This window comes from Gossypium hirsutum, chromosome A06 (assembly GCF_007990345.1).
Source record: "Gossypium hirsutum isolate 1008001.06 chromosome A06, Gossypium_hirsutum_v2.1, whole genome shotgun sequence".
NCBI classification, from domain to species: domain Eukaryota; kingdom Viridiplantae; phylum Streptophyta; class Magnoliopsida; order Malvales; family Malvaceae; genus Gossypium; species Gossypium hirsutum.
Window position 1 is genome coordinate 38,946,880 of NC_053429.1, and position 72,089 is coordinate 39,018,968.

The following is a 72,089-nucleotide window of genomic DNA, read 5'->3' on the forward strand; positions in this document are numbered from 1 at the left end:
ATCACATGGCCATTACAAAATGAATCATCAATATTATAGGCCTTTACAACTTGGCCAAATTTGCATGACACATATCACAATATAACCAAGTTCCCTATACATGCCATACTTAAGCTATCAAATTCAGTATACCCAATATCCTTTTGATAGTGTAATTGAATACTCTAAAAGCTTCTGATCCCTGAGCTAGCTTGGCGAAACTACAAAAAATGGAAAAGAAAGAGGGTAAGCATTAAAGCTTAGTAAGTCCACATGCAAATAATATGCAAGGATAATAAGCAATTATCACACAAGGACATAATAGCATAACCATAAAGATTATTCATCATTCAAGCATTTTGACTTATTCATCAAGTGTTCATATATATATATACACTTTCTCATCATAATTCATCCTTTATCAAGGCATTGCTCATGGGTTTAGCGTACATACCTGTACTTACCCCTAGTATATCATATAATCATACCTTCTTTAACATGCCCTCCCTTGGGACTTTCATCACATCATCCATTTCATTACCCGTTGAACACTCGGAATACTATTGAATACATGGAAAACTTGCACGTAAGTGCCACATATACATACGTAGCCAAAGCTACCTCATAATATGTAACGCTCGCTAAGGAGCTACTCACGGGACTGCTTCTATAAACTATCGGTCAAGGTGTAACTACACGGGCTGCTCACACAAGCTGTCAGGTGTCCGAACCACTCAAAACTACCTAGTCACCGGCAGGACACACAAGACCAGTACCCGGAACCAAATTACATGTGCCTCGTACATCATGAACTCAAACCACTTAATGAGTTCAGAGGTCACATATATATATCACGAACCTAGACCGCTCAATGAGTTCGAATTTCTTAATTCCTAGTGACATGTCACTTGAATCCTAGACTATTCCTAAGGTTCAAACGAGGTTTCCTTGCTTGTCGCATCACTGTCGATCTTGCTCGTAATGTCGTCTACGATATCAATAATACCAACCATGTACTCATAGAACATCAAGGCATATAATTCATGATAGCAAATAAGAATTTAAATTCATATAATATTAAAGCATTAAAACATGTAATACATCACATTATTTACACATGAACTTACTTCAGTACAAAATGATGATAAACGAGCCTATTCTTAGAAAACTTTATTCTTCCCTCGATCAAGGCTCATATCACATTTTTATTGATCTATAATACCAAATTTAACTTATTTAATAATCACAATGTCCAAATCAATTCCTAATTCATACCTTGATGAAATTACCTTTTTACCCCTAACTTTTCACTTATTTACAATTTAGTCCTTAGGCTCGTAAAATGAAATGCATGAATTTTCCTTACTACCCAAGCTTAGCCGAATTTTCCTTGTACTCATAACAGCCCATGTTTTCATCAAAATTAAATTTTTATCACTTATTTTACATCTTTTTCAATTTAGTCCTTTTTAGTGGTTTTTATGAAGAAAAATCACCCAGTAAAATATGTTTATCACACACGAAACTCTCATATTCCTCCATAAACCATCCAAATACATGCATGTCACACATGAGTAAATTTTCATAGAAATTTCCATACATAAACCCTACTTCAAAATAAGGGTGAAAATAGGTAAATCAAGCTACGAGGACTTCAAAAATGTGAAGAACATTAAAAATGTAAAGAACATTAAATCAAGCTACGAGGACTTCAAAAATGTAAAGAACATTAAAAATGTAAAGAACACTTACAATCAAGCTTGAAAGTTGAAAAAAACCCTAGCTATGGTGTCTTGAGAATTTAGGCCAAGCATGTAGAAAATAAACACATTTTTTCTTTGATTTTTCCCTTTTTATTCTTTTATTTACCAAATGACCAAAATGTCCTCAAGACATTTCTTTCAAATTTTTCCTACACATGTCCATTTATTTCTAAACTTTTAAAAATTAGTCAAATTTCTAATTAGGACCTTCTAATTTATAATCTAAAGCAATTTCATGCTAAAAGCTTCTAGAACATAAGTTTTGCATCTTATTCAATTTGGTCCCTAAAGATCAATTAGACATTTTATGCATAGAATTTCTTCATGAAACTTTCACACAAGCATGCATACACATCATGAGCTTCATAACAGTCATAAAATAATTATTTCTATCTCAGATTTGTGGTCTCAAAACCACTATCTCGACTAGGCCGTATTTCAGGATGTTACGTTTCTGCTGAGGGGATTCGAGTGGATCCTCAAAAGATTGAGTCTATATTAGATTGGAAGTAGCCTAAGAATGTGTCTGAGGTCTGCAGCTTTTGGGGGCTGGCAGGTTATTATCGGCGGTTTGTGGAAGGCTTTTCACTAGTTGCAGCACCCTTAACTAAGCTGCTATGTAAGGGTTTATCATTTATCTAGTCTGATGTGCAGCAGGAGAGCTTCGAGAAGCTCAAGATTGTACCGATTGAGGCTCATGTTTTGATACAGTCAGAACCTGGAAAGGAGCTCATAGTTTATAATGATGCGTCACATGTCGGTTTAGGATGTGTGTTGATGCAGGATGGTAAGGTGGTAGAGTATGCGTCTCGTCAGCTAAAGACACATGAGGTGAACTACCCAACGCACGATTTGGAATTGGTCGCCTTAGTTTTTGCTCTAAAAATCTGGAGGCACTATCTGTATAGTGAAAAGTGTATCATTTACACTGATCATAAGAGCCTCAAGTATCTCCTAACTCAAAAGGAGTTGAATCTTAGGCAGCGTAGATGGATTGAGCTACATGAGAATTATGACTATACTATTGAGTACCATCCTGGCAAGGCTAATGTGGGTCAAACCAACTTGGATCGAACAGGTTAAGGGTAAACAGTTGGAGGATGAATTTTTGGGTCTTCGATTCCGATAGATTGAGGGTGGTAGCACTACGGACTTTGGGTTGAACTCTAAAGGTGAGTTGTGTTTTCGAGGCCGGATATGTGTGCCAAATGATTCTAATTTGAGATAGTCTACATTGAGAGAGGCGCATAGTAGCCTTTATGCTATGCACCCTGATGGGAATAAGATGTAACGAGATCTTCGAGAGTTGTATTGGTGGCCAGGATTGAAGCAGGAAGTTACTGATTTTGAGGCTAGATTTCTGACATGCCAGTAGGTTAAGGCTGAGCATCAATTGCCTTCGGGTTTGTTGCAGCCGATTAAGATTCCGTTATGGAAATGGGAGAGAGTAACGATGTATTTCGTTAGTGGGTTGCCCTAAACACCCATTAAGCAGAATTCAATGTGGGTCATTGGAACGACGAAAATGTGCAAGTGTACACAATTGCAACAAGTAATAAAGCGAAAAGTAAATGTCGAGTTATCGTAATCACAAAGATTGTGAATAGAATGATTTATAAATGCTATATAAAACACTTTGGTGAAGAAAAATATTTTGTTTGAAGAGGGTGATTAAAAATTAAGATTTTAAACTAAGTAAACTAAATAAATAAATCTCAAATGCATGATATCAAAATGATTTTAATCAAGATGACATAATTGTGTTAGATTAATTACATTTCTTAACTTAGAATTATTAAACTCATGTTTATATTGTTACAAATAAATTCACGGCAACTTGGTAATTTGCTAACTTATGAACATACTCACCTATCAAAATCCATTCATCTCTTGACTATATCCCTATGTCAATTCAACCGATTAAACAAATCTTAATAGGCAAATATGTTATTGCACATACATACTTATTACATAGAAATAATCTCTTGTACATATCCCTATGTCAATTCAAACGATTAATAAAATCTAATAAGCACATAAAAGACTACGTGAGATAACAAGGTATCCCTACCTTGAAACAGTTTAATCACAATAATTTTGCAAGTTATGCAAGGCAAATGTATCGTCAGATACCGTTGCTAATTTAACCCTCAGCTACCTTAGATGATTAAACATGTACTGATTAAGTATTGTGTCCATTAATTACAATTTCAATCCGTTTAAATAATTAATTCATTAGCTACCTCACAATTGTAATGCAAGAGTAACTTAGTCATGATTTTACTTAACTAAGCATCTTACCGAGGCCTATAACAACATAAACACAATTTTAACAATTTTAGCAAATGAAATGCAATCAACCTAACATGAATTAAATTCAAGCTAAATTGATTAAATTAACCATTCCAACAACACAAATATTCATAGGTATGTTCATCATAACAACAACAAAAATTAAAGAGATATGGAACAAGAATCAAATCCGGTGTTTTTTCTGTGGCTTGACTCGTTTGCTCCGTTCTCCCTTCTTCGTTGTCCTCGTCGACCAAGGTTGATATGAACACTTAATTTCTGATCCAAATGGCTGATGAATGCCCCTTTTCCAAGAGGAGCAATAGGCAAGAGAGCAAGAGAATTTTGAATGGAAAAGAAGAGAGAAAGTGGAGAGAGAAGAGAAATATGTGAATGCTTGAGGTGTGCTTCAAATGATCAGCTTAAGGGGGTTTTTATAGCTGAAGAGGGCTGCTAAAAATAGCTAAAAGTAGAAGCCAAAGAGCCCCCCCTTGGCCGGCCACACATGTGGCAATTTTGATGATTTCAAACTTGCTAAATTAAGCTTGGAGTAAATCTAGAGAGCCATCATTTGTGGAGGGGTTTGAATGCTATTTGAACAAGTCTTTAAGGGCCTCGTTTCAAGCTAAACAATCAACCAATAAGCTGATTTGGGTCAGCACATGGGGCGGATTTGGGCTGTCAATTACTTGGTTGGTTCAGTTCACTTGGTTCGGCTCAACTGGACCACTTTTCATAATTTATTAATAATAATTTATGAACCCAAATGAAATTGGCTAAAATTAATTATATTATGAATTAATACACATGATTTTGGACCGTCTTAGGCTGAAAATTAATTCGCCTTGATGCCTCAAAAATCACTTCTCGGTTTTGCGCTTCTACTAGTGTCTGCTGAGCCAATTTTCGCCATTTGTGCAAATCTATTCAAAATTAATCAAAATTTATTATAAAATTAATTAAAATTAATTATGTTAATAATTTAAGTCCAAAATAATTATTTTATAATAATTATATATTTTTTGACAATAATTTTACCGAAACTGCATGAATTTGAGTTAAAAAGAGAATGAAAAAGTGTGTATATTTATGTGTTTCCACACCCCCCAAACTTAATTCATTACTCATCCCGAATAATGCACAAATTGAAAAGAATTTCTCGAAAACACCTTAGAAAAATTCCTTCAGAACAACATTCTTCCCAAAATTATGAATTTGGTATACTTATGCTCAAAAACAAGAAATTTGATATGTATGCTACTTATGTATTCAACTTAATCTCAATCATTCTTATGATAAAAAATAAACTAAATAGTTCCTAATAAAGACATGTTAAATCCCTACCAATTTGATTTTATTCCCTTATTCAAGATTAAGCTGCAATCATTAAGTTTAACTTATACCTTCATATGTTGAACTTAGCAATTTCTCTCCACTAATGTAGGTAGCATAGAAACTTGAATCAATAGGTCTTTAACAAGGTTGTAACGTGGCTAGGCTAGGGGTAGGTAAAAGATAAATTTTAGGCTAAAAACTTTAGCTTCAATCGGACCTTCGGAAGATTTACCTTCAATACACCAACTTACTTTGCTTTCACAATCTCTTTTGTACATTTTCTTTCAAGTACACATGCTTTTTTTTACGAGCATTTTGTTGCGTGTACTACAATCTTTTTAAGCATTCGATACTTCTTTTCAACTCTCCCAAACTTTTTTTCAAAGAATGTTTTGAATAGTACTGAGTCTAGTGTTTGGGATAATTTAAAGATAATTAAGAGAGAAGTGATGGCTAAATACTACAAGGGTTCAAATAAAATTAGGCCATATAGTCTCAAAGTTGGGTTTCAAAGGATAAAATTTCATCAAGGTTGGCTTGAAAGGCTCAAACAGTCCAAACAAAAGTTGCCTAAATCATTTTCAACGTTCCATGCTTCCTAGGATTTCGCCTCAAGAAACTACTAAGTCAATTTTAGAGACTTAAACTTTCATGCATGCCTAATTTTCCTAAGGAACTAAAACTTTTATGGTACGATTTGCATGCTTTATTAAAAATACACTTATGTCATTATTAAGCTAACATAACAATTATTGAAATAATCGAACTTTATTTATACTGAAGTTTAGCATACTTAACAAAATTTCAAATTATTAAACAAAATATATCCTAATCATAACTGAAAGAAAATTTTATTCTGAGTGGAAATAATTTCAATTTTTTGGTCCTCTACTTAAGATGAACAATGTCCTCATTGTTAAAAGTGAATAGATACTATACACCAGGTAGGATTCTAAAAAAGAGAAGGTGAGTCAATTTGACTGCTTAAGTACCAAGCTCTCTCTAAATCCAATCCTAGACATGTATATCTATTGCAACACTTTATACTTTGCTACTTAATCATTTTTATTAATGATTTCCACCTCTTTTTATATTATGCGAAAAATAAAAAATCTTAATAAAACCTAGTCCTAAAGCATTAAATAACCTAGGAAAGAAAATGAAATAAAGTAAAGATCCCCCTTTTTTATTTATTTGCAGATCCCTCAGAATCTGACACATCTTTTTCCTTCCTCGACATTGGAGTCCATGGTTCGAGTATAAAATCTAAAAATTCAGATACAAAAACAAATAGGTTATGAAATATATATTTTAAATGCATCTCTAATTGATTAACCTGTATTTTTTAGTATCTCTAGTAATCTTGTTGCTGCAACTACATGTGTTGCAGCATAGCCACTATACCAAACTCTTCACTTCATGGAATGGTGCTAGATAAAAGGACTCTTAGCGTCGAACTTAGGAACTCTGTTAAAGGTGGTTTCAGTTTTGGGCAGCTGTGTGACTAGCTGAGGGTAAGGTTTAGAGTTGAAGAGGGTGGTGATTTTAAAGATAGTTTAGGTGTGGTAGTTGGTGACTTCGAATGACAGTGTTTGGATTCAGGGAGTTAATGACTGCAACATTAAGGGGTTAAGTGAGATGCACTTTTGGGCTACTTAGGAGTGGTGGTGAAGCAAGGTAAGGGCTATAGGTTTGTGCGGAAAAGGGTTGAATATTTCTTTCTTAGTAGTGTCTTAAGCCTAATAGCAGCTCTTTTTTGGATCCTAAGAATTGTACTGAAAATAAGCTAAAAAAATACTTAAAGAAATTAGTGCTTGGGTTAAAAGTTGACCCTTTATTTAACAAAACAAATACTTAAATTCTTTGGGCTACTTAGAAAAATATTTTTTTTTTAAAAATTACATTAAATTAAACTCCCAAGAAAGACTGGAGGGGCCATGGATGGTCCCGCTTAAGTCCCAGTCTCCTAAACAGAGTTTTACTTAATGTAATGAACTAAAGAAAATTTTATCTAAGTCTACCATTTTATTCAAATGAGAGAAAAAAAACTAAAAATATAAAATAACAATAAAGAAAGTGAAGAGAACTCCCACCATTTTATTCTGAATCGTCATTGACCATGGTGGTGTCAAATGGTCATTTGTCATACGAACCATAACTATATAGGAAGTAACCATATTCTTTCATATCAAATCTATCCAACATCTTATTAGGGAAAGAAATCCTGGAATGATCTTTCCTAGTGGTCTTGTTTAACTTCCTGTAATTCCTACAAACTCTCCAACCCGTGACTCGAAATCTACAATAATCCATCCGAAACCCTTATTGTGCTTTTCTAAAATAAAAACTGACTCTTCTTCTTCATTCTTGGTGAACTCACTGAAATCATGATAGGTAAAAATGGAGAGAAACCCAAATAATCTTATTTTAAATGAAGAGGCAAAGTCTTCAGTCCCAATTCAACTGGCTCTTCATTTAACATTTTTAATTGTATGTACTCCCGAGATAATAACTCTAATGATTCCAGTGGATCTTCCTGAGTGAATCTATTCGTTTTAGCTTCTAACAAAGCCAAACATTCCTCGTTTTCATCATCACTTGGCGAATCCGCTAGCAGAACACATTCTAATGGATCATCTACAAGATTGAGCACCAGCTCTGTAGAAGCCGGCGATTCCATCTTGGAAATGGCATAATAGTCTTCAACCACATCTGGGGATTTAGCAGCATCGAAGCCATTAAAAGTCACCTCATCATCAAAATGTTCTCTCATTTGAATATCTTGTTGCTGCTTCTGGAATTATTGAAGATGTGGCAATGGTGGAATCTTAGCTTTAACTAGACAACTTTTCTGTGGAAATTTTTCTATATCTGACAAGGGATGTAGGTAATTAGAACTAACTAGTTTAGAGTTTACGTCATCAAAGATCACTATACCTAGCTTTTATGGAACAGGAGTTTCAACACCCAGTTGAACTTCCTCTTTGCCTTGAACTAAAATAGGCTTATCTTCAAGCTCAATGGCTTTAGGTTCCAATGTCTTTCCACTTTTTAAAGTGACGGTTTTGCAATGGTCTTTGCTCGTGCTTCTCAAATTTTCTGTATCACTCGACCAAATACTTTGGGGTCTACTTTTGAGCTCACTGGCTAGCTACCCTACTTGGTTTCCTAAATTCTTCAATGTTGCTACTTTGCTTTGAATTAGTTCATCATTCTTCGCTATGTACGCCTTCAACAAATTCTCAAGATTACTTGAAGATTCAGTAGGTGTGGGTTGTTGCACTTGTTGAAAATATTCTGGTAAATAATTTGGTCAAAATGACATAAAAGAGTCGCTATGGTCTACCCATTGATTACTACATGAAGAAATTAGATGATTTTTCCATGAAAAGTTGTAATAATTTGACTGTGGAACATTCCAATTTTGATTTCCCATGTAATATTTTGACTCTTGATTCGATGGGAAATTTTGAAAAAAATTGCCATCTCCACAGTATTCAGAAGAAATATCCTCAACTTGGTTCAATTGGTGACTTGTCATATTACCATTGAAACCATTAACAGTTATGTTCTTAAACATAGAAGACATAGAGGATACCTGGGCTGCCAAAGAAGCAAGTGTGTCCATTTTATGTACTCCTGCTGCTTGTCTTTCTAAGACTGCTCGTCTTTCTGAAGCTGATTGGTTGGTTGACCACTAATAATTATTGCTGGTAATTCTTTTAATAATCTCGTAAGCATCGTTATAAGACCTAGAAAGAAGGGCTCCATTTGTTGAAGCATCCACCATCATTCTAGTATGAATATTGAGACAAATATAGAAAGTCTCTATTTGAACGCAACAAGGAATGCCGTGATGAGGGCACTTTCATAATAAATCCTTGAATCGCTCCCATGCCTCATATAAAGATTCTTCGTCAAGTTGCTAAAATGAAGTGATTTCATTTCGGACCTTAGTGGTTAAAGATAGAGGGAAATATTTCATTAAGAAACGTTCAACCAACTCTTTCCATGTAGTTATAGAACTGGACGGTAGAGAGTTCAACCACGCTCGTGCTTTATCTCTTAAGGAATATGGAAATAATCTCAGTTTCAAGGTATCCTCGGTCACCTTGACTAGTTTAAATGAGTCACTCACTTCCATGAATAGCCGAAGATGAAGATGTGGATCTTCAGTAGGAATCCCACTAAATTGACTCATATTTTGCAACATTCATAACATGACCGGCTATAGCTCGAATTGTTGTGCCTCAATTTTAGGTCTCCTAATACTCGGATTAAGCTCGTTGAATAGAGGAATGGCATATTGTTGAATGACACAATTTCTGTCATCAACAACAATGGCCGGATTGTGAGTACTATAAGCGAATGTTCCTCCAGGATTTTGGTTTGGATTTTCAAAATTCATATCTTCGGTCCTTCTTTGGTTCGCTTGTCTTCCCCTTTGTCAGAAAGTCCTTTCAATTTTAGGGTTTACGAAGAGTAAGTCAATGATTTGATAAATACTCATAAATACCTAAAACAAACACAAAAATAAAAAATGAAATTAAAATTTAACCAAAAAAAGTAGACCAAAATGCAAAATTAATAATTTCACAAATAATGTCTTTCAAAACAGTCCCCAGCAACAACACCAAAAACTTGGAACGAAGGAAATGTGCAAGTGTACACAATCGCAACAAGTGATAAAGTGACAAGTAAATGTCAAGTTATCGTATTCACATGGATTGTGAAAAGAATTATTTATGAATGCTATTTAAAACACTTTGGTGAAGAAAAATATTTTGTTTGAAGAGGGTGATTAAAAACTAAGATTTTAAACTAAGTAAACTAAATAAATAAATCTCAAATGCATGATATCAAAATACGATTTTAATCAAGATGAAATAATTGTGTTAGATTAATTACATTTCTTAACTTAGAATTATTAAACTCATGAATATATTGTTACGAATAAATTCATGACAACTTGATAATTTGTTAACTTATGAACATACTCACTACCAAAATCCATTCATCTCTTGACTATATCCCTATGTCAATTCAACCGATTAAACAAATCTTAATAGGCAAATATGTTATTGCACATATATACTTATTACATAGAAATAGTCTCTTGTACATATCCCTATGTCAATTCAAACAATTAATTAAATATAATAAGCACAGAAAAGACTACATGAGGTAACAAGGTATCCCTACCTTGAAACAGTTTAATCACAATAATCTTGCAAGTTATGCAAGGCAAACGTATCGTTAGATCCGTTGCTAATTTAAACCTCAGCTACCTTAGATGATTAAACATGTACTGATTAAGTACTGTGTCCATTAATTACAATTTCAATCCGTTTAAATAATTAATTCATTAGCTACCTCACAATTGTAATGTAAGAGTAACTTAGTCATGATTTTACTTAACAAAGCATCTTACCGAGGCCTATAACAACATAAACACAATTTTAAAAATTTTAGCAAACGAAATGCAATCAACCTAACACAAATTAAATTCAAGCTAAATTGATTAAATTAACCATTCCAACAACATAAATATTCATAGATATGTTCATCATAACAACAACAAAAATTAAAGAGATAGGGAACAAGAATCAAATTCGGTGTTTTTCCGTGGCTTGACTCATTTGCTCCGTTCTTCCTTCTCCATTGTCCTCGTCTACCAAGGCTTCTATGAACACTTAATTGCTACTCCAAATGGCTGATGAATGCCCCTTTTCCAAGAGGAGAAATTGGCAAGAGAGCAAGAGAATTTTGAATGGAAAAGAAGAGAGAAAGTGGAGAGAAGACAGACAGATGTGAATGCTTGAGTTGTGTTTCAAATGATTAGATTAAGGGGGTTTTTATAGCTTAATAGGGCTACTAAAAATAGATAAAATTAGTAGCCAAAGAGCCCTCCCTTGGCCGGCCACACATGTGGCAAGTTTGATGATTTCAAACGTGCTAAATTAAGCTTGGGGAAAATCTAGAAAGCCACCATTTGTGGAAGGGTTTGAATGCTATTTGAACAAGTCTGTAAGGGCCTCTTTGCAAGCTAAATAAACAGCCAATAAGTTGATTTGGGTCAGCACATGGGGCGGTTTTGGGCTGTCCATTACTTGGTTGGTTCGGTTCACTTGGTTCGGCTCAACTGGACCACTTTTCATAATTTATTAATAATAATTTATTAACTCAAATTAAATTAGATATAAATTAAAATTAATTATATTATGAATTAATGCACATGATTTTAGACTGTCTTAGGCTAAAAATTAAATCGCCTTGATTCCTCAAAATCACTTCTCAGTTTTGCGCTTCCAGTAGTGTCTGCCAAGCCAATTTTCGCCATTTGTGAAAATCTGTCAAAAATTTATTATAAAAGTAATTAAAATTCATTATGTTAATAATTTAAGTCCAAAATAATTATTTTATAATAATTATATATTTTTCGACAATAATTTAACCGAAACTTCATGAATTTGAGTTTAACCGAAACCAAGTCTGTGCACTTCATACTGGTTAGGATAGGTTATTCTCTGTAGAAGCTGGCGAAGCTTTATATTTCTAAGATAATGAGACTGCATGGGGTACCGATTTCCATTATCTCTGATAAGGATACTCGCTTCACGTCTCGGTTTTGGAAGAAGCTACATAAGGCTCTGGGTTCAATGTTGGACTTCAATACTACATTCCATCCTTAAACCGATGGTTAATCGGAGAGGGTGATTCAAATACTGAAGGATATGTTGAGGATTTGTGCTATCGATTTTTGAGGTAGTTGGGAGGAATATCTATCGCTAGCAGAGTTCGCCTATAATAACAACTTCCAGTCTAGCATTCAGATGGCACCTTATGAAACCCTATATAGTCGTGTCAACTCCCCTACGTTGGACTGAGTTGGGCGAACGTCGAGTTTTGGGTCTTGAATTGGTTTTCGAGACTGAGGATAAGTTCGACTGATTAGGGATCATCTAAGGCAGATTTTGATAGATAGATGTCTTATGCTGATCTGAAGAGATGTGAGATTGAGTATTCTGTGGGAGACTTTATTTTTCTTAAGGACTCGCCATGGAAGAAGGTTCTGAGGTTCGGTCGCAAGGGCAAGTTGAGCCCTAGGTTTATTGGGTCGTACCAAATTCTGAAACGAGTTGAACCGATCGCTTATAAGTTGGAGCTACCTCTAGAGTTAGACCGTATTCACGATGTGTTCCACGTTTCAATGTTGAGGCACTACCACTCTGATCCCATATATTGTCCCTGTGGAGGAGATTGAGGTTAGGTCAGACTTGACATTTGATAAAGAGTCGGTTCAGGTTCTGGATCATGATGTTAAGGTTCTGAGGAAGAAGTTCATTCCACTGGTGAAGGTTCTGTAGTGTAATCATAGCACTCAGGAAGCTACCTGGGAACCTGAGGATATGATGTGTCGTAGTATCCTCACCTTTTCTAACCAGGTAAATTTCGAGGATGAAATTTTCTTTTAGGGGGTAGAGTTATAATGCCTCAAAATTCTTATTTTTGTTACTGTGAAAATGTGACACAAATATCTATATGCTTTTGTGGTTAAGCGTCTTGAGTGTGTGTGTGAAGTCCCAAGTTCAAGCCCTAGCTTTGGCAAATTTTAGTTATTTTCTAACTTAACCACTATTTCAGGCTAGTAGACTTTTAATTAAAAGTTTGTAAGTACTTAACAAGATGGGTCTGCTGGTCTGGTGGTTAAGTGGAGTGTTATTCTACTGTGGATCTTGTGTTTGAATCCCTGCGTAGGCAATATTTTTGTTCAACTCTGAGAGAGAGAGTTGGAGTTGTGTTAGACATCTGAGTAGTGGAGAGATTTGTGGGGAGAAAATTAAGGGATTTGGGAATTATAAAAAGATATTTTTGTTATCTTTTTGAATTTTCAGTTTTCATTCCCTCTCTCAAAGAAAATTCGACGTTTTCTAGTTTCATGCTTGCACTCTGTCGAAACTCCTTTGGAATCGCCCCTCTCCCTTTTTCCTGTTCATTTTTCCCTAAATCATCCTTTCTTTTTGTATTGAGAATTGCTCCTGTGCAATTTTGGTAATTCCCCTTTATTTTCTGCCATGAATTTCTTAACGATTGAGTAGTAATATTTCTCTTCTGCGGTTAATGGCATAGAAAGAAGCTCTGATCAATGAATTCTGTGTTTCTAGTTTAAACGGTTTTGACCCTTGTCTTCGTTGGCGGTAAGTCGAATTACTGTTGATAAGTTATTGTCAAAAAATCATTAATTAGTCTGCTAAATCAATTTTGAATGATTATTTGATAGGTTTTCAGGCTTAGGGAGCTCTTTGACATCGAAATCGAACCAGGTGTGCACCCAAAAACACAGAAAACGGGGTTTCAGTGAAAGCTAAAAACCCGACTATTGACGCTACACGGGTGTGTGGACGTCTGTGTGGTAGGCCGTGAACCATAACACGGGTGCGTGATAGAAGAGGCCAGGCCGTGCGCGCAAGACACGACCGTGTGATGGCAAGGTAGACCATGTGCGACATACGGGTTAGACTAATTTGAGCTGTATGAGACACACGGGCTTGTGGGCCCACACGGGTAATTGACATGGGCCTGTGGGATTTTGGCCAGGCTGTGTGATTCACACAGCTAAACCAGTTTGGGCCATGTGGGCCACACAGACATGTGGACCCACACAGGTAGTTCACATGGGCCTGTGGAATTTTAGGCCAGGCCGTGTGACCCATACAGCCAAGGCCAATTTCGGCTGTGTGGGCCACATGGGCGTGTGAGCCCATTTATCTAAAATGATTCTTAGGGTTGCACGAGTTGCGCAAGTCGACTGTGAACCTACCGTAGGTTCGATAAACGTTACCTAGACCCCTAAATATATTATCTGAGTGTATATGATGCATGATAAATTATGCATGATTACTGATATATATATATAATATATATATATGTATACGTATGACTGATGGTTGCATAAAAGCATGACATATTGTATGTTTGCATTGCATTAGGTTGGGATGATGATGTTTGGAGGAAGTGTACTGAAAGGCTTTAAGCCTATTTATCTGGCAGCTCAGCAGCAATATACTGAATATGTGCCGCATTCGGTACTACTTGGAGTGTAGGGATGGATGGGTGTTTTAAACCCCACATAGAGTGTAGGGATGGACGGAGATGGTGTGTAGAGGCTGATGGGTAGGACTCTGTTACTGATTACTATTTACGCTACTGATAATGTGATGGGCGAAAGCCCTAATGCATATACAATACTGGACTGAAATGGGCCGAAACAACTACTGAAACTGTAATGGCCTTAGGCCCCAGACTACATTTGACTGTTTACTGCTAATTGCTTGTATGCATGTTTTCTGTGGGGATTACGCACTGAGTTTATGTAAACTCACACCTTCTGTTTAATGTGTACAGGTAATCCCCAGATTTGACGTTTCGGTGCAGTGAAGGACTCAATGGTGGCCACACATATTTTAAACTATTTTACTTTCGTTTATGGTTTTACCTGATTGTAGGGTATTTTTATGTAGTTGGACTTTATGGACTATTTGTTTTAACTTTGGGAATTTTACCTGCTTTTACGGACTTACAACTACCACTTAACAAAGATATGGATTTCCTAAAAACTAATGTTTTCCATAAAATGAACTGTTCTACTTAAAATAAATAATTTCCAAAGCTTCCGCTAAAAAGATACATTTGAGTCAAAACAGTGGACACACATTTTTTTAGTTAATTAAATGTTTATAGGCGGAAATGGCTTTATCGTCAACTTAGTTTTCAATTACCCTATCATGTGACATTGCCAGATTAGGCCATAACTTCCAGGCCGGGTTTGGGGATGTTACAGTCGTTTTCATAAAACATTTTACTAAAGCAATCAACTAACAAACAGTTCAAAAGTCAACAGTTAAAAACCAAACAGTCCAATCCAAATTGTCCCAGAAATTACAACTCTCGAATAAAACTAGAAATATAATTAAATTAATAAATAAAAACATAAATTACAAAGTAAAGCAGTTTTCAGTCAAGTGGTCACCGCTGAGTCTCTGCTGCACCAATCCTCCTAAGTCTGTGGATTACTTGAACAAAACAGACAAATAGAGGTGAGTTTTTGTAAACTCAGTGTGTAACCCAACAAAATTAGACATGCAAAACATACAGAAATCTCATATATATACATTCAGATGCAGATTTGGACTCATGTCCTTCTCAGATACAGATAGCAGATAAAAAATACAGATAATCAGAATCCCACCCCCATCATCTACACACTATCTCTGACCATCCCATCACACCATGTAGGGTTAAAAACACCCACTCAACCCTACACACCATATCGAGTCGTTACGACACATATCAGATAGTATGCTGCCTAGCTGCCAGAACACAGGCGAAGGTCGCCTCTCAGAACACTTCCTCCATATATACAAACCCACCCTAAAAATAGATGTAGAAATCAGATACAGATTTATCAGATTAGACATGCTCAACATGCTTTTATACAAATAACAGGTATACATATAGTATCCTACCCAGATTAGTCTATCAAAATATCATAGCATACAAAATAGGGTTTAAATAGCCCCTATTGACCCTACAGTAGGCCCACAGTCGATCGGAGCAACCCATGCAACCTTAGGGAAAATTACAAAAATATGGGCCCACATACCCGTGTGGCCCACACGCCCATATTGGCCCTGCCTGTGTGGCCTACACGGATTGGCCCTACATTCACACGCCCGTGTGACATACCCATGTGGGCCTACACGGCTACACTCATGCCACTACACGGTTATGTCATACGCATGGCCACACTTTCGTTGACCACACAACCATGTCTCGCACACGGCCACCCACACGGCCGGCCATACACCAGTGTGGCGTCGATAGTTACCTTTTTTGACTTTTTTCAAACCGCAGTTTTTCATGTTTTAGTTTAACACCTGATATGATTTCAATGCGAAAACACTTTTGAACCTCACAGCACTTAAGATTGACCAACAAAGCACTGAATTAATCTTTTAAAATCGAACTAAAATCGAACCCAAATCGAGTTATTCATTCATTGAGCAACCAACCCTTTAGAGGTATTCATTCATTGAGCAACCAACCCTTACCTTCGCTCGAATAATTGTAATACCCACAAAACTAGGTCCTCGACAAGCAATTTCGAGCCCGTGAATCTTCCCCTAAACGACATTAACGACACCCATCAATAAAGAATTAACAAGAGAAAACAAAACTACCCTACCATTACCGAATTAAGTCACAAACGGAATTGGACAGAAAGGAGTCACAAATACACCACAATGTCGATCAGCCAACAAAACCCACCGCTTAATTGGAAAAATAGTTTGAAGAATGGGAAGGAAGATGAAGGGAAGAAGAAAAGCATAGAGGGGGAGAGCAACAGAGAAAAAAAAGTCAATTAAGAAAATTTTGGAAAAATAAAAGAAAATAAATTAAAAACCCACTTGATAATCCCAACTTCCCACTAACACCTCAAACTCAACCACTTTAGAATTTTAGCTTTATCGAAACACTAACCCGAGCAAAATAAATAAACACCCTCGTTCACGCAAGGATTCGAACCCGGAACCTCCCACACACTAACTCCCTTATCACTTGAACCAGCAGGCTCATTCTAATATGAATTCACATGCAATTAAATATAAGCCCACTGATCAAAGAGAAGGCTTAGATCCAATAATTAACAAAATTGACAGAAGTGGGACCTGAACCCAAGACCTCAGACACACACCCAAAACACTTAACCACTCAAGCAGACACACAGTTGTGTTACATATTCACAGAAGTAGAATTAAATTATTCAAGGTATTACAATATAATTTACTATCTGTATCTCTATGAATTTAAAAAACCTTCAACGTATTTAGTTATTGGGATTTTTATGTGGAGATAAATATTTTTTCATTTTTAATAGAATTGATTGGTTTAATTTTGATTAATATATATGATTATTGTGGAATATGAGTAAAAATATTTGTCATGAACTTTGGGATATTCACCATGTCTGTGATAATTTCATATCATTATAAGATTTTAGATGCAATTATGTCATAAGAGGTGGAGGTTAGAAAATGTTTATGTTTAAACTTTTATAGCTGTAAAGTTATTTTAATTGGACATTATAATATTTTGTATTTTGTTGTGGTATGATATATAAAACATATATTATCTGGCCACAATGATTTATTAGTGAAATGAATTTATTATTTGTTACATTTAATATATGTCTTATTTATACCTATTCATTCTTTTATATGAATAAATAAAATTTTATTTAAAATAAATTAAGCATTCATTAAGTTTATACGCTCTTGAAGAGCTAATATTGCATCAAACTGTAAAAAGCTCTTTAAGAGCTTATATTTTAGCTTATTATGATGCAAAATTTTGTAAAATATAATATTGTTTTTCAGATCAAGAAGATATATGTTAAATAAAAATTTCATGTGTTTTACACTAAAACCATATATGGAAATAACATGAGATACTCATGTATTTGTATTATATATATCCCTTGAAGGAATACGTTACACTATATGATTGAAATATCTAATGTGCTCTTGCAGTAGCAATATTGTGAAAATGACTTTAACAGTATTTTCGAACGATCTCATACCTTCTAGTGGCTAAACTGAATAATAAGTTACTAATGAAAAACTATGAAATTCTTCCCACTAGTTTTGCTTCATTCCCTGAAGTGAATGTAGCAGTACATAACAATCATGAAAAATGAAAATATAGAGATCATGATTGTTGTTGTAATTGAGGATGTGATTGGAGACTAATCATGACAACATGAATAGATAGATTTTGATTTGAAATCCACGCATGTTTTGCGATGGTGATTATGAAATAAAGAATCAATGAAGGCGTTTAGAAGTCTATCCTACTAGATTTATTGCATTCCCTGAAGTGAATGCAAACATAAAGAAAATAAAAGATATAATCAATGACCACTAAAAGTGGGAACATAGTAATAAATAAGAGAACAATGAGAGTTCTCAAGATAACTCTTTAAAGGGTAAAGATAACTTATTTTATCAATATGATATGAAAGATTATTGGCAACATATGTGGCATATGCCTAAATATTGTGTTTCTGTTAATATTCTTTGAGGAAGGATATGAGAATTTAGTAATAAATTCTATCATTATAGATAAAAAAATATTTATCTTATTTGTATTAAAACAAACAAATATTATTCCAATATTTGATAGTACAAAAATAGTCGAAAGCTCTAAAAGAGCTAACATGTTAATATCTTGTGATGGTTAATCCATTCGTTTTAAAATATATTTATAATGGATCTTATATTGAGATTCTGAATAAGGAAAATATTATATTTTATATGAATCACTATTGCTATAAATATCTATTTTGAAATGATGAAAAAGAGAGGATTGTGTTATTAATTTATATTTATTTTATAATATTTGTGATCTTCTTTTGTTATCATCCCCATTAAAGGGTTGGAAGCAAAATATTTGACTATGAAAGATCTATTTATGAGCGATAAAATATGATAATTCTATCTAAAGCTCGTTATGGTTGGATGCATCTGAAGTTGCAATTTTATTTTTTTTAGATATTTGAAGATTTTGGCATATTCCCTAAAGCGAATATTGCATATAATTGTTTGAAAATTATATTTATTTTGTTGACTTAGTGACATTATAATATTCACATTGATTTAGACATTTCCAATAGTAAATGTCACAATAACACTTATATGTGGATAAAAAGTAAAAGGAATGATAGTAAAATTATTAATTTGTTATAATTTAGTACAATTGAAACACATGTTAAAGTAAATTAGAAGTTTACTGATACAAATGCATTTACTACTTGGCGTGACCAGTTAGACCATCCTGAATCATATATGATGCGAACCAGAATATTCTTTAATTTAAAAGAATTCTCATATGTTGCTTGTTCTCAATGAAAATTTATTAGAAACTCACTAGCTAAAGTTGATATTTAATATCTTGCATTTCTAAAACAAATATGGCTTATTCATCTACCATGTGGATGATTTTGATATTATATAATTTTGGTAGATGCATCTACAAAATAATCACATATGTGCTATCAATTTGCAACCCGTCATTTGCAAGATTGCTTGTTTAAATAATTAATTTCAGATCATGCAATTAAGACAATTTATGTCAATTCGAGAAAATGTGGAACTGAATACATGCAATATTATTATTGAAATAATGAAATAAAAGGAAGATCTTGAATTAATCTATTGAGAAATAGAGACATTGAATAAATTGATCAAAATAGAAAGACGCAACTCAAGTACAATTAAATTTTGTGGAGTTTTTGGACCAGTAGTCCAAATATTTAAAGGTATAAAGCCAGTGGGAGTGTAATTAAGTAGTTTTGCAAAAGCGGAATAAAAATATGAAGTTTTTCGCTAAGTCTTGGCATTGATCATGAAAAGGTATAGTATTCTTTTGTGGTGGATGTAATAACCTTTAGATATATTATTAAATTGACAATTCATAAAAGATTTAACTTGTGTCTAATGGTTATTGTTACAACCTTTTATGAATCACTATATAGTAATGTTTATATTAAAATCCTTGAAGTATTTAGGATGCTAGAGGCATATTGAAATTCTCAAGAAATTGTTTTTATGAATTGAAATAATTTGAACATATATGGTAAATTTGACTTAGTGAATAGTAGTTGAAGGAGGATTATAAAATGATCCAAAATATTTATTTGTGTTTTTATAAAAGAATCATGGTTAAAGTTTGTTATGATTGTTGCTGAATCTCCTGAAGAGATCAAAATATATTTCCCAAAATTTTCTTCGCTCATGACTTTTAAAAGAATTCTAATATAAATCCTTAGCAAATCATTTGAAAAACTAGTATTCAAGATTAAATACATAGAATATGAGAAAATATGTGATGTTTTCATGAGGGGGAGTAACTACGCGTTGCACTCTTTTTCCCTTAATCAAGGTTTTGTCCCATTGGGTTTTCCTAATAAGGTTTTTAATGAGAGAGCATATTATGTGTATTATAGATTGTGTACTATTTTCCCTTCATTAGGTTAAGTTTTTCCTAATAAGATTTTAACTAGGCACATTATCTACCAATAGACATCCAAGGGTGAGTGTTATGAATATCTTATAAAGTGGATGTCCATCATGATCAAGATAAAATTTTAATGTACTTTAAATCCTAATAGTTATTAGAATTAAATCTCTATTTCTTTTATACTTCTTATGCCTATAAATAGAGACTCTGTATAAGAATTATAATCATCCCTTTAATCAATAAAGTACTTTCTCAATATATAAATTTGTTCTTTGAATAAAGAATTCAAAGAAGGAATACTATTTCAAAACTTCCAAGCATCCTAGAAAATGCTTTAAACACTTAAAATATTTTTGACAAAGTTTTGAAAATAAATTTAAACTCTTAAACTTAATCAAAACCATTTCAAAACAATTGAAAATTTGCTCCCTACAAGAAGTATCGATGTTTTCCAAAATGTATCGATACTTGTAAAATTTTATCGATACTTCATCCTTTTATCAATACCAAATCTGCTTTCTATTTTGAATCAAAAGTTGAACACAAACAATAAATATCGATACTTTGAAAACTATATCGATACTTATTAAATTTTAACGATACCAATTTTGCATTCCTTTTTTCATGATCTATTAAAAATGTCAAAAAGTATCCATACCTATAAAATTATATCGATACATTTTACTAGGTATTGATAAATCATCTTTTGTACTGTTGGAAACTAATTTTAATGATCACTGAATCAAACATTAAATGTCTCTAGTATCGATACTTATACAAAAAGTATCGATACTTTTTGTTGTAGGTGAATTTCATGTTCTGGTATTTCCATCCCAACGACTTTATTTATTCTCTCAACAACCACAACGGTTGGAAATGAATTAGAAGGTATAAATACTAGCTTCTGATGATCCTACAACAACAAGAGATATAATCAAGTCTAAAGATCAATCAATTCAACTTTAGTGCTCAATTCTTTCATACTTTTCTTGTACACATTTGTGAGCTAACAAATTAGTGAATTTGAGAAAATATTTAACTGTGAAAAACTAAGATAGTAGAGTAGTCAATTAGGCCAAACCTCTTTAAATCTTTGTGTTCATTATTTCATACTTTTTCTTTACTTCCACCAAAATTTTCAATTCACCCTCTTGGCAATTTCAGTTAGATTGATCGAGCTAATAAAATTGTTTTTTCTTATTTGTCATTTATTTGAATTAAGGTGGCTTACTCTTGAAATGATAAACTTTCAATTTAATCCTTTAAAAAAATTAAAATTATAAGGGAATACAATCATAAAATTACACTTTTAACTCATAAAAAATTTATAATTCAATTCTAACGTTAAAAATAAATTTGATTTCCACAATGACATTACTTTCAATTAGAGTTACTTTCAATTAGAGTATTAACTTTTATTATAGATATAAATCAAATACCAATTTCCCATGAAGTAAATTGAAATATATGACATGAAATAGGCCTAAAATGAATGTTTCCCTCTTACAATCAATGTTTGCAAGAATTGTATCAGTAGTTAAACCGATTAGTTTATTTATTTCGGATTCAACCAGTTCAACAGAAAAAATAAGACAAACACAAATAAATAATAATAGAAACATGAAAATTCATTTTATAAACTAAAGCAACAAAATTAAATATTTAAACTAACTTAAAATCAGTCCAAATGATTTTTATTTTTTTTCAAATTTTTTGCCCGATTCAATCGGCTTTTTATTGGTTCAACGGATATTGCATCAATTCAATCTTTCTTCGATACCAGTTGAATTGGTTGGACAAAGTCTATCCAGCAATGTAGATCATAAACCTCAATTTGAACTAAGTTCTTACCACGATTCCCAACAGCTTCTGATGTCAAGATATACCGATGACTAAATCTTAATGCAGATGTACTCAGATGGCCGGATAAGTTAAGAAACAACGCAGCGCATTTACTAGATCAGGTACAGCCACAAGGTTGATTAACTTATAGTGCGTTGATAAGTTAAGTGGTGGCTAATTTCCCAGCTTCAATTCACGAGCGGGTTCTATAGCTGCAATATAGGTCCAGCCGAAAACAGCTTCAACCTTTTGGAAAGATGTCAAGTCTGTAGGTTGATGGAACTCCTATGCGAAGAAAGATTATGTGATCACCCGCCCAATGGAGCTATTATTTGAGCAATGCCAGCAGCAAGATAAAAGTCCAAAGATTCCTGACTCCACAGGTTGAGCAATATCCCGTTCTCGTTTAAGTAGAACTCTAACGAACTCATCAGAGCTTAAATGCCCATCACGATTGGTGTCGAACACATGGAAGATGATCTCAACAATATTGTCCGTAAGTGATATACCACAGACCTGTATATGCACAGATAAGTTCATCATGATGTTTCCAGTGAAAAGTCTGGTATTTGGCAATTATAATTCATGGCAGATCACCAAAGTTCAAAGCCAAATGGCAAGGGTAAGTACCTGAAATCATATATAAACTGAATTTAAAGCATGCATGCAAATCTAAATGTTGTACGAGTAATTTGCCACCCAGATGTTGTAAACAATGCAATCATGTAATCGGACAGAGATAAAAGGCATTGATGCATATCAGAAAACAGTTGTTGACAGATAGATTTTGTTAGCATGGGAAATTAACCGCTATCAAGTCGTTATGTCATCTGTTCAGAAAAGCAAAATTACCATTACTTCAATCACCTTTTGAAAATTTGATAAGTTTCTATTGGTAAGTTATACCGGTCGCAAACGTAAACATGAATCATAAACAACACAATACTTACGTGATACGCTGCTCGTTTGAAGTCATCCTTTGTTAGTAGACCATTAATTTTTCCATAACTAAAAAGAGCCAAAGAAAATGGCTGTAGTTTTCTACGTAGCTCAGCAAAATGTTTGAATTCATCCAAGTTGATTCGAATCTCCCTAAGATGAGGTTCATTGTTTAATTCATCAACCCGCTCAAGCAACCTGTCTAAATGACTCATATCAGCAGAAGCAACCATGGATAAAGCAAAATCCTTGGCTGATATGCTTCCTCGGACTTTGTAGTCATAGTGATCAAACTCCAATCTCAGAATCTACAATATACAATAAATATTAACTACAACAATCATCAAAATTTTTTGGTGTGGGGGAGAAACAAAAGAAAAAAAAAATGTAGAAAGGCGAAAGCTCTGAGATAAGAGCAGAAATTCAGTGCAATTTTCCATGCATTACAAGAATTCTACAAGTTAAAGAATACCCTTCATTTTGATAAAAAAAAAAATCAACTCCTCCAACCACCAAATCAAAAGATAATTTTTGGCTCAGTCTTAACACCTATCACTCAAGCTGGTAGGCAATGGACTATAGGTCTCATGCCAAGAATACCTTGAACCATCCATGAATCCTAAGGATTATTTTCAAAATTACACTGTTATATATAGAATTATCATGCACAGACAGTTAAGAAAATGGCTTCAATTTTCATGGACTGGGAAGAAAGGGGCTCACCTCATCCTGCAACTTTCGCATGAATTCAATGAATTTATCATGTTGAAGGCGTGCCTTTCCGTCTTTTCCGAAGAAGTACTCCACTAGACCTCCATCCTCCACAGAACCAGTAACTTTTAACCCAGTGCGAAGTCCATCCCTGTGGACTGCCCCTTGTCTGTTATTAGCTCGCATCAAAGCCATCACTTTCTTAAATTCTTCTTTATCGATCTCCCTATATAGAGATATTTAAGTCCAAATTATTAATTTGTTCATATAAAAATGATACAGCTAGTTCAAAATTGTAGTCAAATAGATATAGAAATACAAACTCATTGTTGTCCACATCAAACATTTTGAACGCTATGGAGAAGCTTGACTCGGGGATGCTCAGTAATGTTACGAAAAAGATATACCTGTTCCAAAGAAACTATGTAATGTTTGTATCTTCCAAATATAAAGAAGAAAAAGCATACAAACAGTCCAACTAAATTGTGTGATATAGGCAGCTTACTCTTTGAAAGATATAAGTCCATCAGTGTCCATATCAAAAAGCATAAAAAGTTCTGAAGGATCACACCGTAACTCGCCCGGACTCCTTTCCCCACTCAAATATCCATCTCTAACAAGGTGGGATTCAGAAGGAGGAAAAACAGGAACAATGGCCCGCATTAGATCAGCCGGTCTCATGAGTAACTCTCCTTCCGGGGTTTGAAAAGAGGCAAAATACTCAAAAACCTGCAAGCATAGAGATACTATGAAGTCCTGAGTGCCTGACAGAGGGTAAACAACAAAATATTCATAAGATACATATTACGACAAACTAAAATTAGGTAACTCAGTCCAAAAAGTTGCAGAGAGTAAATTATGCAAAAAGGACTAAACAACAAACATCAGCGACTTCACTTCTTTAGAATCTAAAGGCAACAAACCAAAAAAGGGTCAAAATGTCAGTCAATCCCTGTACTTCGGTAAAATGTGAGAATTAATCCCACTATTTCAAAAAAATAAAAGTTAAATACGTTTATTTCCTTGATTTAAAATTCTAAACATGGAGACCATTGGTATTTTCTATCAAAATTTGCTTATTATCAGGTATTGGTATGATTTCATGGATATATTAAAATTTTTAAACAAAAAGTGGAACGATTTAGTTTTTAAAATTTAACTAAAAAGACTAAATTTTAAACTCCATTCAAGTATATAATTTGACCAGATAAAATCGAATCGACTTCTTAGCAGTTATATTTTGGGAGGATTAAATTGTTTTTATAAATTATTCCAACAATCAATACTCAGCACACGTAATTCAACAATTTACCTTCTCCGGTGGACTCCGCAATCTCAACCGTTTCTCGTAGTTGAAGAAAACCTTCCGTCTATACTCCTCTGCATTGTAAAAACAAAACAAAACAAGCCTTAACGCAAAATCGCCGCCGAATATTCTGCTATCAATTAAAAGAGAGAGAGAGAGAGAGAGAGAGAGAGAGAGAGAGAGAGAGAGAGAGAGAGAGAGAAATTAGAAGAACAGGTTAATAACCTCCAAAGATGAACTTAGAGCTATAATCAGGGAGCGCTAGTTTACGAAATGCGTTCTTCGAGCCATCAACGGCGGATTCAGCAGTTTCCGTTGACCAATCAGCGAAAGGCAAAAACTGCTCAGTAAAAAAACCAGTACTCCAATCCGAAGCTGAAATCGAGTACCAGCAAACCAAGCCGAAACTCGAACCGACCGCGATCCATTTGAGGAAGGAGCTGGCAATGGAATCCTTTTGTTATTAGACTGGATGTTTGAAGCGTTGATGAGCGGCAGCGACGAGAATTGGCGGATTTGGAGGCGTTGATGGATGGAGGAGAGATGGAGGATGGAGGGTGAGGATCTTTTGAGAGAGGTTAAGGAAGCCATAGTTGACGGTGGACGAGGGAAGAGGGAAAAGGGAAAGGTGTTCTTAAAATACAATCAAAATTCTTCAATGCAATGAATGGCTTGGCATCAGCAGTGAGAAAAAGATGGAAGGATTTCTTGGGATTTCGATTTTAGGGGAAGAAAAGAAGAGTTGAGGAGGCAATCAAAAAATTGGATCCAAGATTCGAAGTCGAAATAATTTTAATTATTACTGTTGGAGCTAAGATCCAGGGGAACTTCATCTCGCGCCCGACCTATGCTAGTCAATCTCTAATTCACTTTAAAAAAAGTAACAAAAATTTTATTCCATCAACTTGAAAACTTGCTCTTTTTTTTTATAATTTTTTTCAATTTTTGTCAAACTATATTATTACCTAAATAAAATATATTTTTAATAAAAAATTTTAGATGATAACATGACATATTATATTTTTAATAAAAAATTAAATTATGATATAACATAATATCAAAATACTGCTTCATCAAGACTAAAATTAAAAAAAAAAGTTATCGTTTTAACTTAAAGACCAAGTTTAATTTTTTTTACCAAATTTATGGATTAAAAATTGCATTATAAAAGGTTTTTTTTTACAAAAATAATATAAATAAATATGAAAATGGTATAACATGCAAATTAATTGTAAAAATAGGTCGATTTCTACCGTAAAACAAGGTGTCGTCAAGTTATCAGGCGGCACCATCCTAAAATTTCCCACAATCATCAACTAATCATGATGTTGGGAAAAAATAATATTTTAAGTAGTGTCGCCTAACACATTAGCGACATCAGTAAGAATTTTTAAAGAATATATGTATTGTCAGTGATTATAGAACCAAAAATAAAGATGAATAAAATATTTTTTGTTGTGGTGTTACATGTCACATTGGAGGTATCGATGTGTTTTTTTAAAATAATAGAAAAAAAAAAATTGAATCAAGCGGCACCAACCTAACACCTTGCCGTCCAACATGACCAATCGGTGACGACTCACCCCCAACCTTCTTTTTCTTCTTCTTTTTCTTTTTTTTTTTTTTGTTTCTTCTATGTAATAAACGGTCCCCCCACCTTCCAACTGGAAACAACAAAGTAAGGGGAGAATTTTTGTGTGTTACTGATTTTGTTAAAGCTTTGGAAAAAAATTTTATTTTTATTGGAGTTTTGGGAGAAGAAAAAAAAGTTGTTTATGCCGGAATTTTGGGAGAAAAAAAGTTGTTTCTATATATTTTTTATTATTGTTAATATTTTATATGTTTATACATATATTTTTAATAAAGATACTTATGTTTATATTTTTTGTTTAGTTGGCCATTAATATTAATAAGTAGATATTTTCAATTAAATAAAATAAAAATAAAATTATTTACGAAAATGGGTTGTGGTAAATATTATTGTTTTATAATGATATATTTATTCAATTTTGTTTGTGCAGATACAGAAATTGGTTCATTGATTACAGCAACCAATCACACTGCCATAATAACTAATGTCCCAGTAAAAAAAATGCTACTTGTTATTTATAGGTATTTTATAAATTTGCATGTCATTATTTTTTTAATTAGCATATTTAACTAAAATGGTAATTTGTTATAGATAAAGTGAGTACCGCGTCTTGAGAGAAGTGTGCCCATGATCCAAGCTACTTGTCGGATGAAAGTATTTTTTCCTATTTGGATGTCGTGAGATTTGGAACGACATCATTTATTAGGATGTTTGATCTTAGGGCCAACTTGATATCCTCTTGATTGAGAGGTGGCGCCTAAAGACCTACACATTTCATTTGCCATGTGGGGAGTGCACCATCACTTTAAAATATGTTGCATTGCAACTAGGACTCCCAGTTGACAGTACTGTGGTTACTAGTTCAAGTAAAGTGATCGAACCTAAGTGGCTTGGATCAATTTGTGATAGTGATGTTAAGTTTACCAATTTAAAATTTTACTGGCTAAAGCAAAATTTTGAAACTTTACCGAGCAGTGTCTCTGAGTGGAAGAAGATGTACGTTGCTTAGGCGTATATACTAGAGCTAATAGGGGGTACTCATGCTAAACACATGTAATAATAAATTCCACCTGATGTACTTGCCTTTGTTGGCTAATTTTCAAGTTGCCCGTTTGTACAGTTAAGGTTCAACAGCATTAGTAATGTTGTACGATAAGTTTTGTCGAACGACAAATCACGATACACAAGAGATAGGCAAGTGCCTCTTACTTTTGCAATCTTGGGCACTGTACAGGATGACATTTTTGGCATATCATTGAGTCACCAATAATATATTTCCCCACTTGTAAATAGGTAAAAAAATGTAAAACATCAAATAAGAAATATTTTTTTTATGAAAATATTATCTAATTGTGTACTTGTCCAGGAATTAGGAAGTCAGAAACCCTCATTGTGTACAAACAAATGGCTGAGGCATACGCCGAGGAGGAGGAAATTTTTTTTCAAAATAAAATTATATTCATATCTTATGATTATTTTAGTTATGTTATTTTACTCATGTCACTATAATCATGTTATTAATTTTGCAGTTTGTGTGGATGTCATATGTTGTGTCAGACATTGCAGGTGTATTCTCTAGTTGATTTACCACCATCCATATGTGTGGTGCATTAACCCACCCATTCTGAATTTTCAACCGTTGAATGGTACAACGAGGACCAAGTTTTGCAACAATTCGGGTGTAAACAAGACGTTCCAAATGTTCCAATCAACTTTAACAATGTTCACGACACTAATAAGAGAGGAAAAAACGCAAAGAATTAAACATTGGAGCATTAACAATGGATTGTAATGTAGAATGCCTGGATGCATAAAAGGCATCGATTAGACTCTTGTATGGGGGATTTCACGCCCTCGTAACTTGTGTACGTATTTTCATAAGACATGTTATCATTAGTTTGAGTTTCTAAATGTATTCAAAATATAAAAAAAAATATGACTATTGAATTACCCATGTTCTTGACTTGTTTACCCCAATCTATATTTTTTAATTCTATGTGAAAGTTAATCGCAAGGTGGTGGATGTAGTACACGGATCTTCACGGAACACCAGAATTCCTAATGACAACAATTAGCCCCTTCGATCAATCGAAAATAATGCAAATGTTACCTTGTCTAACAACATGCCTGTAATGACCCGATTTCCAGTGGTGTCGAAAAATACGATTTCAAAACTCCATTTTTATAAACCAAGTTCATAAATATTAAATAGAGATATTTACAGAGTTAGTGTATACATGAATTGAAATTCAATTAATTAATTAAGCCGAAATTATAGTTAATTAGGATCCAGAGACTAAATTGTAAAAATTTAATCGCTATAGATTTTAATTAGAAAAATGATTGGGGACTTAGACAACAATTATCCAAAGTAAAAAAATGGTTAATAAACCGTTTTAAATAGGTGTTGGTGGATGGTAATGATGAAACTTAAGTAATTAAAGGTTAATTAACTAAAACATGATCAAATTGGTTAATTATGATTAATTAAATTTAAACATAGTAAAAATACCAACTAAAGTGGAAAGAAAGATGAAAAATCTTCCTCTTCTTCCCCCAATTCATCAAAGCAAAGAAAGAAAATAAAAGGAAAATCTTTAGGCAACATTAAACCATCTAATATCAAGTAAGTCCCTAACCATTTTTATTTGATTATTATGGAAATTGAATTATGAGTGCTTGATTTACTAGCCCATGTCCTAATTTGTAAAACTGTTAAAGTTTTAGAAAGTTGTCATTGTTAATTTATTGAAGAATTAGGTGTAAAATTGATAGAAATTAAACTTAGTTTATGAAAAAGACTAAATTGTAAAGCTTAATTGTTAGTTTCGTACATTAGGTATTAAATTGAATAAAATAAAAAAATTGTTATGAAATTTGGGTAGGAATAGAAAGTAGAAGGTCCCTAATGAGTATATGTGAAATCTAATTTTAATCTAAAGCTCTAGATTGAAAGTTATGATTGTCCGAGTTTAGGGACTAAATTGAATAAATTAAAAAATTATGTTTGGTTTTGTAATTGAATGAGAATTGAATGGAGTTTGATGTTGTTTATTTATTGAATTGTTATTCTTCGCAAAAGACGATGTTAGGCCGTTTAGAGGGAAAGAAAATGCGAGAGCTGATGATGAATTATGCATGAACTCGTTTTGTATTTCTATAATTTGGGATCAATTTAGTTATTGCATATTTGTGATATTTTGCATAATGTGGCATTGAGGTGGTTATTTGAGTTGAATTGTTATAATTGAGATTGAATATCGAGATAAATGACTAAATTGAATAGAATTGAATATATTGTGACCTAATAGATATATGATATTGGCTTGGAATTGAGTTGAAACATGCTATGCTAATTATATAATAAAAATAGACAACTGGTAACCCTATTAACTGCTCAGGCAAATTTAGATATAGTTGGTATGCCATAAGATTGATAGAGTTCATGTTACTTCAACTATATGTCAATAAGCGATAAGCGCATTTTCCTTCAAATGTTCCGATGAGTGTTGGACACAACTTTTACTTCTGTTATACCGATATGCACCAGGCCCAATCTATTTACTTCAGACATTTCATTGAGACACTGGATGTCAAATTAGTGTGTTGGTTGGGATCCATGTATCTGTTCAGGTCTGATTCATATTAATAGGGGATATAAATTTTGAATTGGTTAAATGATACTCGAAATGATTCAATGTTATGAAATTATACTACAGGTACATATATATGATATATGATTACCGGAAGCATGTGAAAGACCATACGAATAGATTAAACAAACTTGAGGGTCGATTTGGAAAGCTAACGAATGAATTGATTCGATTCAAAAATGAAAAAAGGATATGATTGAATGTGTTATATTGAAAGGAAATATGAACACTAATGACATTGATATGATACGCTTATATAGTTTCTTAATTAAGGCAATGTATAATTAATCTATTTGACATAGTTGGTACACTTTATGGCATATATATGTTGATATATGATTGAGGATTACCATGAATTGTGTATGAATTGATTGATATTAGAATTTGAGGTTGAATGTGTGCAATTGATTGAATTCATATTATATTGATTTGAATCATGAAAATACCACTAAACATTATCACTTAGCGTACCATTTGTTTTTCTATACACAAGTTTAGGTTCATCTTGAGGTTACGAGAAGTGATTCTAGCATCCAAGAGGCGATCTTTGACTCAATAATGTTTGTATAGTCTCTTTTTGTTCGTTATATGGCATGTACCTAGGTTGAGTTGATTTTTGCATATTGTATGGTATATCATGTTAGAATTTAGATTAGCGAATTAGAAATGGTCAAATGGTTGGATTTTGTGGGTGAATTTGACAATTAAATGCTTTATATGAGCATATGAACTACTTGTGATCATACTCAAATATATATGTCCATTTGATAATGTTTTGAAATTGCATAAGTGTCAAACATGGTATGTATAAATATGAATTACAAATGAATATGTGAATGGTGAAATATGTTGGTAATATATATTGGAAATGACTTTTTGGTTAAAATTGAAGTTGGTGTTGATGGAAACGAATTATTAGGTAATACAAGTTGGTGCCATTTTGGCCATTTTTAAAACAAAGAGTCGTGTTGCGACAACATACTCTTAATGTCGCTATGAGACCTATTCAATGAGTTATGTCATGATGAGGAACCCCTGAAATCGTGACGTCAACCCAATATTTTTAATTTTTTATGATTTGGTCCTAATTTGACCTCGAGTTAGTAATAGAGCTTTCGTAAGCTCGTATAAGACCCAAAAATGATTACATATCATACTATACATGTGTATTACTCATATTTGGATGTTTAATGGTTCAAAATTGAATATAATTATTTGAAGTTGCTCCGACAACGAATATAGCATCCTGTAGCTCAAACCGACGATCGAGTTGAGTATCAGAGTGTTACAATGCCTCCGCAAGTTCGTCAAGAAAAATTGCCATGATTCCATGTTCTCAACCTTCACAATGATGAAGGCTATCGGTAGTATGTTCCAGTTACCATCTTGTGCAGTCACAATAAGGAGGATTTGTGTATATTTCCTATACAACTACGTTCTATCAACTTGCACAAGTGACTTAAAGTGGGGAAAGGCCCTAACACATGGATTGAAAGTCTAGAACAAGCGGTGGAAAATTTTTTTCCTTAGATTTAGTTAGTTATTCAGTCCGTAAATAGGCAGTGTTTGCAAGTCAACCATAGCCCTTGGCACATTTTGCCAGTCAACCATAGCCCTTGGCACATACTCTTGTATCACGGCTAACCACCCATGAATTTCATTGTACGAAGCATCACAATCTTCGTAAAATTATTCCATCGCCATATGTTTAGCCTACCATGCTTTCTTATATGGTACCTTGTACTGAAATTGAGATTACATGCCAATAATTAGGACCGATACAGAAATGGTAAGCATGCCTTTCACCAAGTTTCCCATGATCTTGCGTCATATGTGAAACAGTGCATGTGTGAGGCCTTACATATTTTCAAATCTCCTAAAATTGCTACCTCTACATCAATGCAGCTCATACCCACCAGTTGTAACTTTCTGTAAACCTCCAACTTTCCCCACTATATAATGTCAGTTTAAATACAACAACTTTGTATTCTACTGACACTTTCACGTTATACTTCTTTATGGAAAATATACATTCCTCCTTGTTTGAGAATTGTTGACCTACAACCAACTCTTCTAATTCAGAATCTGGGGTCAACCTGTGAGAAGGTATTATATTTGGGTACTCAGGAAACTTAGATACATGCATAGCATCGGGATCTACACTCAACACATAAGCTGAAAGATCATTCTCTATAATAATGTTACAAGTCGAGTTTCCAAGCGAATAGGCATATGCATTATCATCATCGCCTATACCTTTATCATCAATATCATTCGGGACCTCATTGAGATCAGGATCACTAAAATCTTCACCTTGGTGATCAGAATCACCATCATTATAAGGTCCTTTTGTAACAGCCCGTTTTCAATGAAATCGGAATAGTGGTCTCGGGACCACAAATATGAGTTCGGAAGAAAAATTATTTTAATATTATTTTATGGTCTGCATTATGATTGAAATATTGTATGAAAATTTCATAAAGAAATTTTATCGGTGACATGTCTAATTAGATGGAAAGGACCAAATTGCATAAAATGCAAAAGTTAAGTTCTAGTAGCTATAGGTATCAAATAGCTATGGAATTCAAAATTTGAGGTCCTTATATGGCAAATAAACCATTTAATGGAGTTAGTAGATAAACATTATTAGTCATCATTGGAAAATTCATTAAAGAAAATGACTAAATTGGAAAGTGAAATAATAAAAGATGATAAATAATAAAATAAAACAAAATATCATCATATTATCATCTTTCCAAAAATAAAAGACATGGAAACCCTAACTATGGTTTCAAGTTCTAGCAAAACATATTTGGCTTAATGAGGTATGTTTTCTTGCCCCGTTTTTAATAATTTTTATATTTCCAAGATCATAATAACTTAATCTAGCTATCTCGGGGATTAATTTGTAAAGTTATCAAAGTGTTAGGGTTTTTCCATGGATGAGGATACATGAATTATGAAGTTTTATGATAGAAAATGAAAGGTAGTTGATAATAAACAACTTTTGTAAAGAGAAATTTGATGCAATTATGGTTTAGGGACTAAATTGAAAAGATGTAAAATTCATGGAAAATTTCTAAATTTTGTGAAATACATGGGCTACTAATGTTATATGTAAAAATTGGCTAGGCTTAGAATAAGGATTAAATTGCATGAATTTCATTTTCCGAACCTAGGGACGAAATCATAATTAGTTAAAAGTATAAGGGCAAAATGTTAATTTTTCCAAAGATGTGTATTGGATTGAATTGAGTATGAATTGTATTAAATCGATGTTAAATTCATTCATATAGATCCAGATAAACCGAATACGGAGTTAGATCAAGGAAAAGAAAAAGTATTAGATTAGTAGATTTTGCTTACACGAACACTTGTCGAGGTAAGTTTGTGTAACTAAATTGTATATTTATATGTTTGAATTGAATGTTATGTATGTGACTTGTGTAATTTCCATGTATGAAATTAATTATATATCCAACGATGATCGACAAGTATTAAGTCCCGTTTGAATACGTGAAATTCGATGGAAATAGGATTCCCGAATTGGTTGTGGACTTGCATGTGTTGCGGACACACAACAGCTCAAAAGAGCGTCTCATTATTAGCTCTCATGAGCTTCCTAGTATATAGTTTTTGCAAGCTTCCCATTAATAGCTCTTCAGAATATCCCGATTGGTTGTGATCCTATATGTGTTGTAGACACACCACAGCTCTTACGAGCATCCCGATATATGGCTCTTTGGAGCTTTTTGATTAAAGGCTTTTTCATGAGCTTCCCGATTAATGGCTCTCTAGAGCTTCCCGATATTGGCTTGCTTGAACTTCTCGATATTGGCTCGTATGAGCTTCTCGTTAATGGCTCTCCAGAGCTTCTCGTTACATGGCTCACGTGAGCTTCCTGTTATATGGCTCAAAAGAGCTTCTCGTTTATGTGCTCGTATGAGCAATCCCGAATATGAATTGACGAATTACAGATTTTTTCACTTTTTGTGTACTACCCATGTATCCATCGACATTTCAAATGATTCAACAGGCAAAATCTTGACATGAGAAAATATATGAATTCGAAATGAATCATTATCCGTATATACTCGAAATACATGGAAATTTGATATTTGATGAGCTCATAGATGTTTCTTGATATTCATGTGAAATAAATAACTAACATTTTTTATGAAGTTATGTGTTTAAGCTACTAGCCAATTTCCTTTGGATGTATTTTTTGTATGCTTACCTTAAATGTAAATGAATGGTAAATTAATTTTCTGTTATACAAACTTACTAAGCATTAAATGCTTACTTTGTTTTATTTCCTCTGTTTTATAGTACTTCGGAAGCTGATTGGGTTGGAAGCTTGGCGGAGATATCTCACACCATCAACTCAGTTCGGTATATGTAACAAGTTAAATTTTGGGTTATAATGGCATGTATAGGCTAAATTTGGCCAATGATGGTATGAATGTGTTTGGTTGTGACTAGACATTGGAATGGCTTGTGTTGGACATATTTTGATGTATACATATGTGTGGTCTTATCATGCTTGATATATATTTGGTGTGGTTGAATGATGGATAACATATAGGCATGTTGATGAATGAGTTAAGATAGTATATTTGGTATAAGTAAGTAAATATGTATTTTTTTATCATCATGGTAGAATTTGAATGCTAAAGTATATGTGATAATATGACTTGTTTAAAACTTCGTTTTGGATTGATTTAAATGCCTTGTATTGTCTGGTGAATGTGTTAAACTGTTCATGTAGGTGAAAGATAAATTTGGGTGAGAAAAGTAGCCTTGGAAATGACCTATTTTCGTCCACATGGGCAGAGACACAAGTGTGTGTCACATACGGCCTCATGTACGGGCATGTGGTTTGGTCGTGTATCCCCTGCATCTTTAAAATTGTAAAACAGAATACCCAAAAAATTTCACACGGCCTAGCACACGGGCGCGTGGCTTGGCTGTGTGACCCAAGTCAGCAAGCACCTTAATTTGGACATGGGCTGGGACACAGTTGTGTGCCCCTAATTTGAATGCCCACACGGCATGAGATATAGGCGTGTCTTTTGACCGCGTGAGCCATACGGCCTGGTCTGACCACACAGGCATGTGTCCTTGCATCTTGGAAAAATTTTGACATTTTGCGAAAAATTATCTAAGTGCCCAGTTTAGTCCCGACTTGTTTCTAATGCGTATTTTGGGCCTCGAGGGCTTATATAAGGGACAATATGATTGAATATGATTTGAGTTCTGATATGAAATGTATATATTTGATCTGTAAATTCTGGTAATGCTCCTTAACCCTGTTCCGCCGACGATTATAGGTTAGGGATGTTACACCTTCTTCACCATCTACATTGGTACCAATCACTAATGGATGTATTTGTAAATGAGGACTTGGATTAAGGTAATTGTACACAATATGAACACTATTTTGATTGCCACCCTATGTTGATGTCACTCCATAATCGCATGGTTCTTCCCACTTAACATTCATATCAAAGTCAAACACGTGTACAAAAGATTGTTTATCGACAGATGCTTTCATAACCTCTTTGTACGAGTTCAACATCTGCTAACTTAACGAACAACTTAACCTGCTCAACATTACCAGGCGAGCAATACAATGCGATCATAATCTCCACATTATCATCCTCTACAAGTTCCATCTCCCTATATTAGCATGGACTTGACGAAACTGAAAATTTGTAGAATAATATAGACATCCTACTCCCACAACGTCGAGCGGTTTTCGCACTAATCTTTTGTTTGATTTCATCAAATTTTACACTCTTGTTAAACCTTATTGCTATTTGATGGCATGATTCAAATATACAACCAACTTTTGTTTGAAAACTTACCCCATCAAAATGGACGTGTACGAAGAATTAGTTATTCATCTTCGATTCTAAATATGTAAAATAAATTAAAAATATATATATTAGTTCCTATCAAAACAACTTTATACCATTTTAAAGCAATAAAATAACTTTTTATCATATAATATAACTTGCATCTCATACTATTAGTTATCAATATATAGCCACATAATCATACATAATAGTAAAATAAAATAAAAATACATAAAAATAATTACAAACTAACATTATCAATTCAAACTTGACTTTTGAAGTTTAAAAAAAAAACTTGAATTCTAAACTAGAAAACAAATATTATTGATCTGCAATCTTGATTTCTAACAACTCTTTTTCTCTCTCGTTTTATTTGGAACTCATAAACAACCAAATTTTTGTTTTTTTGGCCAAGAAAGAGGTTTATATAAGGGTTTGGTGTCGCCACACTGTCAAGTGGAATGTAACAGCTTAATTTTTGGTGGTGTCAAAAATAGTGATTTTGGGACTACAAAACTGACGAGAAAGTTCGTATAACTAGTATTTAAATTATACGAGTCTATAATAATTTTTATATTGAATTTTCATTTGAGGAATTTTAATTAATTGAATTAATAGTTAGTATCAGTGGATTAGTCCAAAAGTCAAGTGGTTGTTAAAAATGAGGTATTGGGGCCTCGTTTTCTTAATTTTAGATCGTAAATATTTTTATTGAATATTATAGAGTTGTATTATATGTGAATTGAAGTTTGGTCCAAAAATTTTGATGATTTATTACTTAATTAAGGTAAAAGGATTAAATTGAAAAAGAGGTAAAAGTTAATTGTTATAGATTTAAAATAGTAAAGGGACCAAAATGGTGATTAAACCATGGTCAAAAAGTCCAAGCAGTGGTGGACGTCAATCATTCCACTAACTTTTGGGTTCTTTATTCATTTAGTCCTAATTAGTTTAAGGCTAAATTGAAAATAAGTTTGTTTAATTGAAATTTAATATAATTGAAGGACTAATTGTGTAATTGGACCCTCCTTAAATGACCTAATAATAGAAATGACGAGTAATTATTTAGATTGTGGTAAATTACAATTAAATCCTAATTAAATAAGGATTTACTAATTAGTTTTTTTTCAATATGATCGAAAATGGTGGTTTCGGGGCCACAACTCTAATGTTTCAGGTCGTAAATATTTACGAGGTCATTAGTGTCGTTCTAACAGCCCAATTTAGACCCTAGTCGGAATAGTGGTTTCGGGACCACAAATTCAAGGTTGAAAATTTATTTTAATATTATTTTTTGTGTTTACAACATGTTAATTGCTATGTGTGAAAGTTTCGTGAGATAATTTTAACGTTTAAATGCTTAATTACGAAAAAGGATCTAATCGCATAAAATTTGAAAGTTGCATGCTATTTGCAAAAGGTTCTATTTGACCTTGGCTGTTAAAGTGGTGGTCCTTGCATGCCAATTATACCATTAAATTTAATGGTGGACATTGATGGACATTAGTTGGTGAAATTTGGTGTTATATGTCAAGGCTAAAAAGGTCAATTGTGCATTAAAGTTAATAAAATAAAACAAAAACAAAATTTAGGCCATTTTGTACTATTTTCTGCCGAATATTGAAGAGAAAATAAGCTTTTGAAGTATTTAAAATTTCAGCACTTGCATGATCAAATTGAGGTATGAATTGAGTTTGTTTTTTTTTTATAATTTTTACGTTTTTGTGATCGTTGCTTTGTAATCTAGCTAGCCCATGTCTTAATTTTTGAGGGTGTCCATGATTTTGTGAAATGCCATTGATGAATGTTTGTGTTCTTGAATGTTTAATGATGAAAAATGAAAGCTTGGTGTTTAATATACAAGTTTTGTTAAGTGACTTTTGGTAAAAATGTCTATTAGGGATTAAATTGAGAAATGTAGAAAATGTGTGGTTAAAATTTGAAATAAATGTGATTATAGGGCTGCTATGAAGCTATATGAAAATCAACTAAGCTAGGATTAAAGTGAATTTTGAATATTTTGTGTTTTGTGAAATAAGGACTAAATTGTAAGAAATGTAAAACTTTAGGGGCTAAAATGAAAAATTCCCATTAATGTGTTCTTGAGTGAATTTGAATGAATAAGTGATTAAATAAGTTAATTTTGATTGTAATTAGATCAAGAACTAAAGAAAACAGAATTAGATCGGGGGAAATCAAAAGTAGTTGAATAGCCATTCGTTCCCGTTCATTCCGTACGAGGTAAGTTCATATGCAAATAAATATCGTTACATTGAAATGCTTATGTTATTTTGTCTTTGAATTGCCATAAATGTTGAATAATTGTATATGAGCAAGAATCGACAAAGTTGCGATATCCGAAAGCCCCGTACAAACCTTAGGAATAGTATAGGATACAAATGTCATGACATTAGGTATTGAGATGTGATTACATGTAAGACCCTGTGTGGGACAATGGTATTGTATTACGATTACGTGTAATACCATGTGTGGGACATCGACATCATTAATCCACTTCGTGTAAGACCCTGTGTGGGACAGTGGCATCAATAAGTGTTAACATGTAAGACCATATCAAGGATATGGCATTGTACAAGCTATAAGTGATTACCGAGTATCCTTAACGATTCCAAAAGGTTCAACGGAAAAAATTAATTTGGGAAAGAAAGTGTAAGTGAATCAAGTGACTCAGGTACATACGAGACTCATTTGAGTATTGAAACGGAAAATATTAGATGGATTTAATTATAGAATTGAATGTGTTTATCATGAAGTAGGTTTGTGAATTTGTTTATGCATTTATATGTGCTTATGTATAACTTGATAAAATGATGAAAATGATATTGATGCATGAGATGATTTATTTGTATATGGCTTACTAAGCTTATAAAGCTTACTATGTTTATTTTTCACTATTTTACAAATTCTCGAAGCTAATTCGGATTCAAGGACCGTCTGGAAGCGTCATCACACTATCAATCAATATTTTAGTACTTCTTAAGTTATGTATATATTGTTATATGGCATGTTTAGGCTAGTGTCATAATGGTATATTTTGGCTTGTAAATGAAGTGTGTTTGTGGTCATTTTGATTGGCTTTAAATGGTGAGTTTGGCTCATGTTATGTGATGCATATATAATGTCTAGGTGATGGTTTATTTTGGTAAGTGATTTAGTTGTTGATTTAGTAGGTCATGAAGCATGTTTTAATTGATGATAGGAATGTCATGATTTAGACTTAAATGAGGTTGTTTGATAGCCATTTCATGTTTTGAAATGTGCCATGTTAATGGCTAGTGAATATGTGCTTGTGTGTATAAATTGAAAGTGGCAAGTTGGCTTGGAAAATAGCCTTGAGCTGTCTACACGGGTAGACACACACACACGGCCTGCACCATGGGTGTGTGCTCTGACCATGTGAAGTCTGCACCTTAATTTTGGAATTTTATACCTTAATTTTGGAATTTTATTTGCCACACGGGTGTGTGCCTTGGTCGTGTGCCCCTTATTTGATTGCTGACGTCACAAACAGAATACAAGCTAGTTTTAGCACGACCGAGCACACGGCCTGAACACGGGCGTATGCATGCAAGGAACACGGCCTGAATACACGGGCGTGTGGTCTGGCCGTGTGAGGAAGTCAGTATGTATGCCTTGTATCTACACGACATGAGACATGAACGTGTCTCTTGACCGTTTGAGTGACACGGGTTGGGCACACGGACGTGTGATCCATGCAATGAGGAAAAATTTTCTAAGTTTTGTAAAGTTTTCTCGAGTTATCGGTTTAGTCCCGAATCCCTTTTAAGCATGTTTTAAGTTACCATAGAACCTTATAAGGGACAATGTGGATGTATGTATAAAAGTTTTAAATTGTATGCAAGTTTTTGTTGTGAAATGTGACCGAATGATTCGATGTAAGTCTGGTAATGCCTCGTACCTTGTTCCGGTGTCGGTTAGGGGTAAAGAGTGTTACATCTAGTGGTATCAGAGCTATGGTTTAGTCAATTCTTAGACTAACCTCGCGTACGTGAGTCTAGCTATACATGCCCTTTATACAAACTGTGATAGTGTGATGATTCTGAATGATTAAAATGTGTTTTTATATAGTAAATGGATTCCAAACGAGTGGTAGCAATGATGTTGAAAGTAACGCGCCTCCTCCAGCCCGAGGAGTAGCGTCGGCCGATTCTAGGCCAACGATGAGTAGTTTCGAGGGAGAAGCGAAGCAAGCCTTCTTCCAAACTCTGAATGAGTGGTTTGCAAAATTCGTTCGAACGAATTTGGCCGCTCAACAACCTCCACCCTCGCCTATTCCCCAGCAAGTCCCGGTTGCACCACAAGTGGTAGATCCGATAAGGTTGAGTAAACCACCAGTTGATAGAATTCGTAAGGTTTCGAGCGACAGTTGATGATGATGCTGAGAGAGCTGAGTTCTGGCTCGAGAATACAACTCGTGTATTTGAGGAACTATCCTGTATTCCCGATAAATGTATCAATTGTGTGGTTTCTTTACTAAGAGATAATGCTTATCATTGGTGGAAGACCTTGATATCAGTAGTACCGAGAGAACAAGTCACGTGGGAATTGTTTTAATCGGAGTTCCGTAAAAAGTATATAAGTCAGTTATTCTTTGATGAAAAACATAAAGAGTTTTTAGAGTTGAAACAAGGTCGGATGACTGTTGTTGAGTATGAAAGAGAATTCGTACGATTAAGCAAGTACGCCTTGGAATATGTGTCCACTGAGGAAATCATGTGCAAACGATTCGTGAATGGACTAATTGAAGATATAAAGTTGTTAATTAGAATCTTGGAAATTAATGAATTTGTTGGCTTAGTCGAGAGGGCTTGCAAAGCCGAGGGTTATAGCAAAGATAAACGAAAAGCTGATTTTGAAGCAAGAGATTCAAGAAAAAGATCAACTAGTAAGTTACACCAGTCTGCAACGAAGAAATTTCGATATTCTTTTAATCGTTCCAATGCGTCAGTGGGACAATCAAACAGAGATCGTGGAAAGCAAGCAGTGGGTTCTAGGGCTCAAGCTACATCAGTTGTTAGTGTTGGCAGTGTGAGACAGAACCGATCTGAGTGCGAATATTGTGGAAATAGACATTTCGGTGATTGTAGGTTTAAAAAATGGGTTTGTTTTAAATGTGGTTCGTTGGAGCATTTTATTAAAGATTGCCCCCAGTTGGCTGAAAAAGATAATGTCCAGAGTGCGAGCCCGAGTAACACTACGTCTAGAGGAAGACCAACCCAGAAACCCGAGAAATATGAGTGGTAGCCAAAAAGCAACTAAAGACTTTGCTGTAAGGTCAGAGGCTAGAGCACCGGCCCGAGCTTATGCTATCCGTACACGGGAGGATGCAGTAGCGCCATACGTTATTACCAGTACTTTTACTCTTTATGATACTAAAGTTATTGCATTAATAGATCCTGGATCAACTCATTCGTATGTGTGTGTGAATTTAGTATCTAGCAAGACTTTGCCTGTAGAGTCTACTGAAATCATAATTAGAGTATCTAACCCTTTAGACAAGTGTGTGTTGGTTGATAAAGTGTGCAAGAATTGTCCATTGATGATTAGAGGTTGTTGTTTTCCAGCTGATCTGATGTTGTTACCATTTGATGAATTTGATATAATTCTGGGTATGGATTGGCTGACACTGCATGATGCTGTTGTAAACTACACACGTAAAACAATTGATTTGAGATGTCAGTATAATGAGATTATCCAAATTGAGTCAGATGATTTGAATGGTTTACCATCAGTGATTTCATCGATACTAGCTCAAAAATACGGAAAAAAAGGTTGTGAAGCTTATTTTGCTTATGTACTTGATACGAAAGTGGCTGAAAAGAATATTGAATCAGTGTCAGTTGTGTGTGAGTATTTGGATGTGCTTCCAGAAGAGTTACTGGGATTACCACCAATTCATGAGGTTGAGTTTGGCATTGAGTTAGTACCGGGAACTACGCCTATAACGATAGCTCCTTACAGAATGACTCCGATAGAATTAAAAGAATTAAAATCTCTGTTGCAAGAATTGATCGATAGAGGACTTGCACGTCCAAGTTTCTCGCCTTGGGGTGCTCCAGTGTTGTTTGTAAAAAAGAAAGATGGCACGATGAGAATGTGTATAGCCTACCAATAGTTCAACAAAGTAACTATCAAGAATAAGTACCCTTTGCCCAGAATAGATGATTTGTTTGATCAATTGAAAGGGGCTACAGTGTTTTCAAAGATAGATTTGAGATCGGGTAATTATTAGTTGAGAGTTAAAGACTCTGATGTGCCGAAAACTACATTCAGAATGAGGTATAGTCACTATGAATTTTTGGTTATGCCTTTTGGATTAACGAATGCACCTGCTATATTTATGGATTTGATTAATCGGATCTTCAGACCGTATTTAGATCGATTTGTTGTTGTGTTCATAGATGATATTTTGATTTATTCAAAAAATGAAACTAAACATGCCGAGCATTTGAGAATAGTGTTACAGACCCTACGTGATAAGCAGTTGTATGCAAAATTCAGTAAATATGAATTCTGGTTGTACGAGGATGGATTTCTGGGACATGTTGTGCCAGCATCGGGTATTTGGGTTTATTTAAATAAGATTTCGGCAATAGAGGATTGGAAGCCTCCGAGAAATGTTTCAGAAGTTCACAATTTTTTGGGACCCCCCGGTTATTGTAGACAGATTGTGAAAGGCTTTTCGATGATTGCGACTCTATTAACGAGATTGCTTCAAAAAGATGTGAAGTTTGAATGGTCTGAGAAGTGTCAAAAAAGTTTTGAGCAGTTGAAAGCTCTTTTGACCGAAGCTCTAGTGTTAGTTCAGCCATAAACGGGTAAAGAATTCGTGATTTATAGTGATGCATCATTAAATGGTTTGGGTTGCGTATTGATGCAAGAAGACAAAGTCATAGCTTATGCCTCGAGACAGTTGAAGCCACATGAAAAGAATTATCCGACGCATGATTTAGAATTGGTAGCTATTGTGTTTGCGTTAAAGATTTGACGTCATTATTTGTTCGGTGAAAAATGTCATGTTTATACAGATCATCCGGATATGGCTTGAATTGTTAAAAGATTTGAATTTGCAACAACGGAGATGGCTTGAATTGTTAAAAGATTACGAGCTAGTAATTGATTATCATCCGGGAAAAGCAAATGTCATGGCGGATGCATTAAGTCAGAAATCTTTGTTTGCCTTGCGTGCATGAATACTCAGTTGACTTTATTCGAGGACGGTTCGATCATAGATGAGTTGAAAGCTAGACTGTTGTTTTTACAACAAATTTGTGAAGTTCAGAAAGCTAATAATGAGATGTTAGCCAGACGAGCTCAATGTAATTCAAACCCTAATTCAGAGTTTCAAGTTGATTCAGATAACTGTTTGAGATTTAGAGGCCGAATTTGTGTTTTGAGAAATTTAGAGTGATACAAGTAATTTTGAATGAAGCACACAATAGTCGTTTATCTGTTCATATGGGTAGCACAAAAATGTATAATGATTTGAAGCAGCTTTATTGGTGGCATGGAATGAAACGTGATATTTCAGAGTTTGTTTTAAAGTGTTTGATTTGTCAACAAGTTAAAGCCGAGCATCAAGTGTCGGGATTGTTGCAACCAATAATGATTCCCGAGTGGAAATGGAATAGAGTGACCATGGATTTTGTGATGGGTTTGCCCCTATCTTCGAGAAAGAATTATGCAATATGGGTTGTTGTGGATCGATTGATGAAAGAAGCTCATTTCATCCCATTACATATGGATTTCTCTCTTGATAAACTTGCTGAGCTGTATATTTCCGAGATAGTGAAATTGCACGGGGTATCTATTTCTATTGTTTCGGATAGAGGTCTGAGGTTCACGTCACAGTTTTGGTAAAAGTTGCAAGATGCATTGGGTACAAAGTTACATTTCAGCATGGCATTTCACCCACATACGGATGGTCAATCTGAGAGAGTTATTCAGACACTCAAGGATATGTTACATTGTTGCATTCTTGAGTTTGAAAGTGCGTGGGAAAAGTATGTCATTGATTGAACTTGCTTACAACAACAGATTTCAGTCTGGTATTAATATGGCACCGTACGAAGCTTTATATGGTCGTAAATGTCGAACTCTATTGTATTGGACCGAACTCAGTAAGAATAAGATTCACGGGGTTGATGTGATCCGAGAGACTAAAGAAAAAGTGAAAGTAATCCGTGAAAGTTTGAAAGTCGCGTCAGATCGTCAGAAATCGTATGCAGATTTGAAACGGAAAGACATTAAGTTTCAGATCGAGGATAAAGTGTTTTTAAAAGTGTCACCGCAGAAAAAGATATTGAGATTTGGTCAGAAAGGGAAGTTAAGCCTGAGATTTATCGGGTCGTATGAGGTTATTGAACGAATTGAGCCAGTGGCTTACCGGTTATCTTTACCGTCTGAGTTAGAGAAAATACATAATGTGTTTCATGTATCAATGCTTCGACGATACCGGTTTGACCCATCACATGTTATTTCCCCGAAAGAAGTTGAAATTTAGTCAGATATGTCGTATAGTGAGGAACCGATTCAAATTCTAGCTAGTGAGATCAAAGAACTAAGAAATAAGAAAATTTCATTAGTGAAAGTCTTATGGCATTGACTCGGGGTCGAAGAAGCTACGTGGGAACCCAAGGATTCTATGAGAAAACAATACCCGAACCTTTTCAATGGTAAGATTTTCAGGGACGAAAATCCCTAAAGGGGGAGAGTTGTAACAGCTCGGTTTAGACCCTAGTCAGAATAGTGGTTTCGGGACCACAAATCCAAGGTTGGAAAATTATTTTAATATTATTTTTGGTGTTTAGAACATGTTAATTGCTATGTGTGAAAGTTTCGTGAGATAATTTTAACATTTAAATGCTTAATTACGAAAAAGGACCTAATCGCATAAAATGTAAAAGTTGCATGCTATTTGCAAAAGGTGCTATTTGACCTTGGCTGTTAAACTGAAGGTCTTTGCATATCAATTATACCATTAGATTTAATGGTGGATATTGATGGACATTAGTTGGTGAAATTTGGTGTTATATGTCAAGGGTAAAAAGGTCAATTGTGCATTAAAGTTAATAAAATAAAACAAAAACAAAATTTAGCCCATTTTGTGTTGTTTTCTGCCGAATATTGAAGAGAAAATAAGCATTTGAAGTATTTAAAATTTCAGCATTTGCATGATCAAATTTAGGTATGAATTGAGTTCGGTTTTTTATGATTTTTACGTTTTTGTGATCGTTGCTTTGTAATCTAGCTAGCCCATGTATTAATTTTTTAGGGTGTCCATGATTTTTTGAAATGCCATTGATGAATGTTTGTGTTCTTGAATGTTTAAAGATGAAAAATGAAAGCTTGGTGTTTAATATACAAGTTTTGTTAAGTGACTTTTGGTAAAAATACCTATTAGGGATTAAATTGGGAAATGTAGAAAATGTGTGGTTGAAATGTGAAATAAATGTGATTATTGGGCTGCTATGAAGCTATATAAAAATCGACTAAGCTAGGATTAAAATGAATTTTAAATATTTTGTGTTTTGTGAAATAAGGACTAAATTGTAAGAAATGTAAAACTTTAGGGGCTAAAGTGAAAAATGCCCATTTATGTGTTCTTGAGTGAATTTGAATGAATAAGTGATTAAATAAGTTAATTTTGATTGTAATTAGATCAAGAACTAAAGAAAATAGAATTAGATCGGGGGAAATCAAAAGTAGTTGAATAGCCATTCGTTCCTGTTCATTCCGTACGAGGTAAGTTCATATGCAAATAAATATCGTTACATTGAAATGCTTATGTTATTTTGTCATTGAATTGCCATAAATGTTGAATTGTATATGAGCAAGAATCGACAAAGTTGCGATATCCGAAAGCCCCGTACAAACCTTAGGAATAGTATAGGATACAAATGTCATGACATTAGGTATTGAGATGTGATTACATGTAAGACCCTGTGTGGGACAGTGGTATTGTATTACGATTACGTGTAATACCATGTGTGGGACATCGACATCATTAATCCACTTCGTGTAAGACCCTGTGTGGGACAGTGGCATCAATAAGTGTTAACATGTAAGACCATATCAAGGATATGGCATTGTACAAGCTATAAGTGATTACCGAGTATCCTTAACGATTCTAAACGGTTCAACGGGCAAAGTAATTCAGGAAAGAAAGTGTAAGTGAATCAAGTGACTCAGGTACATACGAGACTCATTTGAGTATTGAAACGGAAAATATTGGATGGATTTAATTATAGAACTGAATGTGTTTATCATGAAGTAGGTTTGTGAATTTGTTTTTGCATTTATATGTGCTTATGTATAACTTGCTAAAATGATGAAATTGATATTGATGCATGAGATGATTTATTTGTATATGGCTTACTAAGCTTATAAAGCTTACTGTGTTTATTTTTCACTGTTTTATAGATTCTCGAAGCTAATTCGGATTCAAGGATCGTCTGGAAGCGTCATCACACTATCAATCAATATTTTGGTACTTTTTAAGTTATGTATATATTGGTATATGGCATGTATAGGCTAATGTCATAATGGTATATTTTGGCTTGTAAATGAAGTGTGTTTGTGGTCATTTTGATTGGCTTTAAATGGTGAGTTTGGCACATGTTATGTGATGCATATATAATGTCTAGGTGATGGTTTATTTTGGTAAGTGATTTAGTTGTTGATTTAGTAGGTCATGAAGCATATTTTAGTTGATGATAGGAATGTCATGATTTAGACTTGAATGAGGTTGTTTGATAGCCATTTCATGTTTTGAAATGTGCCATGTTAATGGCTAGTAAATATGTGCTTGTGTGTATAAATTGAAGGTGGTAAATAGGCTTGGAAAATAACCTTGAGTTGTCCACACGGGCGTGTGTCTAGGCTGTATGTGACACACGGCCTGCACCATGGGTGTGTGCCCTGACTGTGTGAAGTCTGCACCTTAATTTTCGAATTTTATTTGCCACACGGGCTGAGGACATGGGTGTGTGCCTTGGTCGTGTGCCCCTTATTTGATTGCTGACATCACAAACAGAATACAAGCTAGTTTTGGCACGGCCGAGCACACGACCTGAACACGGGCGTGTGCATGCACACGAGCTAGACACACGGCGTGTGGTCTGGCCATGTGAGAAAGTCAGTATGTATGTCCTGTATCCACACGGCCTGAGACACGGGCGGTCTCTTGACCGTGTGAGTGACACGGGTTTGGCACACAACTGTATGACCCATGCAATGAGGAAAATTTTCTAAGTTTTGTAAAATTTTCTCGAGTTATCGGTTTAGTCCTGAACCCCTTTTAAGCATGTTTTAAGGTACCATAGAACCTTATAAGGGACAATGTGGGTGTATGTATAAAATTTTTAAATTGTATGCAAGTTTTTGTTGTGAAATGTGACTGAATGATTCGATGTAAGTCCAGTAATGCCTCGTACCCTATTCCGGTGTCGGTTACGGGTAAGGGGTGTTACTGTCGTATTAAAATTTAGTTTGAAAATTTTAACGTTTGGATGGTTAATTAAGTAAAAATGACTAAATTATAAAATGGAAAATATGGATTTATTAGTTAAAGGGGTAAATTAAAGGGGTTTAGATGGTAAATAAACCACCATTAACCATAGTGGACGATTTTGGCTTTCTTTTAGCTAAAATTTCATGAACTAATTAAGGGTAAAATAGTAATTAAGTAAATAAATAAAATTTAAATGAATTAAAAGCAAAATTGGCTAGGAAAGTTTCATTGTTTTCTTCTTCCAAAGGCCGAAACAGCATTGTTAAAGGGAGATCAAGCTTCAGCTAGCTAGGGTTCTCTATTAGGTACATATTTGAGATCCATTTTTAGTAATTTTTATGTTTTTGAGCTCATATTAGTTTAATCTAGCTAACTCAGGGACTAATTTGTAAAACTTTCAAATGTGCTATTAATGAATTTGAGTTTTTCTTGAAGTTTTATGGAAAAATATTAATCTTGGTTGCTAAATAAGACTATTTTGTAAAGTAGTTTTTGTTAATTTTAATGTTTAATGACTAAAATGTGAAAATAGTAAAAGTGCAAGGACTTGGTGTGAAATAATTGGAGATAAGGGCTGTTAGGAGACCATTAATGTTTTGGCTGTACTGGGTTTAAGGTAAAAATGGTTAATTTGCATGTTTGGGGCTTCAAGATTAAATTACATAAAAGTAAAATGTTTGGAACAATTTTGTAAAAATGTTTAAAAGGACTTAAATGCATAAAAAGATTTAATTTTATTGTTGGATTTTGTTAATTGAATGAAATTAATATTTTAGATCGAGAATGGATTGAAAATCGAGGTATAAAGAAGTTACTGAATAGTCCCTATACTTTTGCAGTTGCTGAATAATCGATGATATAGATCGTTCCGATGGTTGAGATCCTGCATATGTTGCAGATTCCCGACAGCTTGTGTGAGCAGCGTCATGAACTGGTAAAATGATTGAATACTCTGTTATGATGAAATGGATCATTACGATGGCTGAGATCCTGTATACGTTGCGGATTCTCGTCAGCTTGTGTGAGTAGCCCTGTGAACCGATCAAGACTTTGTAACTAGCTCAAACAAGCAAGATTTTGTGCTTACTGAAATGTGATCATGCCTTCTTGAAATCGGAAGAATTTAAGTTATGGTACGGTATAATACTCACCCGTTGTGAGCTGTGTTTGACAGGGATTACGTTGTTATTTATTATAATTGAACTGTTAAGTTTGTTGGTAAAATTTATCGTTAATTTGGTGAACTTACTAAGCTTTCATTAAGTTTACCCTATTTTGTTCTGTGTTTTGTAGATTTCGTTTTGGGGCAGGAAACTGGATCAAGCTATAGCATCAAACTATCTCAAGGACCCTTTGGTAGATTTTGAAACAACTTGGCTTATATGGCATGTGATAGGGCTATTAAATATGTTTTGTGACTGATTATGTGTAAATTATTGTATAACTTAGTTGCTTGGAGTTTTGTGGTCTAAGCTAAGTACATGTTTGATAACATGAGTCATGTTGTAGCATATGCAAGTGTGTTGAATGAGTTGGAAATTGGTATAGTTTGAGTATGAAATGAGTAAGGCATTTTGGTTGTGGAAGCAAGACCTTGGATGTGCATTTGTGACTTGTATGTCAATTTAAAGTAAAGAATTGTCTAGGTGTTGAGTTGTGGTGTCATTGATGACACATTGGTTTGATACTTAGACTAATTGCTTTGCCATGTTTTGAGCATATTTGAATGTACTTTAAAGGTTAGTATGCATGTACTTTGGATATGTTTAGAAACACAAGCATTTGGGTATAGAAAAGGCAACTTTTGGGTCAATTAATAGTGCACACGGCTTTGTGTCACACACAGCAGTGTTAGGTGCAGGGTTCACATAGCTTGACACACGGGCTGAGACACAGGTGTATAGCCCAAGTCAATGAGTTACACGAGCAGGCACACAGTTGAGCAAATGGGCGTGTTGGAGAGCCATATAGCCATGTGACCCCTCTAGGTGAAAAATTTTTAGTTTTGCCTGAAATGTCCTAATTTGATCTGATTTGGTCCCTAATTATTCATAAACTATTTTTAAGGCCTCGAAGGCTCGATTTAAAACCTATACATGAATGTTTTATTTCTTTTTTAACATATCCTTATTAATGGAATTTATTTGATATTTGGATGCCAATTGTTATGAGAAGTCTAATATGTGCTGTAACCCTATTCCAGTGACAGAAATGAAATGTGAGTGTTACAGGTCCCGATTTAGTTCCGAACTTGTTCAAAGGCTTTTGTAAGCCTAGTTAAGGCTCGGTTTTGATTGTAATCCATGTTTAACATGGAATTAACTTGTATTTATTAATTATTGAGTATTGTCGAATAAATCGCTTGTCAATATTTTGATTTACTATTGTAGTATTCTATAACTCAGGTGTGGCGACTAGGCTGGGTATAGGGTATTACATGGTACCCATAAAAAAATTATTTTAGCTTGTTTTTTAACAACAGCCAAATGTTTTAAAATTTCAAACTGGTGCCGTCAACCTGTCAAGCGATACCACAATGCCAGCTTTTTTTTCTCACTTTTTCAATTTTTTTCCGCCACTTTTTTTAAAAAAAGATCAGTGCCACTAGGGGAGTTCAAATTTCGGTTAAAATCGAATTAACCTACCGAACCGATCTAATTCGATTGGAGGTCGATTAATGATTTTTTAGAAGTTCGAGTATCGGTACATTCAGTTTGAAATCGAGTAATTAACTAAACTTAATAATTAATAATGCAAGTTATATGTAGTTTAATTCGATTAATTCGGTCAAATGAATATTATCAATTTATTTATATTATATATTTTATAATTGTTTTAACCAAAAAACAAAAACATATAAATTTCGATCAGTTAAATTTTTTTGAAAATTTTCAGTTTAGTTAACTATTAGAGGATTAAAAAATTCAATTAATTCGGTTAATACTAATTCGATTCGATCAACTAAACAGTTAACCATTTGAACACCCTTAGGTGCCACCGATGTGTCAAGTGACTTGACACCACAAAAGAAAATATTTTTTTCATTGTATATTTATGGTTGTGTATAATTTTCAAAAATACTAGTTCAGTTCGATTAACTAAACGGTTAACCATTTGAACACCCTTAGGTGCCACCAATGTATCAAGTGACTTGACACCACAAAAGAAAATATTTTTTTTCGTTGTGTATTTATGGTTGTGTATAATTTCCAAATATATATATATTCTTTAAAAACTCATACTCAAACTATGCCAAGTGACACCATTTAAAATATTAATTTTTTCTAATGATGGGGAAAAAATTTTAAGGCGATATCACCTGAGAGCTTGGCAGCCTATTTTTGTGTAAAAATCAACTTTTTTTTAATTAATTTGTATGTTATATCATTTTGTATTTAATTTTTTTATATTATTTTTTTATAAAAACCCCATTATAAAAGAAAATAATTATTACAGATGTGTTACCAAAAAAACAGTTAGAAAATCTAATTATTCAATGATTTTCATGGTGATCACAATCAGATTGAAGTGACCGGTCCAAACTAGAATTCATAATTCAGCCACTAACCTCTAAGTTAAACGGGTTTAAAAATCGAATTAAATTGCATGAGACGGGGGTCACAGCTCACCCTAAGGGACAAAAAGAAGTCCTCTTGTGATTGGACTTATCATTCAATAATTCTATTGGCCAAGTCATTTATATGATGTAATATAAGTGGATGACAAGCGACAGTGATGATTATGAATGTATCTTTTGTCATAGGTGAGGTAACTTCCCTAACAGGGTAAGATTAGACATGATGATGGAGATACCTTTCAACCAAACATACCTAGCATTACTAAACTTTAAAAACATCACTTTTGAATGATTCAAGGTTAGTGGGTGAAATGTTGTTTCTAAAACTTGAAAATTACAAAAATCAAACTGTCATCTGACCCAACCATCCGTGCACGCATTTGTTAAATATGTTACAATTCTACCTTAATTTCTAGTATATGTAAAACAGGAAATTAGAGTCAAATCATGTGCGTTTTCAAACGCATTCCCCATTATTACACTCCATGTTCCGTTGGCCTTGCTGTGTTTTTTTCAAACACGTCGATAAGCTGTCTCGAGGTAAGAAGATAAAATTATAGGTTTCCTTTGCTGTGTTATTCAATCCATCCTCGCCGGTCATGTCACCAGAGGTGCATGGACACACAATTCAACCATACCCGAGAATTATCAGTGAGAACTACAAGTTACATAACTAAATTCCTGAATCACAGTTTCAAGGGTCATTTTGGGTCCTGGACGTTCAAGTTTAAAAGTAGGATCATCTCGGTTTCAGATCACTACAGGTTACAGGTTACTTGTTCGGCACATTTTAGATTTGGGTTATTCCGGGTTCTAGTCATTTATGGTCTGGGTCATTTTTGAGTTTAGGTTGGTTTTTTATGATCAAATCAAGTTGATTCAAATGTGTTATTTGGGTAGGCTTATTCGGGTTCAAGACACAATTGACAGGTTTAACAATCGGAGGGTTCTTCATTAAAAAGAAAATTACCAGTATAATATATTACCTTCAAGGAAACTAAGTAGTTACATTGATTATCTCCCAACTGCTTTTTGTATTTGAGGGAACCGATCAGCCCATCGAGAATATCCTGCATCACAATCAAAACATAGCACACATAAAGCCAATTCGAAGACGATTTTAAAATAATTGCAATGTTTATAATTTTTTTAAAAAATCTCCTTAATTTTGGAAGCCCTAAACTGAGGCAAACCTGCAGTAACAATCTCTAGAAGATCCATATCTGCTTTAGCAGCATCAGACATATCCTACAATAATGAGACACCTAAATATAAGTTCCAAGACTTGTGAAACAAATCAGCAAATAAACCCGCATGGACGAACATAGCGTCAGCTTTTACCTGTCCCCATGAAGCCAAACTTCTTGCAATGAGCCGTGACAGGCTATCAAGACAGCTGCTACTAAAACTAGGATGATTCAAAAGAGCATTTTCGGATGTCATGTCAAATATCAAAGTGCAAATGCTTGAAGCCAGCATAATAAAAGATTGGTCATTAGTTTTCTCTGCAAACAAATTCAGGAATCGCTTCAAATCATCATCCGGACTTCGGAGGCAGAGGGAAATTTAGAGCATAAGTTACATGGAGTAACAGCAAATGCTATTCCATGAAAATTCTACACTGAAATTTAAAGATAAGATAACACAATTGCATGAACGTTACTACACAAGCAGTAGACAATGTAGTCCAATTTATTTATCAGTTATCACTTCCTGTAGTATTTTATTGAAGATGTCGAAGACAGTTCAAATGAGGCAGTTCTATCTGATGACTAAAATAGTACCTGTCCAAAGTGCCAATGCTTTCAAGAGACTAATAAATGTTGATTCATCTTCTGAAAAGGTAATTTGCTCCATCTGTTGATAAAAGAATGGGAGTCAGGATATTTCATAAATGTAGTATCTTATGACCAAATATGATAACCACCACCTTTAAAAGATTCATAATTGTATCACACGCCAAGAAAATGCAACCATTATTCTCGACCTCATTTCTGTTTTGCTCAATCAACTTCATGAGGCAGTCCACCACCTGCAACAGTACCAATATTTTCAGTTCACACTATGAAATGACAAAGTTAGAACCCTCCACGAATTGTAACGTGCTCGTAATATATTGACTAGTACATGGTGCTATGAATTGCATATGGTAACACAGACATCTAAAGCATGTTTTTAATGGATTGGTAACAGCTTAATGTTAACTAAAGTAAGGGGATTATTGTACATGTAGAAATCACAATTTAAAATGTCACTTCCAAGAGAGCACCTAGTTAATGGTTCTTGAAAAGAGTAGAAATAGCCAAAGAGGTACACATATTTTAAATGTATATACAGATGCGCATTTATATCAGAAAGATAGGCTTGACATATTCACTAATACACCTTAAAGTTTAATTGGTTTTTTTTTTTAAGTTACAATAGTTCCAATAGAATTAATCATTACAAGCACTGAACTGAAAAACTAACAACCAACTCAATTTAAACTAACCAACCAACCAGAATAAATTTGGGAGAGATCCCTCACATTTCTATAAGGTTAGGCTCAAACTTGGGGCCTCGAACTTGCCGTTGAGCCAAGGCCTTATTGGCAGTTGAATTGGTATTAGATATTAACAAGAATGAGACTTTTAATTAAGATATACTTACAGCTTTATAACCTCCGGAAGAAGCCAGAAGTTTGCATCCTTCAATTTTCATAGTCTTTTGACACAACATTGGAAGCAGAAAGCATACAGAGTAAAATGGGCTGTATCAAAGTTAATTAGCGAAAATGTTCAGCAAAGTTGGTCAAGAACTACAGAAATCAAACAAAAGACATGGGTATCAAATCATTAGAGAACTGCAAAGTTAAGTTGTCATACCTTGATTCATGTTCACCTTCAACTGAAAGCATATATCCCAAAAGTTCCGTGATTTTATCTTCGCATGCAACAGGTGCTTCTGCAAGATAGCTAAAACAAACACAAACATCAGCTCAACAAAACATTCCACCGTAGGTTCAAAAGATCAAATCCAATGCTTGACAATGTATATGTGTGCCTGGATATATAAAAAGGAAATGACACAAATACTTTGAATGAGATGGCATCAAAAATACCTCCCAACAAGACGTACTGAAGCAAGAAGATCATTTCCTACTTTTTGCCCATGTTCCTGCAAAATTTTAACAGTAAATAAAAGAGGTAAAGAAATATTATGATCATATTTCTAACCATACCTTTGCATCTTGCAGATACTCTAGAACCACACCAATTGTCTCATTAAGCCCATTGATCGCCTTTATGAAAGTATTTTCATCGAGAACGTGCCCTGTAATTTGAGTTTCTTTGTTAAAATTCTTAAATAAACAGCTTCCAATATGCATACTAGAAAATAAGGAACTCCAGTGCAACAAACTGAACAAAATTTTCGCAAGGTAGCAAAAGCAACATACCTTCAGTTTCACCAATGTTTGATATCAACTTTATTATCTTCTCCACCAATGAAAAGACAACAGTCACTTTCTGTTGCTTTGAGATTATTGTTTCAGCTGTTGATGAAGAACTCTTAGAAGCTTCATATTTCGAGTAGGCTAGCTCATTCAGCAAAACAGCAACTTCAACCCGTGATGACTCTAAGACAAGCAATAGACACCTGAGAAATAAATCTACAAACCATCCGCCCAATTATGGTAGCTTTACAAGAGCCAAAAGAATTCAACAAGCACTCCTTACCTGTCAGCTGGAGTAGGATCCTGTACATTAGGCAAGTTTATTTGACCAATCAGCCAACCCTCACCCTTTATAGATACCATGGATTCAGCTAGGATAAGGGCCTCAAATTTTTCAGCAGGTGCTGCAATAAAATATCAAAAACATTATCACCAGTAAGTTTCACTAATTAAAACTTAGTTTTGATTGGAAAGGAAGATTGAACAAATTCAGTTCAACATACCTACACGGTTCTGTAAAATTGTCGCAACACCGTCACGCATATGGTTTGACCAGTTTTCGTTTTGAATAACACGGAGAGCATCGTGAAGGAGTGTCTAAACATATCAAGTGAAAATATTACCAGTCAAATGTAAGATGATTCCTAGCAATTGGAGATCCAAAGCATAACTTCCCAGAAAGAAAACAGTGGGGGGGAGGCGTACCGAGTATTCTGAAGAGAAGATGGCAGACAATAAGTGAAGTGCTTCAAACTTCAAGGCATTTTGTAGGAGAGCAAACTGTCTTGCTATTTTGGTCACCTAAATTGCAAGAGAAATGGTTTAAATGATCAAAATTTAACCATTGTGAACTAAACATTGAAAACAAAAGCTTAATGGCTAGAAAAAATCTAGACTCACAATGACTGACAGCTCCGAGAGATGGTCGTTCTCAACGATGCCTTGTGACAGCTTCTTTAGCATCAATTGGACAAGCTTCGTGGCAAGTTCCATCAAACGAGACCCTGCAGCAAGTTCACATATAATCACTTCTCTGCATAGACAGTAGAATTCAAATTGCAAATCCATAACACCATGTAACTAAATAAGTTAGGTCCCTAAAAAGTTAGGCACAAATACAGAATAGAAAACAACAAATTCTCTCCAGACTGAAAGCTACCAGCTATAACTATAATGAAGACTGTATAATATAAGGCCCCGGAAGTGCCAAATTCTAGAAATTTGTTACAGTGTAAGATAAGCTAACATCTGGCAGAGCGGACATTTGATGAGCAAGTAATTTAATCCCTCCGGATTCATACACTGCTGTAAGTCCATCCTCAGAAGCAGTTGACACCAAGTATAAAAATTCATAGCATTCTTCAAGCACAGGCATGCCTGATCTGCTTTCAAAAAAAAAAAAAAAACCTTAGTTACAGAGACTAACAACACAGCAATGGACCATAAGTTTTGTTGTAAAACATTAAAAAGCTATGCATCAGATACTAGTGTGTGACATACACAAACAAAGATATAACCTCCAAAGATCCACCAAATAAATTGAAAAACTTTGAGAAATCTATCTATACTTGTGTTGAAGACATACCGCTTACATCCGAATCCGAGTAACATGGTTAAAAAGCTAAAATTTCATATCATGCACTGCACATTTCTAAATTCATGAATTTGAAACAAAGAGGAGTATGGATAAAAAGCTTACTTCATTGACATTACTTCAAAAATCATTGGAACCTTGGAAACCATTTCTTTCGAAGAAGCAATCTCAGAAACTCGACAAAACGCAGACAGAACCGACACTGACAGCTGCAAATACGCATCCCGGTTTTCACCACTACCACTGCTCACTACACCTTTACCCAACCCTTTTTTTAAACCAAAAAACAAAACTATATTTAAGCATAAAAAAAAGAATTGCAAAATCATATTTTTTTTAAAAAAAAGAGTATGAATTAATACCGGTCCTTAAGAGACGGTCCAAGAAGTGAGGTCCAACGGCGTCGTAGATAGCCCTAAGGGAAACGAGATCGTCGCTTTTGCAGGATTTGGTGACGAGAAGCAAGCCAGCGAGGCGTTGCTCGTCTTGCTCGCCTTTTAGTAACTTCAAGCAATCTTGAAGAGATACTGATTGTGATTGTTCTTCTTCCTGCTGCTGCAGCAATTGTGGCTCCTCCTATCAAAAAAAGAAAGAACAAACATTATACATATGGCAGATAGAATGGAGAGAGCTGAAGGAATTAGTGTAAGAAAGAAAGGAAGAGGGAATGAGAAGGTTTACCATGGAAGCTAAGGAAGGATGGCAGTGCAGAGATTTTGGGTGGGTTTTGGTTCCTATTGATTTGACCCTAGTGGAAATATGTTTGAGGGAGTGTCCAGAGGCGTCTAGTATGGCGCCATGGCAAGGTTTTTCGACCTTACATACTCAATTGGGCCTAATTAATGGACCAGAAAAGAAAATCCGATTATTGGAATTTACAGGATTTAATTTAATTTGTTCTGAGGAAACAATCAGCTTGGATTCCAACTCACCCTAATTTCAATTTTAATATGAAATTATTCAAATAATTTTGAGATCAAGACGGATAAATTTTCAATTAAAATTTTTGAATTGAGTAGAAATAAAATTAAGTTGAAAACGGAAATGAAGCAGGAAACAGAAAAATTAGATGAAATTCAAAGCAAGCTAAAAATCATTTTGTTCTTTACAATTGGGATATTAGGACCATGTCTACTGAGTCAACCTAGCTAATTTGGGATAAAAATCCAAAATCATCACCGGGGTCTTAACCCGTTGATTACTTCCTACTTACAATGTTCTGCAATAATACATTAAACACATGGCTGAGCTCATTAGTTCCATTCACGAAATGAATATTCTCCAAATATTTTATATATATATACACATATATTTTAAAAAAATTCATTAATTTATTCTATAAATGGGATCATACAATTTGAAAAAAAAAACATTCATCATAGGCAGTAAAGTACGAGCTCCATCAACCCAACAAATATTTCAGCATCAATAAAACATTATAGTACATTGACAATTCACTTTGTAACAACTTAAGTTCAATATATCTAAAGTAATTGCAATTATTTAATACAATAAGAAACTTAGCCTCGAATAGTCTAAAGCGATAAGTATATATTTTTTTGAAAAATGTGTAAAATCATCTTTAAAATCACTTGCAAAAGTAAGACTAAATTCATAAATAAGACTTTATACACAAGCAACACCAAAAAACGTGCTATAACAATCGACAAAAACTTCAAAAAATGAAAATTTATTAAACAATATAAAACAAATAAAAAATATATAAAACTTAAAGACGGTGTAGATTATTCTGAAATACTCTAAAAAAAGAAACAGACTAAGAAGTCGGTGGCAGAGAAATTGCTAATGGACAGTGGAGTTTTAGTAACAATAAACACCATCATCTATCCATCACTATTTGTAAAGATGGCAAAGATACTCGCAAAATATATATGCAAACTAAAAAGAGAGAAAACATACCAAGTGAATGAGAAAAAAAAAAGATTTGTGGGAGGGAGAAAAAGACGTGTGCTAACTAGCCCGAAAGTTGACATTGTTGCTAGGCAAAACAAAAAAAGAAGAAATAAACAACTTTAAGGAAAAGGAGAAAAAAAATTAGAATTTTTTTCCCTGGATCTATATATTAATTTCTAAATTATTCATAAATCTCTCTAACTTACAATGTCTATCTTATTACAACAACAATAATACTAATTAAATTAAAATTCAATCAACATTTTCTCCTAAATATTTTTGTATAATAGAACATGTAAATGATAAATTTAATATTAAATGAATTATTCAGTTGATGCAAACAAACAAACCATATAATACACAAAACCAATGATTTGCAACAACAGTTGGTGAGTGGTTACATTGGATATTCGATTTCCTTCTAGCAAGGTCTCCAGTTCATATATTATTAGACGGGAAAAAATAATGTTAAAGTCCATACCAAATTTAATTGAAATTTAAAATGATTTTCGAATATCAAAAGTTTTAGGCTTTTTTATAAAAATAATTTAATTAATTATCAAAATGAACCACTTTTTTAATTAAGTACAAGAATGATTGAAATTTATGGTAAAAGTAGGTGGAGCCAAATGATTTGGTGCCACCAACATGCCACATCAGCAGGGAGTATAAAAAAAATTATTTTTTTGTTGAAGCCATGTAGAATGGCGCCACCTGTATAAATACTAGGGAAATACTAAAATTTCTAAAAATATGAGAAGACTTAAAAAAAAATTAATCATTTTCTGGTGGAGCCAATTAATATGGCGCCACTAGATTCCTATCTATCATGTTAGTTTCTTTTTTTTTTTTTTGACTTTTTTATGTTTTGTTTTTTATGTTTATTTATTTATTTATTTATTTATTTATTATTAAATTTAAAAAATTTATAATATATTATTAATATATATTTTTCTAAATTTTAAATATATATTTTGAAATTAATTTTTTAAATACTAAATATATTTTTTAATAATATAAAATATTTAAATATTTTAAACTTTCAAATTTGTTATTAGTTTTATAATATTTTAAATATTATTTCTGACCCAAAACAGTAAAAAATATAAAAATAATGATTTAAAAGATTTAGGGACCTATTATGAAATTTTTCCATTTTTGAATGGTTACTGAAAAAGAAGAGCAAGGGTGCCGCCTCGTAGTGTGGCGGCACCAAACTTTAATTTAGATAATTTCATTTTAAGCCTTTTTTATTTATTATTTTCTTTTTATTACCCTTCAACTCACTATATTGTGTTTAAACAAACTATTAATTTTAATAATGCATATTTTATCCGAATGAAGTATGTATTAGCAGATTCACTAATATGATTATATATATAGATATTTACACATGTATCATTTACAAAAACAAAAATTTAAATACTTATACCTAATAAAACATGTATCTTATTACAATAATAGTTATTTTCCAAATAACATATTGTTTTATAATTTTATTTCTTATTTAATATTTTAATTTAATTTTAATAATGCATACTTTATCCGGATGAAGTATGTATTAGCAGATTCACTAATATGATTCTATATATATATATATATATTTATGCATGTATCACATTACAAAAACAAAAATTTAAATACTTATACCTAATAAAACATGTATCTCATTACAATAATAGTTATTTTCCAAATAACATATTATTTTCCAAAAATAGGTTAATGGTTTGTTTAAACACAATATAGTGAGTTGAAGGGGAATAAAAAGAAAATAATAAATAAGTAGGGCTTAAAATGAAATTATCCAAATCTAAATTTTGGTGCCGCCACACTGCCAGGGGCACCCTTGCCCTTCCTTTTGAGCAGCCATTCAAAAATAGAAAAATTGCATAACAGGTCCCTAAATCTTTTAAATAATTATTTTTTTTTATTTTTTTACTGTTTTGGGTCAGAAATTCAGGGTGGTGCCGCCTATGCACCACCCTCCACCAAGACAAATGTATCATTTTGGTACTTAATTTTTGAAACAACCGATTTTGGTATTTTATTTTATTTTTTATATTTTTTGGTAAAAAAACCCTTTTAAATATTATTTAATTTGTTTTATAATATTTTAAATTATGATTTTTAAATTATTTTTAAAGATATTCGGCTTTTTAAAAAAGTAACCTAAAAAATTTAATTAATTATCAAAATGTCCTATTTTTCTAATTTGGCTCAACCAAATTTTACTATAGATTTTAGGTCATTTTTGTGTTTAATTAAAAAAATAAATTATTTTGATAATGAATTAAATTTTGTGTTATTTTTATAAAAAAACCCAAGATATTCAAATCATTTTTTAAATTCTATTTAAAAATTAAAAACAATATTTTATTTAAAAAAGTGAAATTCGAATTAATTAAAAAATAAAAAAATATATTTGTTAAAAAAGATTTATTTATTGAAAAACTAAATTTATTTAAAAATATATATTAAAAATTATAAATTAAAAATACATATTATAAAATTACATCATGTCAATGATGTGACTAGACATAAAGTTAAATATTAATTAAAAAATAAAGCAATGTTATATAGGGGGGGATTGGTCCCCCCTTCAAAGAAAGAAAAGAGTGGAATAAAAAAAGGTAAGTTACTTCATTTTTTTTATATTTTATAGTTATTGTAATAAAATAATTAATTATATTGTATTTATTTTTTTATATTATGCAGATATCAAAATATCTTCTGGAGATACGGATCACACTTTATCGATGATCAACGAAACAGTAAAATTAGTTATGAATTAAATAAAAAAATCGTTTTAGTCTCTCTCTTTTACTTACTAAGCACTACTTTGCTCAACGTGTTTTGATTGTATAGAACTGATCTCTATTTAGTTATTATTATCCCTTTTTAACTATTTTCTTGCATGAAATTAATAAATATCTATGTGTTGGTTATAATTTTTTAATTTTAATACACATTTATGAATTTATATATTAATTTTTTAATTTTAGTACACATTCATAAATTTATGTACTTAATATATATTTTTAATAGGTAAGGCAAAAAAGATTTTCTTAATATATTTAAAAATTTTAAAAACTTAAAGAAATTAAATATATTAAAAAAATGTTAAGCATAACCAATTTTAAAATTTTAATATATTTAATATAGTTTTAAAAAATTAAATATGTTAAAAAATGTTAAGTATAACCAATTTTAAAATTTTAATATATTCAATATATTTTTTAAAAATATATTTTAAAATGTTAATATATTTAATATAATTTTAATAGGAAAAGAGAAAAATGATTTTTTAATATATTTAAAATTTTAAAAAACGTAAAAAAATTTAAATATATTAAAATTTTAAATATGTTAAAAGAAAATGTTGAGTATAACTAATTTTAAATTTTTAATAACTGGATATATTTAAATATATTAAAATTTTGAACATATTTAAAAAAATTAAGTATTTCTTTAGTATTTATAAAAAATTAATTTTTTTTATAAAAGTTCTCGTATGTAAGATAAATTTTCGAGTTTAAATATGCCTAATTTATATTATATGTAAAACTCTATATGTTATTATAGATATCAATTCAATAAAAATAAGTCTTTTTTATTTTTATATTTACCCATACAACCTATAGTTTTTAGGATATTATTATTATTTTATGTACCATTTTAGTTTTAATGCTTAACTATGATTTGGACATAATAATCAATTTGATTTATACGTGCTATTATTAATATTTTCTGATAAATCTTCATTCTATTATTAATATATTATTACTTATTTAATTTAACTTAAATAAAAAATACTTAGGACGGCTACGTTGATATAGTATAAGTGTGATGTTTTTGTTTTCTCAACATTTCAATTTTAGTCTTCAATATATAATTTTATATTTAAATTATATAGATAATTGATTTATCATATTTTTATAAAAAATTTACCATACAGGATGGTTATCGGGTTTTGAGGTCGCGGTTTCATTTTCCCAAGTACGCTCCGGACGAGCGGATCATGCCATACTTACAGATGGCGAGATTTGGGGACGTCGTATTAATCCGGAGGTTTGACCTGATGGCGGACTTAATATCTGCCTTGGTTGAGCGGTGGTGTACGGATACCCACACCTTCATTATGCCGTGCGGGGAGTGCACTATCACATTGGAAGACGTCGCTATGCAACTTGGGTTACGAGTTGAGGGTGTTGTGGTCACGGGTCGAAGCAAAGTGTTCGAACCTTCAGTACAATGCCACAGATTGCTTGGACAATCCCCTAATGATGGAGAGCAGAATTTCACATGCTTGACATTGAAATGGTTGAGAGCAAATTTTAAAGAGTTATCGAGCACTGCCATGTCGAGACATCCCTTAATACGGGGAACTCGTTACCCCAAATACGCAACGTATGTTCAAGTGTGTAGACATCGTCGATATATTGTTCGACATTCAAACTATAGGTAGCACACGCTGCAACAACATGTGCACACAGATACCGTAGTGTTTGGAACATCCCACACTCACACCACCTATTTCAGAGATCAACTCCGTAGGACCGTGGTGGGATCTCTGACCAACGACTGATATACTTTATCACTCGAAAAGTTTCTAAATTTCGGGAATATAGTTCTGCATTCATCGACCTAGCCCTTTGAGCGTTCTCTTTCATGGCATCCCTAATTTTTTCGACGTACACATGTCCTGGCTCTAACTATTTTGCTTGTTTCAACCCCATTTTTGGCATTAAGTTTGCTAGCCTATAAAATGTGGCTGAAAAAATCGCTAAAATTGGTAAGTGACGCGTACACCTCAAGACGGAGTTAATGGCCTCAACGAGGTTAGTTGTCATTTGACCATACCGGTACCCCTCGTCAAAACATTGAGCCTATTGCCACGACTCCATGCTACCCAACCACTGTCTGAGAGAAGGATTGGACCCCTCCATATCAGTCTCTAACCTCGCTAACTTATGTCTAAAACGGTGTGCTTCCAGCTCTTATCCTACGTATGTATTCCGATAAAAATGTGTTATCATCTGAATTAGGAAATGGACTCAAAATAATTACAAATACGAATTTAAATATGATATTTTTACCCATGTTTACAATTTGTTTGCGCCAGTCTTTGTTCTTGTACTCATTGTGGAAGTTGACAGCGATGTGACGAATACAATAGACGGACCTCCACGGAACCTCCGATTGTCGAATCGCAGCAACAAGACCCTTTGATCTGTCAGAGATAATGCAAATGTTGTCTTCCCTGACAACATGTCTCCGCAAGTTTTGAATGAAATACTCCTACGATTCGAAGTTCTCGGACTCCACGACAGCAAAAATGATCGGTAGTACATTTTCGTTACCGTCTTGTGCAACAGTAATCAGAAGTATCTGCATATATTTTCCATAAAGCCATGTTCCATCAACTTGCACTAGCGGTTTGCAATGGGGAAAGGCCCTAACACATGGATCGAAAGTCCAAAATAATCAACGAAAAACTCTTCTCCCCAGTTCCAATTCTCCATTAGGGCCTCTATAAGGCAACGTTTGCAAGTCCACGACAGTTCCTGGGATGTACTCCACCATCGCTGAAATCCAACCCTGAAGTTCATTGTATGACTCATCCCAGTCGCCGTACAATTGTTGCATAGCCATTTGTTTCACCCACCACGCTTTCCTGTACGACACTTTGTACTGAAATCGAGCTTGCATGTCTGCAATCAATATTAACACAGGAATGATTGGGCTATCTTTCACTAGTGGCATGATGCAGTTGCAAATACTTTTGGCATCTAATTTCCAGTGGTTTTGAGACATACGTGCGACAGTACATGTATGACGCCCTTCTAATTTTCGTATTTGTCACTGTTAAGTCCTTTGTATAAATGCAGCTCGAACTCACCAACCACACCCATCGCTGACTATCTAACGTTCCCCAACATATAATGTCGGTATAGATTTGACAACCTTGTAATCAATCGACAACTTCATGCTGTATTGTTTGATGGCAAACACACAGTCCGCCTTGTTCTCGAACTGTTGCCCAACGAACAACTCCTCAAACTGTGAATTTACCGCCAATCTATGAACAGGTATTATATCGGCGTACTCAGGAAACTCAAACGCATGCGCTGCATCTGGATCTATGTTCAACATGTGGCCCCCAGGTTCATTTCGTAAAATAATGCCACGACTCGGGTTACTGAATGAAGGGCCGTGAACATCTTCAACCTCCTCCGATCCTTTATCATCGATATTGTCCGGAACCTCATCAACATCGGGGTCACTAAAATCTTCAACGTCTTGATCAGAATCTTCATCATTATTGGTCATTTCTCTAACAATTGCCTCTATGCTTATTATCACCTCCGGATGTATTTGTAGACGGAGACCGAAGGTGGGGTTGTTATACGAACTCCGACCATAATTAGTGTAACGACCCGAACTTTAAGGTTATTAGAAAAGTGTATTTTCGGGTCATTGTTTCTAAAAAATAGATTAGAAAATATTTATTAAAAATATTTATGAAGTTAATCGAGTGGTTCATTAGAGTTTTAATTAAGTAAATTTAGCTTAATTAAGAGTAATTAGAAAAAAATGACTTAATTGAATAAATGATGAAAGTTGAATTGTAGATTAAAAATAAATAAAAAGGACCAAATAGGAAATTATGCCTAATGTATGAATTTAGGCGGCAAAAGATGGAAGAGTATAGGATTTTCTTATATTAATTAATTAATTTATTATTATGGTTATTGTTATTTAATTGATATTAAATTATTGTATTATAAAATAATTTGAAATAAAGACAAATGTATGATGATAAAATTGTACAAGTGTAATATATGTATTTGAACACTTGGAATATAATTGTATATTTACTTGATTTTAGAATAAAAGATATTTATTAATTAAATAATTAAATAATGAGATTTTTGTTTGATAAATAAAGAAAAGAATGACAAATGTATGGTATGTATAATGACATGTGTAATATTAGTATACATACATTTGTAAAATTAATATATGTTTACTTATTATATAAGTGTATTATTAAATTATTAAATATATATATATAAAAGAAAAGAAAAACAAGTGTATAAAAATGATTGGTACAAGTGTTAAATAAATATTTGTTATTAAATAGATTTTTAATATAGTTATTATTGTCATTATATATATAAAAGAAACAAAAGAATAAAAAAGAATGAAAGAAACAGAATAGCAGGGGACGAAACAGAGAAGGGAGAAAGGAAGAAAAGAAAAAGGGAACAATAAGGTTTTAAAGGTTCCAAGTTAATTTGCTAACAAGGAAAACAAGGCATCGGCATCTAAAGGAAAAGAAAAGATCGTTGAGGAGTTAGCTCGAGGAAATCGGTTTGTATTTCTATATTCCGAACTCAGTCATTATTTGTTATATTTATATACATATGAAAATTGTTAGTGTTAGAATTATGATGTTTTACAATTGATATGGATTGATTTTGGTATGTGATGAATTTATCAAATTTATATTGATTGAAATCATTTTGATTGAATTTATATTGATTGAAATATATAATATATATATGATTTATGTAAAAATTTGAATATTGAATGAATGTTATATTGAAAAATTATATTGATTGGAAATATGAGGGAATTGATATGAATATATGAGATTTGTGATAATTGAATATTTGATATTGAAAAGTGAATTGAGTTGTATTGAATTATGAATTAATGTGAATAATTGAAATATATTTGTTGAATTGAATGAAAATGCATGATATTGTGAAAATGTGTGAATATATGTGATTATTAGAATGGTATATTGATGAAAGATTTATTAAATTGAGAAAGTGAATCAAATACCCTATTAACAGTATCGGACCAGATTGGATACAAATGGCATGCCATTGGATTTGTGAAGTGATGAGGAGATTTGTAGTTTGGCCGAGAAGATGTTTCTGTTATTATATACTTCGATTTATCCGAAGCGGCATTTAATGTCATATTGGTGTGTTTGGGAGGATATGATATACTGGTGTGTTATGGAGGATTTATAATATTCCGGGTGTGTTTGGGTTGGATATTCTGGTGTGTTTGGGAGGAATTCGCGTATCTATCAGAGTCCGAGTCTTGTTAATAGGGGTAAATAAGTGAAAAGATAAATCGAGTGAATTTGATTTGATTGATTGAGCTATTGGAATGAAATGAGAATTGAATTGAGAATTGAAATTGAGATATGAGATTGAAAACATGAACCAAAAGGATCATGAAATGAGTGAAGTTCAAATGGATGATGATCGATGTTAGAATGAATTAAAATGGTATATTGTTAAGAAGTAAAGTGTGAATACAAGTGAATTGTGAATATATTGTAAAGAATTTATACGGTAAGCAAATGAAAAGAATTGAACAAATATGTTGTTGTGTTTGTTATATGGCTTGTATAGAATTTTTATGGTAAGTAAATGAAACTTATCTATAAAATAAATAAATGAATAGTTATATTTGTTATTGTGATTTTAAGTTTAATTGTTATATTATCAAGTGTTCGGATTATAGAAATACCACTGGGTATACCATACTCAGCGTACGGTTTGTTTCCGTGCGCAGGTTAAGTAAAGATAGAACGTTGAATCAGCATCCCAGGCCGATCCCGAATTCAATGAGGTGAAGTGTGTTAATTATGGGTAATGGCATGTACCTAGGATGTCTTATGTGTGTGTCATTTTGAAATTGTAAATGTAAGGATGAAATAAATAAATTTAGGTTTGGTTATGGTATAAGATAAGATTTGACTAATTTGGTATGAATTTGAATTTTTGTGAGACAATGTCAGATTGATTTTGGAATTCCTTATTCTAAATTGGGAAAATCATTAAAAATTGTATAAAAATAATTATGGGCTATAATTTATATGCTTAGAATATTTAATGAGTCTATTTTCAAGAGAAATAAACGGGAACATCATCCGAGTCCTATGCTATGAGATAATTAAATTTTAGTAAAGAAAGGTCGAAGCTGTCAAACAGCAGACTAGGGGTAACTTTGAGGAACAAACTGTACTAATTGGCTAAATAAAAAATTCTGAAAATTTTATGGTAGAAAGATATATGAGTCTAGTTTTAAGAAAAATTAATGGAACTTAATTTGGAGTTTTGTAGCTCCAGTTATAAATATTTTAGTGACTGCTGCTCAATAAGACAGCTTTGACATAAACATAAGAAAATAATGGAATTGTGTGTAATTATTCCGTAAACTCCGGTAATGCTCCATAACCTTCTTCTGGTGACGGTTTGGGGTTAGGGACTGTTACAATTAGGAATTTTGGGTATCTGCGATGTCCCTTCACATTCTAATTGGTCTGTCCATCCAACATTAAAATCAAAGTCAAATTCGCAATGTTGACTTATTGGACTAACATTCTCAACAGGCTCTAAGTCTGCTAACTCGACAAATAATTCAACTGGTTGAGGGTTCTCACTCCCAGTCGACCACCATATTTCCATCATAGTGCCCAAGTCATCATCATCTAATAGCTGCATTTCACAAAATTTGAACGAATCTGTAGAAATTGGAAACTTGTAAAATAATTTGGACATCGCCCTTCCACAATGTATAGCTATTTTCGTACTGATCTTCCTTTTCATTTCTGCTAGCTTCACATTTTTTTTGAATCGCAAACCTACTCTTTGCCGACCTCGAAATTCACAACCAACAACACCTTCTATAATTTCACCATAAAAAAGAACATACACCAAAAACACCTCATTATTCATATTGGATAGATTTTTTGAACTCTCCTACTAAACACAACAATTTCACCATTCTATATATAGTAGAGAACCAAGAGGTGGAGCCATATTAAATATTAATTCTTAAAATTTTAAATTTAATTTAAAAAACGTTTGAATATCTTTATTAATTTTAAAATTAATAATTTATAAAAAATATATTTAGTATTTAAAAAATAATATTTAAAATTTAAAAAAGTAATTTCAAAAAATATATTTAAAATTTAGAAAAATATATTATTAATAAAATATTCTAAATTTTTTAAAGTTAATAATAATAATAAATAAATAAATAAATAAATAAATAAACATAAAAAACAAAACATAAGAAAAAAAAATCAAAAAAGTAAAAAAAAAGGAAACTGACATGGCAGGTAGGGAATCTGGTGGCGCGAATTTAATTGGCTCCACCATAAAATGGTTAATTTCTTTTAAGTCCCTTCATATTTTCAAAAATTTTAATATTTCATTTTATATCTTTAAAAATAATTTAAAATTCATAATTTAAAATATTATAAAATAAATTAAATAATATTTAAAATATTATAAAACTAATAACAAATTTGAAAGTTTAAAATATTTAAATATTTTATATTATTAAAAAATATATTTAATATTTAAAAAATAATATTTAAAATTTTAAAAGTAATTTCAAAATATAAAATTAAAATTTAGAAAAATATATATATTAATAAAATATTTTAAATTTTTTAAAGTTAATAATAATAAATAAATAAACATAAAAAAAGTCAAAAAAGTAAAAAAAAATGACACGGCAGGTAGGGAATCTAGTGGCGCCATTTTAATTGGCTCCACCAGAAAATGGTTAATTTTTTTAAGTCTCCTATATTTTTAGAAATTTTAATATTTCTCTAGTATTTATACAAGTGGCGCCATTCTATATGGCTCCATCAAAAAATTAATTTTTTTATGCTCCTTGCTGACGTTTGGTTCCACCAACATTTACTGTAGATTTCAGGTCATTCTTGTATTTAATTAAAAAGGTGAGTCATTTTGATAATTAATTAAATTATTTGAATTATTTTTATAAAAAAGCCAAATTTTAAGATACGAAAAAAGGAAAATAGTAGGTGAGTGGTTGGCATAAATGTTTCAAAAACTATATTAATAGTCAAACTAGTCAGATTATCAATTTTTTATTTTTAATAAATAATAATAAAATAAAAATAAAAATTATAAACGGGTTCAATTGGTTGTAATCTCATATTTTGTTTTTCTATTGATTTAACTATTCACTTATAAATTAATTCTTTTCTATATAAATCGATTTTCTATCTAAAATATCCATCCATCACCATAGTCTGATTCCAAAAGCAAAGGATGTTATGACAGAGAATACAAAATTTTTAAAGTTGATTTAATATGCAAATGGCAGTTAGAGCATCCCAACAACAAGAAATTAATTGACATATGGGCAAATTAGAAAAAAGATTAGGCTCTGGCCCCTTTTAACGGTCAAGTAGTAGCTGGATCCACATTGGCTTAAAAGCAAGTGAGCTGTAAATTGGACGGCAAATGCCGGTTTTTGTGGCTTTGGATGTTTCTTTTTATAATACCTGCATTCCTCCTTGCTCTCAAAAATCATTCTTCATTTTACATCCTCCCATGGCCGCCGCACCACAAGAAAAACCAATCCACGCCAAAGAAACCTGGCCATTAAGAAACGACGGAAACGAAGACTACTCCCAAGATTTCGAAGACCCGGATTCGTCCTTCGGCTGCGGTTGTTTCCAGGGGCTTTTCCGGTGGCGGTTCCGGCTCGAAGGGCAGGGGTACTTGCTGCAACAAGAAGAGGCAAAAGAAATCTGGTTGAAGAGGAAAGCCAAGGAACTGAAAGAGGTATCGGAGGTATTGGCAGGGCCCAAGTGGAAGAATTTCATACGAAGGTTCAGCGTTTATGGAGCCAACAAAAAAAGGAGGTCGACGATGAAGATGCAGTATGATATTCAGAGCTATGAACTCAATTTCGATGAAGGGATCCATAGAGAAGCTGATGCTGCTTTCCTTGATTTCTCTGCTAGATTTGCAGCTCCATGTGGGATCAACAAAGGGTAGAGAGAGAGAGAGGTTGGGGGCTTAAATTTAATATAATTTTTTTGAGGGGGTCCAAAAGAAATTTTACCATTACATTGGTTTATAAGTTTATTTGCCCTGAATTGTTGAGTAAGACCATTCTTTTTGTACATTGTTCATAATCGTCATATGTGTTTACAGTGTCTTCATATACGGCCAATGATAAATGTTAATGAAAATCGGTTTGTTTTGGTGTAGTTACCTGTTTGGCATAATTTCAATCTTACCTCCTATTCTTTTATCACTTTGGTTTTTAACCCTTTTTTTTTGCTCTTTTAAAATTACTTTATTCCTCGATCTTCAATTGTCAGTTATATTACTTTTTGTTAAAAAAAAACTTATTGGACTATTAAAAACTTAAACGGTGTTGAGATGGTATCTTGTGTTATCATGTTACAATTTATGTTTATTTTATTGTTGATGTGGATAATTCTTTTAAAATTTTTATAAAATTTTTATTAAGTATATGTGAACTGTCATGTAGGCTACTATATGTGCCATTAAAATTTTACGAGTTCAATAAGTTTTTTCTTATAAAAGAAGGGGTAAAATGTAAAATTTCAAATGAATTTTGGTTCAACGTGCATTATTATATATGAACTTCTATTTTGTGTGTACATATAATTTTTTGGTTTAATTTAATTTTTATCAACTACTAACACAATTATCGATATAGCACTAATAAAAATACCATAAAATTCCATGTACTATACTTGAATTGCATATTATCCCTTCTACTAAAAAAATTAGCAAATTAACCCTTCTACATTAGATAAGTGAGCAAAACAGTCCCTCTATTAAAATTTGGTGTTCATATATAATGTATAATAATAAATGTAGCCCTTAATATTTATAAATTTATTCAATGTGACTCCTACTCTTTTATTGGAGGTAAATTAAAAAATTTTAAAACTACTAAAGCTAAAAGGTGAACAAAGCCTTAGTAACAAATTAAAAATCAAAATTTTAATTTTAGAAAAACTAAACTACATCAAATTAAAAATGAGATTAAGTCTTAAAATTAATTATAATAGAAGGACTAAAAATAAAATTAGACTGATTTAATTCTATTCCAATTGCCCATTACAGTTAGGTACGCTTTTTGAAAACAGACAAAGGAGATTTTGGGGATCTCCAAAGTCCAAACTTCCATAAAAGGTCAAATTAGAGTGGACATCCATATTTCAAAAGTCCCACCCACCTACTCCAATCAACAAAATAATGCACGTTGAAGATTTTTCACCTATTCAAGGGACAGCGAAGTTTCATACCTCGGATTATCTGATAACACTCAAAGATTTACTCAAAAAATAAAAAGGTTTTAACAAATTATTAAGCTTAAAAAAAGGATTGAATTAAATTTAAGACATGTTTTTTATACTAGTTGCATCTTGGGCAAGATTTATTTAGCCTGAGCTTAATTCTATCAGGCTTAAATATATTATGTTATAAAAAATGCTATATTAATTATATTTATATTTATATTAAATAATTAACCTAATAACAATTAAATTCATTATTTAAAACTTAAAAAAAAACTTAAGCAAAAATTTATATTTAATACAATAAAATATTTATTATATTTATAGTAGTGTTTTATAATATAAATATTTTTTAATATGTTAGAAAACTTTTATTTCAATATATTTTAGTGCATTATATTTTTTAAAAAATTAATTTTAAATAAAAATAATCTAAAAAATTCAAATATGGTTAGGCCGGGCTGAGCCTAGATTTATCTTTTTTAAATTGGCTAGGGTTGGGTAAAAGTAAGCCCATTTTTCGACCCGAGTTATT

The 72,089-nt window shown here is 33.0% G+C and overlaps 3 protein-coding genes and 1 non-coding gene across 8 annotated transcripts; 2 read left to right on the forward strand and 2 right to left on the reverse strand.

Moving 5' to 3' along the window:
- The first annotated feature begins 9,217 nt into the window (after positions 1-9,217).
- On the forward strand, positions 9,218-9,324 carry LOC121231365 (small nucleolar RNA R71). Its single transcript, XR_005929425.1, has one exon. It is a non-coding gene; the product is annotated as a small nucleolar RNA R71 (small nucleolar RNA).
- Positions 9,325-21,981: 12,657 nt separating this feature from the next.
- Positions 21,982-36,164, reverse strand: LOC107962910 (calcium uptake protein, mitochondrial). Its single transcript, XM_016899469.2, has 10 exons — positions 36,047-36,164; positions 32,552-32,835; positions 32,379-32,441; positions 25,471-25,699; positions 25,252-25,319; positions 24,445-24,668; positions 24,263-24,346; positions 23,952-24,165; positions 23,240-23,536; positions 21,982-22,805 (listed from the first exon to the last, which is right to left on the reverse strand). Exons 1-10 carry the CDS (start codon positions 36,162-36,164, stop codon positions 22,590-22,592), a joined length of 1,797 nt encoding a protein of 598 aa, XP_016754958.2. The 3' UTR covers positions 21,982-22,589.
- A 15,551-nt stretch (positions 36,165-51,715) lies between these two features.
- On the reverse strand, positions 51,716-57,341 carry LOC121230631 (neurochondrin). Of its 5 annotated transcripts, XM_041115677.1 has the most exons (19): positions 57,187-57,341; positions 56,868-57,081; positions 56,611-56,773; positions 56,157-56,296; positions 55,812-55,915; positions 55,617-55,712; positions 55,415-55,508; positions 55,195-55,315; positions 54,915-55,114; positions 54,699-54,790; positions 54,579-54,634; positions 54,343-54,432; positions 54,128-54,227; positions 53,409-53,540; positions 53,263-53,335; positions 52,820-52,983; positions 52,672-52,726; positions 52,465-52,548; positions 51,716-52,116 (listed from the first exon to the last, which is right to left on the reverse strand). In XM_041115677.1, exons 1-18 carry the CDS (start codon positions 57,187-57,189, stop codon positions 52,493-52,495), a joined length of 1,953 nt encoding a protein of 650 aa, XP_040971611.1. In that variant the 5' UTR covers positions 57,190-57,341; the 3' UTR covers positions 51,716-52,116; positions 52,465-52,492. The 5 variants fall into 5 exon arrangements, with proteins under 5 accessions (XP_040971611.1, XP_040971614.1, XP_040971612.1 ...); XM_041115680.1 differs by having other exon boundaries at positions 51,716-52,548; positions 53,409-53,510; positions 56,157-56,293; XM_041115678.1 differs by having other exon boundaries at positions 51,716-52,548; positions 56,157-56,293.
- A 12,220-nt stretch (positions 57,342-69,561) lies between these two features.
- Positions 69,562-70,489, forward strand: LOC107962912 (uncharacterized). The gene has a single exon (XM_016899473.2). It carries the CDS (start codon positions 69,735-69,737, stop codon positions 70,272-70,274), a length of 540 nt encoding a protein of 179 aa, XP_016754962.1. The 5' UTR covers positions 69,562-69,734; the 3' UTR covers positions 70,275-70,489.
- The last annotated feature ends 1,600 nt before the right edge of the window (positions 70,490-72,089 follow it).

Excerpts from the sequence above, each read along its gene's own strand:
- LOC107962912 (XM_016899473.2), top strand. The coding sequence starts at position 69,735 with ATGCCGGTTTTTGTGGCTTTGGATGTTTCTTTTTATAATACCTGCATT.
- LOC107962910 (XM_016899469.2), bottom strand. The coding sequence starts at position 36,164 with ATGGAACTTGTAGAGGATGATAATGTGGAGATTATGATCGCATTGTAT. Across the intron at positions 32,836-36,046 it reads TGTTGAACTCGTACAAAGAG|GACCTTATAATGATGGTGAT; the intron begins GTTATGAAAGCA and ends CTGTTACAAAAG. Across the intron at positions 32,442-32,551 it reads CTGAATTAGAAGAGTTGGTT|TGGGGAAAGTTGGAGGTTTA; the intron begins GTAGGTCAACAA and ends GACATTATATAG.
- LOC121230631 (XM_041115677.1), bottom strand. Across the intron at positions 56,297-56,610 it reads TTTGAAGTAATGTCAATGAA|CAGATCAGGCATGCCTGTGC; the intron begins GTAAGCTTTTTA and ends TTTTTTTGAAAG. Across the intron at positions 55,115-55,194 it reads GATCCTACTCCAGCTGACAG|GTGTCTATTGCTTGTCTTAG; the intron begins GTAAGGAGTGCT and ends TTTATTTCTCAG.